Source organism: Zea mays, chromosome 8 (assembly GCF_902167145.1).
Source record: "Zea mays cultivar B73 chromosome 8, Zm-B73-REFERENCE-NAM-5.0, whole genome shotgun sequence".
Classification (NCBI taxonomy): Eukaryota; Viridiplantae; Streptophyta; class Magnoliopsida; order Poales; family Poaceae; genus Zea; species Zea mays.
Genome location: NC_050103.1, coordinates 22270121 through 22341266, shown reverse-complemented (window position 1 = coordinate 22341266; position 71146 = coordinate 22270121). Strand labels below are relative to the sequence as shown.

Here is a 71146-nt window from a genome sequence, read left to right as displayed (position 1 = left end):
AGAGAGAAAGTGATCCGTGTGTTATTTATCGCTCTTGTCGCTTGGTTTTTGCAATCGTGCTTTCTTTCTTGATTCTTTCTTGCGATCAAAACTCACTTGTAATTGAGGCAAGAGACACCAATCTTGTGGTGGTCCTTGTAGGAACTTTGTGTTCCAAGTGATTGAGAAAAGAAAGCTCACTCGGTCCAAGGGACCGTTTGAGAGAGGGTAAGGGTTGAAAGAGACCCGGCCTTTGTGGCCTCCTCAACGGGGAGTAGGTTTGAGAGAACCGAACCTCGGTAAAACAAATCCGCGTGTCTCACTTCATTATTCGCTTGCGATTTGTTTTGCACCCTCTCTCGCGGACTCTATTATACTTCTAACGCTAACTCGGCTTGTAGTTGTGATTATTTTTTGAGATTTTCAGTTTCGCCCTATTCACCCCCCTCTAGGCGACTTTCACCTCTGAACGAGCAATGCATGCCCCTCTTCTTGCCTCTTGACCACAATCGCGGCGCTAACCACCTGAGTGGTCGCAGCGACGTAGACCAAGAGGGCTTCTCCGGCAGCTGGGGGCACCAAGATAGGCGCCTTCGTGAGGAGCGCCTTCAGGTTCCCGAGGGCTTCCTCGGCCTCAGGGGTCCAAGTGAAGCGCTCGGCCTTCCTTAAGAGGCGGTACAGGGGTAGACCTCTTTCGCCGAGGCGTGAGATGAAGCGGCTCAGAGCCGCGAGACATCCCATGACCCTCTGTACGCCTTTCAAGTCCTGGATGGGCCCCATGCTGGTGATGGCTGCGATCTTATCCGGGTTGGCTTCGATGCCCCGCTCGGAGACGATGAACCCCAAGAGCATGCCTCGGGGCACCCCGAAGACACACTTTTCGGGATTGAGCTTGACACCTTTCGCCTTGAGACATCGGAATGTCACTTCAAGGTCGGAAAGGAGGTCGGAGGCTTTCCTCGTCTTGACTACGATGTCATCGACGTAGGCCTCGACCGTGCGGCCAATGTGCTCGCCGAACACATGGTTCATGCACCGCTGGTACGTCGCGCCCGCATTCCTCAAGCCGAACGGCATGGTGACATAGCAGTACATGCCGAAGGGTGTGATGAAAGAAGTCGCGAGCTGGTCGGACTCTTTCATCCTGATTTGGTGATACCCTGAGTAGGCATCGAGGAAAGACAGGGTTTCGCACCCAGCAGTGGAATCCACGATCTGATCGATGCGAGGCAGAGGGTAGGGAACCTTCGGACATGCTTTGTTCAGACTAGTGTAGTCTACACACATCCGCCATTTCCCCCCTTTCTTTCTCACAAGCACACGGTTGGCAAGCCATTCGGGATGGAATACCTCTTTGATGAACCCTGCCGCCATTAGCTTGTGGATCTCCTCGCCTATGGCTCTGCGCTTCTCCTCGTCGAATCGGCGTAGAGGCTGCTTGACGGGTCGGGCTCCGGCTCGGATGTCCAGCGAGTGCTCGGCGACATCCCTCGGTATGCCGGGCATGTCCGAGGGACTCCACGCGAAGACGTCGGCGTTCGCGCGGAGAAAGTCGACGAGCACTACTTCCTATTTGGGATCGAGCCCGGAGCCGATCCGGACTTGCTTGGAGGCGTCGCTGCTGGGGTCGAGGGGGACGAACTTAACCGTCTCCGCTGGCTCGAAGTTGCCGGCATGACGCTTCACGTCTGGCACCTCCTTAGAGAGGTTCTCCAGGTCGGCGATGAGGGCCTCGGACTCGGCGAGGGCCTCGGCGTACTCCACGCACTCCACGTCGCATTCGAACGCGTGTTTGTACGTGGGGCCGACGGTGATGACCCCGTTGGGGCCCGACATCTTGAGCTTGAGGTAGGTGTAGTTGGGGACGGCCATGAACTTCGCGTAGCAGGGCCTCCCCAATACCGCGTGGTAGGTTCCTCGGAACCCGACCACCTCAAACGTCAGGGTCTCCCTTCGGAAGTTGGAGGGTGTTCCGAAGCAGACGGGAAGATCGAGTTGTCCGAGGGGCTGGACGCGCTTCCCGGGGATGATCCCATGGAAAGGCGCAGCGCCCGCCCGGACCGAGGACAGATCGATACGCAGAAGCCCGAGGGTCTCGGCGTAGATGATGTTGAGGCTGCTGCCTCCGTCCATGAGGACCTTGGTGAGCCTGACGTTGCCGATGACGGGGTCGACGACGAGCGGGTATTTCCCCGGGCTCGGCACATGGTCGGGGTGGTCGGCTTCGTCGAAGGTGATGGGCTTGTCGGACCAGTCTAGGTAGACTGGCGCCGCCACCTTCACCAAACAGACTTCCTGGCGCTCTTGCTTGTGGTGCCGAGCCGAGGCGTTCGCCGCTTGCCCGCCGTAGATCATGAAGCAGTCGCGGACCTCGGGGAACTCTCCTGCCTGGTGATCTTCCTTCTTGTCGTCGTCGCGGGCCCTGCCACCCTCCGCGGGTGGCCCGGCCCTGTGGAAGTGGCGCCGAAGCATGACGCACTCCTCAAGGGTGTGCTTGACGGGCCCCTGGTGATAGGGGCACGGCTCCTTGAGCATCTTGTCGAAGAGGTTGGGACCTCCGGGGGGTTTCCGAGGGTTCTTGTACTCGGCAGCGGCGACAAGGTCCGCGTCGGCGGTGTCGCGTTTCGCTTGCGACTTCTTCTTGCCCTTCTTCCTGGCGCCGCGCTGAGTTGACGCCTCCGGGGCATCTTCCGATGGGCAGCCCTGGGGCTGCTTGTCCTTCCGGAAGATAGCCTCGACCGCCTCCTGGCCGGAGGCGAACTTGGTGGCGATGTCCATCAGCTCGCTCGCCCTGGTGGGGGTCTTGCGACCCAGCTTGCTCACCAGGTCGCGGCAGGTGGTGCCGGCGAAGAACGCGCCGATGACATCCGAGTCGGTGATGTTGGGCAGCTCGTTGCGCTACTTCGAGAATCACCGGATGTAGTCCCGGAGAGACTCTCCAGGCTGTTGTCGGCAGCTTCGGAGGTCCCAGGAATTCCCGGGGCGCACGTACGTGCCCTGGAAATTGCAAGCGAAAGCTTGGACTAGGTCGTCCCAGTTGGAGATCTGCCCCGGAGGCAGGTGCTCCAACCAGGCGCGGGCGGTGTCGGAGAGGAACAGGGGGAGGTTGCGGATGATGAGGTTGTCATCGTCCGTTCCACCCAGTTGGCAGGCCAGACGGTAGTCCGCGAGCCACAGTTCCGGTCTCGTCTCCCCCGAGTACTTTGTGATAGTAGTCGGGGGTCGGAACCGGGTCGGGAACGACGCCCGTCGTATGGCCCGGCTGAAGGCCTGCGGACCGGGTGGTTCGGGCGAGGGACTCCGATCCTCCCCGCTGTCGTAGCGTCCCCCACACCTGGGGTGGTAGCCTCGGTGCACCCTCTCGTCGAGGTGGGCCCGACGATCGCAGTGATGGTGCTCGTTGCCGAGGCGACCCGGGGCCGCAGGCGCTGTGTTGCGCGTGCGCCCGGTGTAGACCGAGGCTTCCCGCATGAATCGGGAAGTCGCGACATGATGTTCCGAGGGGTACCCCTGCCTTCGGGAGGCGGAACTCTTGGCCCGCCGGACCGCGGCGCCTTCCAGGAGATCCTTGAGCTCTCCCTGGATTCGCCGCCCTCGGTGGTTGATGGCTCCGGCATCGCGCGGAGGAGCATTGTTGCTACAGCCAGGTTCTGGCCGACCCCACTGGATGCGGGTGGCGGCCTGACCTTGACATCGTCGGCGATGCGGTGCTGGAAGCCCTGGGGTAGATGACGCATTTCTCCGTCCGGAGGTTGGCCCGCCCATGCCTGCCCGACGTCCCGGCGGATTGGCTCAAGCGCTCCTGCTCCCTCGTCGAGCCTGGCCTGCACCCCGCGGATTTGCTCAAGTTGTGGGTCGTGACCCCCCACCGGAACGGGGACCACAGCTAGCTCCCGCGGGATGTCAACGCGAGGCACCGGCCTAGGAAGATCACCGTCCTCCGGCATGCCGAGATGGTTGCCTTCGGAGGGACCCCCCTAGATCGACGTGGAAACATTCGCGGCTCGGGCCGCAGTCCTCGTCGCCGAGGCTACGGCTACCGTCGGAACAGTCGGAAAGGCAGTAGTCGCATGCGGTCATGAAGTCCCGCATGGCACTGGGGTCGCCAAGTTCGGAGAAATCCCAACAGAAGCTGGGCTCGTCGTCTTCCTCAGACCTAGAGGGCCCGTAGGTCGAGACGTCCGTCAGCCGGTCCCAAGGTGACCGCATACGAGACCCCGGAGGGTTCGGGTTCGCCTCTACGAAAGCGTTCGCCAAAGCGGAGCCGCTAGGCGGGTCGAGGCTAAATCCGAAAGGCGTGGGATGGGAATCGGTCGGTACCTCTTGGTCGACGGGCGGTGATGAGGTCATGTCGGGGACTGACTGCACCGTCGTCTCATGTACGAGGGTGACGCCCAGCAAGCCTTTCGCGAGCGTGCTGGCGTCATCCGTTTGCTCGGGATTGACGTGTCGCGGGGAGACAGCGCTCGTCTTCGTCTCAAGCGCGAGGCCGATGCCCGGCGCGCCCCCCGTTGGAGTGCTGGCGTTGTCGACTCGCTCGACGGCCGACGAGGCGCCGCCTCCTGCTTGGCCTTGGTTGCCCCGCCTCCTCCTCCTCCGTCGACGGGGAAGAGGACGGGGCGAGCTCGAAGGTTGTTCTTCCACCACGCGGGGAAGACGTCGTCGGTCCCGCCGCCGGCGGGCGGACTGTCGGCCGCCATTGTCGCTGTCGCCCGGCGGTGGAAAGAGTATCATGTCGTAACTGCCGTCGAGGGAAATGAACTCAAGGCTCCCGAAACGGAGCACCGTCCCGGGCCGGAGAGGTTGCTGGAGACTACCCATCTGGAGCTTGACGGGAAGCTGTTCGTCAACACGCAGCAGGCCCCTACCTGGCGCGCCAACTGTCGGCGTTTCGAGACCGGGGGGTCCCTGAGCCGACGAGTGATGTGTCGCCACGTGCCCCAGCCCAGATGGGTCGACGCGAGGCCGAGCGCGAAGGGGGGAAGTGAGGTGGCCGGAGATGGGCGTGAGAGAGGTGGAAATCCCGCGGCCTTCGTGTTTGTCCCGCGCCCAGGTCGTGTGCGCTTGCAGTAGGGGGTTACAAGCGTCCACACGGGGGAGGGAGCGAGCGGCCTCACGCGAGCGCCCATCTCGTCCTCGTCCCCGTGCGGCCAACCCTCTCTAAGAGGGCCCTGGTCCTTCCTTTTATAGGCGCAAGGAGAGGATCCAGGTGTACAATGGGGGGTGTAGCAGAGTGCTACGTGTCTAGCGGAGGAGAGCTAGCGCCCTAAGTACACGCCATCGTGGCGGCCGGAGAGATTTTGGCGCCCGGTTTGTGTGATGTCGTGGCCGTCGGAGGAGCGCTGGAGCCTGGCGGAGGGACAGCTGTCGGGGCCGTCGAGTCCTTGCTGACGTCATCTTGCTTCCGTAAGGGGGCCGAGAGCCGCCATCGTCAGGGAGCGTGCGGGGCGCCATCATCGCCTATCTGGCGGAGCGAGCCAGATGGGACGCCGGTCTTGTTCCCCGTAGCCTGAGTCAGCTTGGAGTAGGGAAATGATGGCGCCTCTTGTTGACGTGGCCGGTCCGCGCCCTAGGTTGGGCGATGTGGAGGCTCCTCCGAGGTCGAGGTCGAGTCCGTCTTCCGTGGCCGAGGCCGAGTCCGAGCCCCTAGGTCGGGCGAGGCGGAGGCCGTTGGCTGAGGCCAGGGTGGAATTTGAGTCCTGGGGTCAGGCGAAGCGGAGTTCGTCGTCTTCTGGGGCTGAGCCCAAGTGCGAGCCCTGGGTCGGGCGGAGCGGAGTTCGCCGTCTTCCGGGGCTGAGCCCAAGTCCGAGCCTTGGGTCGGGCGGAGCGGAGTTCGTCGTCTTCCGGGGCTTAGCCCGAGTCCGAGCCCTGGGTCGGGCGGAGCGGAGTTCGCCGTCTTACGGGGCTTAGCCCGAGTCCGAGCCCTGGGTCGGGCGGAGCGGAGTTCGACGTCTTCCGGGGCTTAGCCCGAGTCCGAGCCCTGGGTCGGGCGGAGCGGAGTTTCCTATGGTGCGTGCGGCCGGGCCTGACTGCCTGTCAGCCTTACTCTGTCAAGTGGCACCGCAGTCGGAACGGCGCAGGCGGCGCTGTCTTTCTGTCAGACCGGTCAGTGAAGCGGCGAAGTGACGGCGGTCACTTCTGCTCTGTCAGCTGAGGGGCGCGCGTCAGGATAAAGGTGTCAGGCCACCTTTGCATTAAATGCTCCCGCGATTTGGTCGGGGTTGCTTCTCGGCGAAGACAGGGCCTCGGGCGAGCCGGGAACGTGTTCGCCGCCGGAGGGGGGGGGGCCTCGGGCGAGGCGGAGATCCTCCGGGGTCGGCTGCCCTTGTCCGAGGCTAGGCTCGGGCGAGGCGTGATCGAGTCTATCGAATGGACTGATCCCTGACTTGATCGCACCCATCAGGCCTTTGCAGCTTTATGCTGATGGGGGTTACCAGCTGAGAATTAGGAGCCTTGAGGGTACCCCTAATTATGGTCCCCGACAAATATTTTAAGATAAACAATAGTGTTTATGTGCAAATTTTGTCTTCTTCATCTGCAAGCCATGTTTAATTTTAAAATGGACCTGGACAGCTATTTTAAATGTTTACATGTCATAGAATTGCTATTGTTCATTTCAGTTACAATTATATATAACATTTATCTGAGTTATATACCTATTTTATTAGGAATTAAAATATTTAATATATTTAAATATGAAGAAAGTATATCACTTATTTCTATAATTTTATAATATCACCGCCGCCCCCGGAACCGGAAGGCGTCAGGATCAGCATCTGGCACCACAAACACCAGCCGCAGGGCCAGGGCAGCGGCGACGGGATGGCTGCGCGCGCGGGAAACGGGGCAGGTCCGCAGGTGGGTGTGGAACTGGGGGATCAAATCGGTGGGCGGGGCGGGCGGCAGACGTGCACAGGATCCCACACTGTGCACCCGTGTACTCTACACGAAACCGGCCCACAATTCAAGCGGCGAGCGATGGATCCAAGGGGGCCGCAGTAGGGGTAGCGTGCAACTACACTGCTCCATCCGCAACCCGATAACGGGCGGGTGCGGAGAGGCTCGTAAGCCACGTCAGTACGTCACCCCAGTCACCTAGCTACCGCGCAACCACTTTGTCATCTACCGCGTGCCAGCAGTATACCTACCTTTTTTTTTCTTCTTCTTTATCTTCTTGGTTTCCTGGGTCAGATTGTTTCGTTGCTAGCACCTGGCTAGCAGCCTGAAGAAGATGGCCAGTAGGCACAGTACACACGTGACGGGCTGGGCGCTGGCGGTGCTTGGTGGTATTAGTGATAATACAGATTGTTGTTCTGGCAGCAGAGTCCAGTTCTTTCGCGAGATCCGACTTCAGAATGCCCTCCGGCCTCCGGATTCATAAATCGCTTGTCTTGTCTTGCTTGCATCCAGCAGGGCCCGGTGGGCCGGCTTCTATTATTACTACTGGGCTACCTCTCTTTGGGCTTCGCTTCCTGATGGCCTCGACGGTGAGCATGCCCATTAAATTGAAATTGAAAATTTTGTATAAGAAGACCCAATCCGGTCTAGGAGAATATCAATCTACAGAGCCCCCTTGATCTTTTGGGATGTCTTCCTAACACGTCCCTCCACCTCTGTGGCAAATTCCATCTTTTGAAATTGATTAAAATCTCTTTCCAATCAAAATTGAATAGAAAACGAGATGCTTAAGCGAGCTCACGTGTTCGGTTCCGTGAACTTTTTTTTGGATCGAGAGGACCCCACAGCCCCCGCGTGCTGTGTTTATGCTGTGCATGCTCTAAAAAGACAACGCGATGGTGCTGTTCCGTTCCGCGTGCTGTGTTTATGCTGTGTCTGCTTTCTTTAATTTGTACATGTCCGTACTGCCGCATGCCGGCCGGACGGCCAATTGATAAAACCACACCAGTGTGGAGTTGGCGGGTACACTCGCTCACTCGCTCGTTGCTGCCCTCAGACTGTCTGCAACGGTTACCCCTACATTTTTCCCCATATATCACTTTTTTGTGTCACATCATCAACATTTTATCCCCTACTTTTTCATCTCCCGCAACGATTCTCTCTATATTCTCCCTTATACCCCACTACAACTATAAAATATCATTATCCAAATCTACTCATCATTTATTACCATTTTTTCACCTATTAAAAACCAACACAACAAACAAACAGTGCAAGAGAGAGTCAGAGACTCGTGCTATCTGCAGCGTGTCGCTGTTTACTTCCGCTGCGTAGAGGGACTTCTAGAGGAGAGCGCTGCGCGCGTAGGGTCTTGCCTGTAGCCCGCATGCAAGGGAAGGGGGAGGCCGCGCGGCTACCGCTGCGCTCAGCCTCAGCCCGGCCGGAAGCAAACAGCGGCTAGCTTGCTCGCCCACACGGACACGGGGAGGAGAGCGGGGCTTTCTGTCTTTTTCCTCTGGCCGCCTCGAGAAATCCCTTGTACCTTCTGTTGTTAGCAGCGTTCTAATCCCATTCCAATGTCCTTGTAAGTAAGTAAGGGCTAATTTAGAAACTCTATTTTTTAAAGAATTTTATTTTCTCAAGAGAAAATAAAGTTATGAAAATGAAAATCTCTTGAAAAAACTGGGTTTCCAAACTAGACCTAATATATTATGATTGTGTATTGTCGAGACGGGTTCAAACTATAGAGCACTGCACCGCCGTGCTAGACATTGGATGTGTTAAATACATCAACTCCATGATGACATTTTTTTTTATCATAATCGGGGGGGGGGGGGGGGGAAGGTTCCCCACCTTGATTCCATTTCATTTCACATTCCCGTTTAGCCCAAAAAGGCTAGATGGTACATAATTGTTTACATAGCCGGATATATCCGGTTGGGAGAGCAACATGGAAAAGAGTTGATTACAATCTAGCATTTGAGAACACCATATTCCAGGCTTCTTTTACTCCGGATTCTTTAGAGCTATGCCTGTGACTCCAACTGGCAGCTTCGGCGCAAATTAGCTGGAGAGTTTGGTTGAGGGTGGCTGCCTCTTGCCTGAAAACAAAACCATTTCTGCGTTTCCACAACTGCCAGCAACATTGGATGACAAAGGAGCTGAACTCATTTTGCGGGAGGTTTGAGGGCCGTTCAATCTGGTGCAAATTTTGCACAGTCATGTCATTGGGTATGTGAAAGCCAATCGAAAGCCAATTGCAAATTTTGCACCTCCATGATGACATTGAAAGGACAATCCTTTTTCCTAGATGATCATGATCATTTATACGTGTGGATGTATGCATGGTTGAATGATACGTCACGAGCTAGCATGCGTACGTATGGCATCGACCGATGAGCTAGACATATGGGACGACGACACAGCCATCGTCTGGTTTTTCCCTTGTATCTTACGGCCGACGAGCTAGCATATGGCATCCATCAGCTGCTTCCAACGACGTTATACGTCGTCTCTAGCACAGCTTATACCTCCGGCGGTTTCGGCGTTGGGGTTTGGTATCTCGATCGACCGGCCTCCTAGCAGATGCAAAAGGTCTCTCCATCGACATGACTTTCAAATAGCTAGGGCACGTACGCAGAAGCCACTACAGTAAAATAGGGAATTTTCGACGGTTACAGCCGTTGAAAATAAACTATTTCCGACGACCAAAGGTTTATGTCCGACGGTACTCATCCCTCGAACATAAAGGGTAAAAAATAGTCTTATTTTCGACGACGGCCGTCAGACATAACTTATGTCCGACGACCACGTTAGGTCGTCGATGATTATCCTCGTTAACCGTTTAACGGTCGTTGGCAGGCCCACAACACTTATACTCACGGCTTAACTTAGGTCGTTGAACATAGGGAAGTATTATGTCCGACGACCTAAGTTTAGCCGTCGGACATAATAGACCCTTATGTCCGACGACTTACGTTAGACCGTCAGACATAATGAATTTCAGCAATTGCAAAAAAAATCATGTTTTTATAAATTTCTGACATTTACATAAAAAATCATAGATTTTATATACATATACACAGATTTCATATACAACCACATATTCACATTTACAATTACATTCACAAACATCAATTCACATAATTATTTGTCGGCGTCTCGAGACCAGGGGGTCCCTAAGCCGACGAGTGAGTGTGCCGCGTGCCCCAACCCAGATGGGTCGAGCGCGTGGGCGAGCGCGAAGGGGGGAAGCGAGGTGGCCGGAGACGGGCGTGAGAGAGGTGGAAATCCCGCGGCCTTCGTGTTCGTCCCGTGCCCAGGTCGGGTGCGCTTGCAGTAGGGGGTTACAAGCGTCCACGCGGGTGAGGGAAGCGAGCGGCCCCAAGAGAGCGCCTGTCCCGTCCTCGTCCCCGCGCGGCCAACCCTCTCTAAGAGGGCCCTGGTCCTTCCTTTTATAGGCGTAAGGAGAGGATCCAGGTGTACAATGGGGGTGTAGCAGAGTGCTACGTGTCTAGCGAGGGAGAGCTAGCGCCCTAAGTACATGCCGATGTGGCAGCCTGAGAGATCTTGGCACCTAGTCGGTGTGATGTCGTGGCCGTCGGAGGAGCAGCGGAGCCTGGCGGAGGGACAGCTGTCGGAGCGGTCGAGTCCTTGCTGACGTCCTCCTGCTTCCGTAAGAGAGCTGAGAGCCGCCGTCGTCACAGGGCACGTGGGGCGCCATCATTGCCTATCTGGCGGAGCTAGCCAGATGGGACACCGGTCTTGTTCTTTGCGGCCCGAGTCGGCTCGGGGTAGGGTGATGATGGCGCTTCCTGTTGACGTGGCGGGCCCGCGCCCGAGGTCGGGCGACGTGGGGGCTCCTCCGAAGCCGGGGTTGAGTCTATCTTCCGTGGCCGAGGCCGAGCCCGAGCCCCTGGGTCGGGCGAGGCGGAGGTCATTCGGCAGAGGCCGGGGCGGAGTCCGAGCCCTGGGGTCGGGCGAAGCGGAGTTCGTCGTCTTCTGGGGCTGAGCCCGAGTCCGAGCCCTGGGTCGGGCGAAGCGGAGTTCGTCGTCTTCTGGGGCTGAGCCCGAGTCCGAGCCCTGGGTCGGGCGGAGCGGAGTTCGTCGTCTTCCGGGGCTTAGCCCGAGTCCGAGCCCTAGGTCGGGCGGAGCGGAGTTCGCCGTCTTCTGGGGCTGAGCCCGAGTCCGAGCCCTGGGTCGGGCGGAGCGGAGTTCGCCGTCTTCTGGGGCTGAGCCCGAGTCCGAGCCCTGGGTCGGGCGGAGCGGAGTTCGTCGTCTTTCGGGGCTTAGCCCGAGTCCGAGCCCTGGGTCGGGCGGAGCGGAGTTCGCCGTCTTCCGGGGCTTAGCCCGAGTCCGAGCCCTAGGTCGGGCGGAGCGGAGTTCGCCGTCTTCTGGGGCTGAGCCCGAGTCCGAGCCCTGGGTCGGGCGGAGCGGAGTTCGTCGTCTTCCGGGGCTTAGCCCGAGTCCGAGCCCTGGGTCGGGCGGAGCGGAGTTCGCCGTCTTCTGGGGCTGAGCCCGAGTCCGAGCCCTGGGTCGGGCGGAGCGGAGTTCGTCGTCTTCCGGGGCTTAGCCCGAGTCCGAGCCCTGGGTCGGGCGGAGCGGAGTTTCCTATGGCGCCTTTGGCAAGGCCTAACGGCCTGTCAGTCTCACTCTGTCAAGCGGCACTGCAGTCGGAGTGGCGCAGGCGGCGCTGTCCTTCTGTCAGACCGGTCAGTGGAGCGGTGAAGTGACGGCGGTCACTTCGGCTCTGCCGAGGGGCGCGCGTCAGGATAAAGGTGTCAGGCTACCTTTGCGTTAAATGCTCCTGCGACTCGGTCGGTCGGCGCGGCGATTTAGTCAGGGTTGCTTCTTAGCGAAGGCAAGGCCTCGGGCGAGCCGGAGATGTGTCCGCCGTTAAAAGGGGGGCCTCGGGCGAGACGGAAACCCCTCGGGGTCGGCTGCCCTTGCCCGAGGCTAAGCTCGGGCGAGGCGTGATCGAGTCGCTCGTATGGACTGATCCCTGACTTAATCGCACCCATCAGGCCTCTGCAGCTTTATGCTGATGGGGGTTACCAGCTGAGAATTAGGCGTCTTGAGGGTACCCCTAATTATGGTCCCCGACAGTAGCCCCCGAGCCTCGAAGGGAGTGTTAGCACTCGCTTGGAGGCTTTCGTCGCACTTTTTTGCAAGGGGACCAGCCTTTCTCGGTTGCATTTTGTTCCGGTGGGTGCGCGCGAGCGCACCCGCCGGGTGTAGCCCCCGAGGCCTCGGAGGAGTGGTTTCACTCCCCCGAGGTCTTAATGCCTTGCGTAATGCTTCGGCTGGTCTGGTTGTTCCCTCATGCGAACTGGCCGTAGTCCGGGTGCACGGTCGGGGCCCAAGTTCTCGGGCTGGTATATTGACGCTGTCAACGGTTCGGCCGGAGCCGGGTTTGCGAGAGCAGCCCCCGAGCCTCCGCACAGGGCGAGAGGGCGATCAGGGACAGACTCGGCTTTTTTACATACGCCCCTACGTCGCCTTTCCGCAAGGAGGAGGGGGGAGAGCGCCATGTTACCCTCGATGGGCACCGAACATGGTGTCTCCGGTGAGCTGCAAGCGGGTAATCCGAGTGGACGTCCGTGCCCCGTTCGTTGGGGGTCGGCTAGGGGCCCAGAGGCACGCCCAAAAGTACCTGCGGGTGATCTGCCGGACCCGGTCCCCTGGCGACGGGGTCCGAGGGCTCGATGCCTCCCTCCGATGGGATTCCGTTACAAGATCGCTCCCGCTGGTCTCGGAAATGTCCTAGGGTACCTCGGGAGCGCAGCCCGAGCCTTGGTTATGTATCGAACGTACCCCTGGTCATCCCTCGCTCGGCGTCTGAGGCGACTGTGAACCATTCGGGGGCCAGCCTTCGAATCCCTGATCAGTAATGGGCGCGGAGCCCGAGTAGCCTGAGGCGGCCGTGGAGCCCTTCGGGGGGCCGGCCTTCGAACCTCTGACCAGTAGTGGGTGTAGGGCCCACGCGATCTGAGGCGACTGTTGAACCCCTCGGAGGGCCAGCCTTCGAACCTCTGATCAGTAGGGGGGGCTCGGAGCCCGGTTCCTTCACAGGGAAGGATCCTTTTCGGGGTATCCCCCTTTCCCGGTCCCTGTTGCAAGAGATAGAGAAAGAGGAAAAAAGGAAAAGGATACGAAATCGAACAACGTGGCGTACCTTTTTTGGCGCGGTTATTACGGCGAAGGCGAAGCGTCGCCCGCTTCTCCTGCCAGAAACGCCGCCTGTCCCGCCGCGGAGTTAATGCGATGGGGTGAGTTGTTGGCGGGGCGGCCGTTGCGCGTGCGCGAGCCGTTCGAGGAACGGATCATGGGCGCCCTGTCTTCACGCCGTGAGAGGGGGTTCTCTCGCTGCCCCCGGACGGGACGTGAGTCTGGCCGACGACGTGACCGCTGCTCCCGCCCGCCTGCCACCGTCATTACTGCCGGCCCACTTTCGGCCGTATTGACCATCGCGCCAGGCTGGCGCTGCTGGGTCGCGCGCTGGGCCGCCTCGAGTCGCGGTATTGGTTCCGCAACCGAAGAGGCGCGGTGGTGGCGCAAGTGGCGGTGCAGTTGCTTGCATGCAGCATCTGGCGCGCCGGTTGCGTGACGCGTGGGCCTGGGCCTCCATGCTGGCGCGTTGGGAGTCGGAGAAGCGCGTCCTCCTGGCGCGGTTGCATGCCGCCTGCATGACTGCCCGCCCCTTCCGCCCGTTGGTCTGGGCAAAAGTGGGGGGTCGCTTGTAACCGCTGGGCGGTTGTGTGCACCACGCGCGGCGCTTTGGCTTCTTCTGCTCTGAGCCAGTTTGCATGACACGCGGGACCCAGCCCCCGCGCCGCAGGGAGGGGCCTTGGAGTGTGTTGGAGAAGACTCAGCCCGTGACGTTTGGGGGCGCACGTAGGGAGAGTTGCCTTTAAAAGGAGGGCGACCCCTTTCGGAAGGCGACCATGTCTTCTTCCTCCCTTATGCGTCGCGCCTTTCCGCCTTCCAAGCCCCCGGATGGGGGGAACCCGCCGTCTTTTCGCCTCATCGTTGGAGGAACGCAACTCCGTGGGAGTTGGTACCTTTCAGCCATCGTTCGGCTTCAAGGATTTTCATCATGCAGCCCGGCTGCACCCCTCCACCGGCGGTCACCCAAGATGGTGACCTCCGGCTTGACGGTGGGGGAAAGCGAGCCGGGCTGCGGCCTCTGCCCCTCCCTCGGCCTCGAGGATTTTCGTCATCCAGGCCAAGATGGAGGATGAGGCGAGTCGGGGGGCTGCCCCCGCGTGGGTCGGCTGCCCTTTTCTTCCCCTGGCGTCTGGGGAAGAATGGCATCCTCCAGTTTCGCGGAGACTTCCTCCAGCCATGCCGGGGAAGGCGAACTGTTGCTGCCCAGCTAGGATGCAACATTCCGCCCCCTCCCTCGCATTCGCGGCGAGGACGGCAGCGAGGACCTGCCGGTGCGCTTAGGAGCGGCCCGCTCTTTGGCTTTAATAGCGGGTTCGCGTCCCTTGAGCGGGAACGCGAACGAGAGCCCTCCGGTGGCCGCGTCCACCCGGGACCATGGCTGCTGCTGCAGAGGTCGCTGGCAGGTCTCCCGACGCTCGTCGCCCCGCAGGCTCGAGGTTGCTCATACCCGCGGGGACGGAACCAGAGTTCCGTTTGTAATGGCACTTTGAATGCCAGTGTTTTTGTTCATTATGGCTGTCGAGGCCTGAACATGTGTGTAATTTTGGCATGGAGCCGTGTTTTTTCCTCATTTTCGAGCACTAAGACTCGCCTGTTGATTATCTGAACCGCTTCACCAAGCATGAGTCGCCCCGTGTCAAGGTGACGAGTGAGGTATCCGTATCCCGGAGGCGTAGGAGTCCCTCGGCTCGATCGGCCTTGTTGTCTGAGGCTCCTCTAGCTTAGTTAAAGAGACCCCTTGGCTGCTCTTCGACGAGTCGAAGCCAGGGGTAGCGATATCAGCACGAACAGAGGCGGAGTTGGCTTGAAAAATGAAAACCTGGTTGGCCGGAGCCTAGCCGGGTTGTCCGTCAGCGGGACCGATGCCGGAGCTGATCAGCCGAGGCCTCGGACCGGGCTGGCGCCCTTGGAAGATGGTTGGCCGAGGCCCCTAGGGTAACCGGCCGAGCCGCCTGCTCGGGCCGGATTCCCGGAGAAGTCCCTGGACCGCGTCGCCGTCCGAGGCTGGGTCGGACCTTGCTGAAGGTATCGTCGATGCCGAGGGTGCTACAGCTCCCTTCCAGCGTGAAGACCCGAGCCTGCAGGATCAGATTGTCTTGTAGCGTGTGCCTTCTGCGGCCGCTGAGGCCCGAAAACACACCCTCGCTGCGTTGTAAAGCTGCGTTTCTTTTCCTCTTGTTTCGAGTATCTGGACTTTTTGTTGGTAACAGGGATGTTTGTGCGGGCGAGAGTTGCTTCTCGCGGAAGGTGATGAGTGAGGTATCCGTATCCCGGAGGCGCGGGAGTCCCTCGGCTCGGTCGGCCTTGCCGCTTACGCGTACTTTCACCCGTCCATGGGACCCTGTCACCGACTCAGTCGAGAAGGCTCGAAGGATTGCTTCGGCAGAAGGGCTTCCGAACGTAAAGACTTGTTCGGTCCGCGGAATCACTTTATCCGAACGCGAGTTACTTATCGCAGAAGGTGATGAGTGAGGTATCCGTATCCCGGAGGCGTAGGAGTCCCTCGGCTCGGTCAGCCTTGGCTGCTTACGTGTACTCCGTCGTTTCCAGGACCCACTTTTCGAAGTAGTCAAAAAGCACGAAAGATATTCTGGCAGAAGAGATCTTTTTTCGAGGAAAATTTCGACGCAGAGGGGGTTCCCCCCTTTTAGCCCCCGAGGGAGGGTCGGGCTTTGCCGAGGCGAGGCCGACCCTTCCTTGATGACTAAACTCTGCGTGGGTGCGAGGTATATGAACAACTTGAAAACATCTTAAGGGTAGAAGCGACGTAGCTGTTTGATGTTCCAAGCGTTGCCGTAGACCTCGCCTTGACTGTTGGCCAGCTTGTACGTTCCGGGCTTCAGAACTTTGGCGATGACGAATGGCCCCTCCCAGGGGGGCGTGAGCTTGTGCCTCCCTCGGGCGTCTTGCCACAGTCGAAGCACCAGGTCGCCCACCTGGAGGTCCTGGGGCCGGACCCCTCGGGCGTGGTAGCGCCGCAGGGACTGCTGATACCGCGCCGAGTGTAGTAAGGCCTTGTCCCGAGCCTCTTCCAGCTGGTCCAGCGAGTCTTCTCGGCTAGCTTGGTTGCTTTGATCGTCGTAGGCCCTCGTCCTCGGGGAGCCGTATTCCAGGTCAGTGGGCAAGACGGCCTCGGCCCCGTAGACCAGGAAGAACGGCGTGAAACCCGTGGCCCGGCTTGGCGTCGTCCTCAGGCTCCAGACCACCGAGGGGAGTTCCTTCATCCATCGCTTGCCGAACTTGTTGAGGTCGTTGTAAATCCGAGGCTTGAGCCCTTGTAGAATCATGCCGTTGGCACGCTCTACTTGCCCATTCGTCATGGGAAGAGCCACGACGGCCCAGTCCACCCGGATGTGGTGATCCTCGCAGAAGTCCAAGAATTTTCTGCCGGTGAACTGGGTGCCGTTGTCGGTGATGATGGAGTTTGGGACTCCGAAGCGATGGATGATGTTGGTGAAGAACGCCACCGCCTGCTCGGACCTGATGTTGTTCAGGGGTCGGACCTCGATCCACTTGGAGAATTTGTCGATGGCGACCAGCAGGTGCGTGTAGCCCCCGGGCGCCTTCTGCAAGGGACCGACGAGGTCCAGATCCCACACAGCAAAGGGCCAGGTGATGGGTATCGTCTGCAGAGCTTGAGCGGGCAGGTGGGTCTGCTTCGCATAGAATTGGCACTCTTCGCAGATGCGGACAATTCTAGTGGCGTCAGCCACCGCCGTTGGCCAGTAGAAGCCTTACCGGAAAGCATTCCCGACGAGGGCTCGAGGCGCTGCATGATGGCCGCAAGCCCCCGAGTGTATTTCTCGCAGGAGTTCCTGACCTTCGGCGATGGAGATGCATCGCTGGAGGATGCCCGAGGGGCTGCGGTGGTAGAGCTCCTTCTCATCGCCCAGCAAGACGAACGACTTGGCGCGTCGCGCTACCCGCCGAGCCTCGGCTTGGTCGAGGGGTAGCTCTCCTTAGCAGAGATATTGCAGGTACGGGGTCTGCCAATCTCGATCAGGCGTGGCCCCGCTCCGCTCCTCCTCGACGTGCAGTGCCTCGCCCTCGGGGGCCGAGGGTACCTCGGGCTGAACCGAGGACGCCTCGGGCTGGGCCGAGGGTACCTCAGGCTGGGCCGAGGGTACCTCGGGCTCGGGCGTGTCGTTGATCTTGACGGAGGGTTGATGCAGATCCTGGGAGAAGACGTCCGGGGGAACCGTCGTTCGCCCCGAGGCTATTTTTGCCAGCTCGTCCGCAGTCTCGTTGTAGCGCCGAGCGATGTGGTTAAGCTCGAGCCCGTAGAACTTGTCTTCCAGGCGCCGAACCTCATCGCAGTAGGCCTCCATCTTCGGGTCGCGGCAGTGGGAGTTCTTCATGACTTGGTCGATGACGAGCTGTGAGTCACCGCGGGCGTCGAGGCGTCTGACCACTAGCTCGAGGGCGATCCGCAACCCGTTGACCAGAGCCTCGTACTCAGCCACATTGTTGGACGCCGGGAAATGGAGGCGTAGCACGTAGCGTAGGTGTTTCCCGAGGGGTGAGATGAAGAGCAGGCCCGCGCCGGCTCCTGTCTTCATCAGCGACCCGTCGAAAAACATGGTCCAGAGCTCCGGTTGGATCGGAGCCGTCGGCAGCTGGGTGTCGACCCATTCGGCTACGAAGTCCGCCAATACCTGGGACTTGATGGCCTTCCGAGGGGCGAACGAGATTGTCTCGCCCATGATTTCCACCGCCCACTTTGCGATCCTGCCCGAGGCCTCTCGGCACTGGATGATCTCCCCCAGGGGGAAGGATGACACCACAGTTACCGGATGAGACTCGAAGTAATGTCGCAACTTTCGCCTCGTCAGGATCACTGCATACAGCAGCTTCTGAACTTGTGGGTAGCGGATCTTGGTTTCGGACAGTACCTCGCTGACGAAGTAAACTGGCCTCTAAACGGGCAATGCATGTCCCTCTTCTTGCCTCTCGACCACAATCGCGGCGCTAACCACCTGAGTGGTCGCGGCGACGTAGACCAAGAGGGCTTCTCCATCAGCTGGGGGTACCAAGATAGGCGCCTTTGTGAGGAGCGCCTTCAGGTTCCCGAGAGCTTCCTCGGCCTCAGGGGTCCAAGCGAAACACTCGGCCTTCCTTAACAGGCGGTACAGAGGCAGACCCCTTTCGCCGAGGTGTGAGATGAAGCGGCTCAAGGCCGCGAGACATCCCATGACCCTCTGTACGCCTTTTAAGTCCTTGATGGGCCCCATGCTGGTGATAGCCGCGATCTTCTCCGGGTTGGCTTCGATGCCTCGCTCGGAGACGATGAACCCCAAGAGCATGCCCCAGGGCACCCCGAAGACACACTTCTCGGGATTGAGCTTGACGCCTTTCACTTTAAGACATCGGAATGTCACTTCAAGGTCGGAGAGGAGGTCAGAAGCCTTCCTTGTCTTGACTACGATGTCATCGACGTAGGCCTCGACTGTGCGACCGATGTGTTCGCCGAACACATGGTTCATGCACCGCTGGTACGTCACGCCCGCATTCCTCAAACCGAACGGCATGGTGACATAGCAGTACATGCCGAAGGGCGTGATGAAAGAAGTCGCGAGCTGGTCGGACTCTTTCATCCGGATTTGGTGATACCCTGAGTAGGCATCGAGGAAGGACAGGGTTTCGCACCCAGCAGTGGAATCCACGATTTGATCGATGCGAGGTAGAGGGTAGGGAACCTTCGGACATGCTTTGTTGAGACCAGTGTAGTCTACACACATCCGCCATTTCCCCCCTTTCTTTCTCACAAGCACAGGGTTGGCAAGCCATTCGGGATGGAATACCTCTTTGATGAACCCTGCTGCCATTAGCTTGTGGATCTCCTCGCCTATCACTCTGCGCTTCTCCTCGTCGAATCGGCGCAGAGGCTGCCTGACGGGTCGGGCTCCGGCCCGAATATCCAGCGAGTGCTCGGCGACATCCCTCGGTATGCCGGGCATGTCCGAGGGACTCCACGCAAAGACGTCGGCGTTTGCGCGGAGAAAGTCGACGAGCACTGCTTCCTATTTGGGGTCGAGCCCGGAACCGATCCGGATCTGCTTGGAGGTGTCGCCACTGGGGTCGAGAGGGACGGCCTTAACCGTCTCCGCTGGCTCGAAGTTGCCGGCATGACGCTTCACGTCTGGCACCTCTTTGGAGAGGTTCTCCAGGTCGGCGATGAGGGCCTCGGACTCGGCGAGGGCCTCGGCGTACTCCACGCACTCCACGTCGCATTCGAACGCGTGTTTGTACGTGGGGCCGACGGTGATGACCCCGTTGGGGCCCGACATCTTGAGCTTCAGGTAGGTGTAGTTGGGGACGACCATGAACTTCACGTAGCATGGCCTCCCCAGTACCGCGTGGTAGGTTCCTCGGAACCCGACCACCTCGAACGTCAAAGTCTCCCTTCGGAAGTTGGAGGGCGTTCCGAAGCAGACGGGAAGGTCGAGTCGTCCGAGGGGCTGGACGCGCTTCCCAGGAATGATCCCGTGGAAGGGCGCAGCGCCTGCTCGGACGGAGGACAGATCGACGCGCAGGAGCCTGAGGGTTTCGGCGTAGATGATGTTGAGGCAGCTGCCCCCGTCCATCAGGACCTTGGTGAGCCTGACGTCGCCGACGATGGGGTCGACGACGAGCGGGTATTTCCCCGGGCTCGGCACGTGGTCGGGGTGGTCAGCTTGGTCGAAGGTGATGGGCTTGTCGGACCAGTCTAGGTAGACTGGCGCCGCCACCTTCACCGAGCAGACCTCCCGGCGCTCTTGCTTGTGATGCCGAGCCGAGGCATTCGCCGCATGCCCACCATAGATCATGAAGCAGTCGCGGACCTCGGGGAACTCTCCTGCTTGGTGATCTTCCTTTTTGTCGTCGTCGCGGGCCCTGCCACCCTCTGCGGGTGGCCCGGCCCTGTGGAAGTGGCGCCGAAGCATGACGCACTCCTCAAGGGTGTGCTTGACGAGCCCCTGATGGTAGGGGCACGGCTCCTTGAGCATCTTGTCGAAAAGGTTAGCACCTCCGGGGGGCTTCCGAGGGTTCTTGTACTCGGCGGCGGCAACAAGGTCCGCGTCGGCGGCGTTGCGTTTCGCTTGCGACTTCTTCTTGCCTTTCTTCTTGGCGTCGCGCGGAGTAGACGCCTCGGGAGCCTCTTCCGATGGGCGGCCTTGGGGCTGCTTGTCCTTTCGGAAGATAGCCTCGACCGCCTCCTGGCCAGAGGCGAACTTGGTGGCGATGTCCATCAGCTCGCTCGCCCTGGTGGGGGTCTTGCGACCCAACTTACTCACCAGGTCGCGGCAGGTGGTGCCGGCAAGGAACGCGCCGATGACATCCGAGTCGGTGATGTTGGGCAGCTCGGTGCGCTGCTTCGAGAATCGCCGGATGTAGTCCCGAAGAGACTCTCCCGGCTGCTGCCGGCAGCTTCGGAGGTCCCAGGAATTCCCGGGGCGCACGTACGTGCCCTGGAAATTGCCGGCGAAGGCTTGGACCAAATCATCCCAGTTGGAGATCTGCCCCGGAGGCAGGTGCTCCAACCAGGCGCGAGTAGTGTCGGAGAGGAACAGGGGGAGGTTGCGGATGATGAGGTTGTCGTCGTCCGTTCCACCCAGTTGGCAGGCCAGGCGGTAGTCTGCGAGCCACAGTTCCGGTCTCGTTTCCCCCGAGTACTTCGTGATAGTAGTCGGGGGTCGGAACCGGGCCGGGAATGGCGCCCGTCGGATGGCCCGACTGAAGGCCTGCGGACCGGGTGGTTCGGGCGAGGGACTCCGATCCTCCCCGCTGTCGTAGCGTCCCCCACGCCTGGGGTGGTAGCCTCGGCGCACCCTTTCGTCGAGGTGGGCCCGACGGTCGCGACGATGGTGCTCGTTGCCGAGGTGGCTCGGGGCCGCAGGCGCGGTGTTGCACGTGCGCCCGGTGTAAACCGAGGCTTCCCGCATGAATCGGGAAGTCGCGGCATGAGGTTCCGAGGGGTATCCCTGCCTTTGGGAGGCAGAGCTCTCGGCCCGTCGGGCCGCAGCGCCTTCCAGGAGATTCTTGAGCTCTCCCTAGATTCGCCGACCCTCGGTGGTTGATGGCTCCGGCATCGCACGGAGGAGCATCGCTGCAGCTGCCAGGTTCTAACCGACCCCGCTGGATGCGGGTGGCGGCCTGACCCTGACATCATTGGCGACGCGGTGCTGGAAACCCTGGGGCAGGTGACGTATTTCTCCGGCCGGGGGTTGGCCCGCCCATACCTGCCCGACGTCCCGGCGGATCGACTCAAGCGCTCCTGCTCCCTCGTCGAGCCTGGCCTGCGCCCCGCGGACTTGCTCGAGCTGTGGGTCGTGACCCCCCGCCGGAACGGGGACCACAGCTAGCTCCCGCGGGATGTCAGCGCGAGGCACCGGCCTAGGGAGATCACCGTCCTCCGGCATGCCGAGATGGTTGCCTTCGGAGGGATCCCCTAGCTCGACGTGGAAACATTCGCGGCTTGGGCCGCAGTCCTCGTCGTCAAGGCTGAGGCTACCGTCGGAACAGTCGGAGAGGCAGTAGTCACATGCGGTCATAAAGTCCCGCATGGCACTGGGGTTGCCAAATCCAGAGAAATCCCAACAGATGCTGGGATCGTCATCTTCCTCGGACCCAGAGGGCCCGTAGGTCGAGACGTCCGTCAATCGGTCCCAAGGCGACCGCATACAAAACCCCAGAGGGGTTGCACTCGCCTCAACGAGAGCGTCCGCCAAAACGAGGTCGCTAGGCAGGTTGAGGCCGAGTCGAAATAACGTAGGATGGGAATCAGTCAGTACCTTTTGGTCGACGAGGAGCGACATAGTCACGTCGGGGACTGATTGCACCATCGTCTTAGGTACGAGGGCGACACCCTGCAAGCCCTCCGCGAGCGCGCTGGCGTCGTCCACTTGCTCGGGCTGGGTGTGTCGCGGGGGGACGGCGCTCGCCTTCGTCTCAAACGCGAGGTCGACGCCCGACGCGCCCCCCGTTGGGGCGCTGGGGACGTCGATTCGCTCGACAGCCGACGAAGCGCGGCCTCCCGCTTGGCCTTGGTTGTCCCACCTCCTCCTCCGTTGGCGGGGGAGAGGACGGGGCGAGCTCGAATGCTGTTCTTCCACCACGCGGGGAAGATGTCGTTGATTCCGCCGCCGGCGGGCGGGTTGTCGGCCGCCATTGTCGTTGTCGCGCGGCGGTGGAAGGAGTATCATGTCGTAGCTGCCGTCGAAGGACATGAACTCAAGACTCCCGAAACGGAGCACCGTCCCGGGCCGGAGAGGTTGCTGGAGACTGCCCATCTGGAGCTTGACGGGAAGCTGTCGTCAGCACGCAGCAGGCCCCTACCTGGCGCGCCAACTGTCGGCGTCTCGAGACCGGGGGGTCCCTAAGCCGACAAGTGAGTGTGCCGCGTGCCCCAGCCCAGATGGGTCGAGCGCGTGGGCGAGCGCGAAGGGGGGAAGCGAGGTGGCCGGAGACGGGCGTGAGAGAGGTGGAAATCCCGCGGCCTTCGTGTTCGTCCCGCGCCCAGGTCGGGTGCGCTTGCAGTAGGGGGTTACAAGCATCCACGTGGGTGAGGGAAGCGAGCGGCCCCAAGAGAGCGCCTGTCCCGTCCTCGTCCCCGCGCGGCCAACCCTCTCTAAGAGGGCCCTGGTCCTTCCTTTTATAGGCGTAAGGAGAGGATCCAGGTGTACAATGGGGGTGTAGCAGAGTGCTACGTGTCTAGCGAGGGAGAGCTAGCGCCCTAAGTACATGCCGATGTGGAAGCCGGAGAGATCTTGGCACCCAGTCGGTGTGATGTCGTGGCCGTCGGAGGAGCAGCGGAGCCTGTCGGAGGGACAGCTGTCGGAGCGGTCGAGTCCTTGCTGACGTCCTCCTGCTTCCGTAAGAGAGCTGAGAGCCGCCGTCGTCACAGGGCACGTGGGGCGCCATCATTGCCTATCTGGCGGAGCTAGCCAGATGGGACACCGGTCTTGTTCTTTGCGGCCCGAGTCGGCTCGGGGTAGGGTGATGATGGCGCTTCCTGTTGACTTGGCGGGCCCGCGCCCGAGGTCGGGCGACATGGGGGCTCCTCCGAAGCCGGGGTTGAGTCTGTCTTCCGTGGCCGAGGCCGAGCCCGAGCCCCTGGGTCGGGCGAGGCGGAGGTCATTCGGCAGAGACCGGGGCGGAGTCCGAGCCCTGGGGTCGGGCGAAGCGGAGTTCGTCGTCTTCTGGGGCTGAGCCCGAGTCCGAGCCCTGGGTCGGGCGAAGCGGAGTTCGTCGTCTTCTGGGGCTGAGCCCGAGTCCGAGCCCTGGGTCGGACGGAGCGGAGTTCGTCGTCTTCCGGGGCTTAGCCCGAGTCCGAGCCCTGGGTCGGGCGGAGCGGAGTTCGCCGTCTTCTGGGACTGAGCCCGAGTCCGAGCCCTGGGTCGGGCGGAGCGGAGTTCGCCGTCTTCTGGGGCTGAGCCCGAGTCCGAGCCCTGGGTCGGGCGGAGCGGAGTTCGTCGTCTTCCGGGGCTTAGCCTGAGTCCGAGCCCTGGGTCGGGCGGAGCGGAGTTCGCCGTCTTCCGGGGCTTAGCCCGAGTCCGAGCCCTGGGTCGGGCGGAGCGGAGTTCGCCGTCTTCTGGGGCTGAGCCCGAGTCCGAGCCCTGGGTCGGGCGGAGCGGAGTTCGCCGTCTTCTGGGGCTGAGCCCGAGTCCGAGCCCTGGGTCGGGCGGAGCGGAGTTCGTCGTCTTCCGGGGCTTAGCCCGAGTCCGAGCCCTAGGTCGGGCGGAGCGGAGTTCGCCGTCTTCTGGGGCTGAGCCCGAGTCCGAGCCCTGGGTCGGGCGGAGCGGAGTTCGTCGTCTTCCGGGTCTTAGCCCGAGTCCGAGCCCTGGGTCGGGCGGAGCGGAGTTTCCTATGGCGCCTTTGGCAAGGCCTGACGGCCTGTCAGTCTCACTCTGTCAAGTGGCACTGCAGTCGGAGTGGCGCAGGCGGCGCTGTCCTTCTGTCAGACCGGTCAGTGGAGCGGCGAAGTGACGGCGGTCACTTCGGCTCTGCCGGGGGGCGCGCGTCAGGATAAAGGTGTCAGGCTACCTTTGCGTTAAATGCTCCTGCGACTCGGTCGGTCGGCGCGGCGATTTAGTCAGGGTTGCTTCTTAGCGAAGGCAAGGCCTCGGGCGAGCCGGAGATGTGTCCGCCGTTAAAAGGGGGGCCTCGGGCGAGACGGAAACCCCTCGGGGTCGGCTGCCCTTGCCCGAGGCTAAGCTCGGGCGAGGCGTGATCGAGTCGCTCGTATGGACTGATCCCTGACTTAATCGCACCCATCAGGCCTCTGCAGCTTTATGCTGATGGAGGTTACCAGCTGAGAATTAGGCGTCTTGAGGGTACCCCTAATTATGGTCCCCGACATTATTCATATTCACAAACATCACCTCACATTGACAAACATATAGTTCCAAATAGTTGCAACAAGTCTTTTACATCATATAGTTCCAAATTAAAAACTGACATAATTCGACACATAGTCTTTGACATGAAAAGTGACATAGTTCCTAATCAAACACATTTGATGAACTATCACTCATATCCATCACCTGGTTGGTTCGAGTTATAGTCACTTTCTCCGGCTAGACTCTGGGTGTTGAAAACGTTGTTCACCCAAGAATGCGATGTGTCATCTTGACCAGACACATCTCTAGGTGTGGCAACTGAAGCGGGAGGTGTCTGAAATCCCTATAACACACACATATAAAATATTAACCACTAAGTTTTCATTTTAACAAATAAGGCATCTATGAACATGTCACACGCATATGTGTACATACCATAGGGAATTGTGGCAGAAGCAGAGGTGGAGACGATAGCATTTGCATCGACAGTGCAAAGTCCGGAGGCGACATCTCATATGTCGGCATCGGGACGCTCGCTTGTTGTGCCAGTTGCTACAAATTAGATACAAACCATTGTTGAGAAAATAAAGTACACATCGTGTTTTTTATTTGTTACGAACAAAATGTTACTTCAACTTACCGAGAGGAGAGCTTGATTATGTGTCTGAAGGTTTGAATAATACTCGTCCTTCTTCTAGTACTCAGCTTGCTGCCTCTAGTACTCCATTTGTTCCCTCAAAACTGATTGATGATACTCTGCCTGCTAACGCAACACTGCAATCTATATCTCTTGGGCGGATGATCGAGAACGGGACGACTGCGAAGACAAGGGTGTGGACTGTTGTCCACGACGTCTCAGCTCCCTATAATCAATCATAGAATCAAAAATACCCAACCTACAAGAGTGAACCATGCACTTAGTAGAGTAAATCATGGACTCAGTTCAATCGCAAGCATATAAGAATAAATTTGAAATCCAGATCAAATACTCTCACCGTCCATGGGCTTGTCCTCCTGCGCTAGCATTAGCTGCCTGAGGGTCGATTGGCTGGCTCCTCTAATCGTAGTCTTGTCCATGGCGCTGAACCATGTCCTGTCCATATGAAGCATGGAGGCAAACATACCAAATATAAGTGCATCACCAAGTTGATGCACAAACACATAATAGAGTACCAAAAACTAACTAGACGGTCGATGGTTGTCTGAGTGCATAAAACATCAGGATTCTGAGGATCAGAACCCCTATGCCCTTGCATATACACCTCCACATCCGTAGGCGTATGACCGGATTTCACTTCCTGTACATACAAGTTAGAATGACACATTTCTATATAATTCGAAGTTACAACATACTATGACATACCATTCGTTTAGCCAAGCGCACATGTCCATTGCCGCCGTAGTTATGGAACGACTCAGTACCACAGTTTCCCCTATTCCTTTCGAAAATGGCATGAAACTCAGGGGAAGCCCACCACCTATACAAAGCCCCGATAACCCTCTGAGCGGGTGGCCATCCACGGCACATACACCTAAATGAAATGTTTTTCAATCAAGCAAATAGATGGATTAACATGTACTCAAAACAAGAATCAACAAAAAATGATATGGGATGCAACAACTTATTTACCTCAAGGTTTTGCTCCTCCGTAAGGTAAATTTGACTACTCCGCCTTGGTATTCGGTATCGGTCGATCATCAGCACTTGCTCTGTACCATGCCTTTATAGCCTGAATTCGTGCATAGTATATTGCATTTGCAACAACATCGTTCGCGTTATATGTAACACCCCAGGTGTTTGTCTCCCGTTCAACAGCGACTATGGATTTAAGCGCGGGATATAAATAAATTGGACACTAATTTTTAATCAACCTCGTTTATCACGATTTTGATCTCGTGTCTGCCTCCGTCTGTCTAAATTTTTCCAAATCCATTTCTTTTAAAATTCAGTCTTTGGTAATCTTTGGAACATCGAATCCAGTATCGTTTGGGTTGAGCCCTCGACGTCTTGCCTAAACTATAATTTTTGAAATCAAAAGTAGCTTCTTAAACTTCATTTGAAATTCTTTCACGCTTGCGTTGCACGTGTCTCTCTGTGGCCTGACACCGTGACGCGTGTGGCGGGTGCTAACCGATGTCTGGACAGCGCCCAGCCTCTCGCCCCGTGAATGATGCGTGACGTCGCTTCCGAAAGGATCACAATTTCGATGCTACATCGATCCCGCGTATTTATTTCGCGATATGTCGAGTCTGGTGCCTGTTTAAAAATTTATTGATCAGATGAATGTACAACTGATTTTAACCAAATCAACCACGTCTGAAATCTTATAACCAATATTATTTTGGTTGGTCCATTTGCATCTCACTAAAAATCCCCACTTAAGAACAGAGTTAAATTTTGTAGTCTTTTGTAAAAGAAAAATTTGGAGAAACAAAAAATCTGAATTCTTATTCTCTTCCTAGGCTGCCACCTCCTCCCCCACGTGGTCTTCCTTCTGGAATTCTCCCAGCCGACCGAAGCCAGGCTTCATCTCCTCACGGCGCTCTGCCCTGGCTACCTCCACCATGCCGTCCTCCCTTGCTTCCCCCACACGGTGTCTCCTTCTCTGATTGCAGTTGTGGAGCAGCAGCTGTCGTTGTCTTCCCTGGCTTCTCCCATGGCCGCCTATCCCCCATCCCCTCCACCGTGCCCTCTCATCTCCTAGCCCCTCTGCTCGCCACCATCCCCTATACCCTTGCTAGCAGCATGGCGCTCATCCCTTCCTGATGTGAGCTGCACATGACGTCTCCAGCTCTCCATTGATGGCAGCTAGCTGCGCCCTCACTTCCTCCCATGGTGAGATCGCCCATGGTGGCTCCTCCTGCTCGGCGTACTCCCCTCTGCAGGAGCTCGCCCAGCCCCTCTCTGCTAGGAACAGCAGCACCTCCCTCCATGGATGCCTAGTTGTTGACTTGTGCAATTCATAGTCATCGGTGAGGTCCCTTTGTCTTATGCTACTTATCTCCTTAATCGATATATGTGGTTTGTGGTTGATTGTGAGTATGTGTGTGCTTATGTGTGAGATGTGAGGGGAAATCCCAGGATTTAGTGGAGAAGAAGCACAGTCCAATATGACGCCCGCCGGGTGTTCGACGAAATGGGAGACCAAGGAACTGTCGTCGTTCTTGCAAGAAAAATCAAGTCGGATCATGATGTGGTGAGCCAAGTCATTTCTGTGGCTATTTAATTAATAAATGGTTTGGTTAGATAATTATCATTGTGGTTGTGTTTGATGTATGATGAAATAATTTGGTTGTGTGTCATGATTTTTTTGACGTCATGATTGGATAGTAGAAGTGTTGTTTGAGGGGAAGTTTAGGTATTAGGTGCAAATTTTACGAGAAGTGTTTTAGAGAGTACATATGTCAAGTATAATTAAATGGATGTTATAAAACACAGAGGATGGTTCTGTTTAGGCAAGGAATGCTTTGATTGATGCGTTGTTAAGCTGTGGTTAACCAAAATAGGAGTTAAATTGAATTTTTACTGTTTCGGGCAGCAGGTACAGTTTTAATTGCGCAGCTAGTTCAATGAAGTAAACCATGTTTTCTGTAGAAGTGTTATATATAAAACTTGTAGATAACTTCTTTATCTTACTTGTGTAAAAATTTCATGACCATAGGTTCAGTAGTTTAGGAGTTATGATTTTTCTAAGTCTAGTTTCAGAATCTGTCCAGATTCTGTACAGATTTCGAAAATGACCTTGTTTGCCCAAGTTAAACTGAGAGTAAGCTCTTAGTAATTATAGGAGAATTGTAGTACTTTGCTTAAGCTTTCCAACAAATTTTGGAGCACCATTTTTGGTGGTCTAGAGACCAAGTTACAGCTGTTCAAACTATAGAGTCTGAATCTGTCCAAATCTGGACAGCAATGTTTGTTTGTATTAACTGACTTCGATACACATTGAATCACTTTGAGATGATTATAAATGAATTATAGACAATTCTATTAGCTTTCTAAAAAGTCTAGAATCACCTGATTTGGATGTCTGAAACTTTAGTTATGAATTAATGAAGTAAGTAGTCGAATTCTGTCCAAATCTGGACAGAAATTGCGTTTAGTACTGTTTGACATTTCTAAATGTCGAATCTCATTGTGATGATAATACCAAAATTTTAGAGGACTTTATAAGCTTTCCAAAAAGTCTTAGTTTACTATTTTTGGATGAATATTGTGTAAGTTATAAATAAAACAACTAGCTGTTGTTCTGCTGTACAAAACCAGCAAGCATTAAGTGGATTTCTTGAAGTTGCTCTTGTTTGGCTAGGTTGGATTAGTCATTTTTTTTACCCTTGATTGATGACAACTTGTTGCATATGAAGTGTTTATCGAAATGCCTTGTTATATTTGATTAATTCATTTCCTTCTTATTGTTTGACTAAGTAAATTTAGTTAGTTCTTGATTGATGAAGTCTTGTACTTGCTAAATTCAAGTGAACAAGTGTCCTAAGCTTAAGGTGCTATACTCAGTAATCTAAGGAAAGTATGGAACACTTATTATATTTCATCTTGTATGCTTTAGATCTTTAATTGTTGAGGATGTAAATTCTATGGAACTTTATGTTGTATGATAAGTGTTCTACTTGTGTGATTGAATAGAAATGTGATGATTTATTAGTTGGTGTGTTACAATAAGTTAATTTGAGAAAGAAGTTTAGGAAACTAGTTAAGCTACTCATATCTTTAATCTAAGTCTTAGGTGACTATCACTAGTGAACCTAAGTTCTAGTGTACTGCTTTCTTGATGCTTGTTCTATCACCTTTTCCAAGTTTTGAGTGTTAAAAAGTGACAAGTCTAAGGGTAATAACCTATCAATGTTATGCTTTAGCTTAAGGCATATGTTTAGTTATGATTTCCAAATATTTGAATTAGGTCCCCCTAGCTCGAGGATCATGATCGTTGTTAATTCAAAGGTAGCTAGTGTTTGCCTAGGAGTTGTAATGCCTTACTAGCAATATATTACCCTCTTCGGCATAGTGTTATTATCTTGTATTGTTTATAATTATTCTCACTCATATGCATTATGCATATCAATTAGGTACGTTATTTGATCGCACGATGTGGAGGAAAAGTGTTGGATTAACCTCAAAGTGATGCTGACGAATAAACCAGAGGAATGGATGATCTGATCAAGTGCCAGGATGGAAGATGCTCACCAAGTGGTCATCATCTAACAACACTTAGTGTTATCCCAGGCAAGCCCCGGTGCATTTGCCACCTCCTTGTTGTTATAAAACTTTTATCACTTATATGTTGCATTAGGTGATAGGAGTTGAGTGATGAAACAATTGATGCATTGCCATTCCTTGGAATTTGATTATCTTCCTTGATTCCTCTTTTTATAAAGAGAACTAAAGATGCTTAGCCCTGCTTAGATAATTAAAAGTTGTTCTTTTTAAAAAAAGATGATGTGTTACACGGGATATGGGAAATTGTTGTGAACAAGAAATTGGGATGGTGAATCCATATGGCCATGATGGATTCAACATCCAGAAAAAGTACCCCTGTCGGGTACCAAAAATGGGAGAATGGTTGGAATAAATCTAGACCAGACACTGAGCAGGAAAGGTCGCTCGTCTGTGTCGCTTAAGGACCGTTCCGATTGTTGGCCTGCTGATCTAGGACCCTTTAACTGGCCACATGCCTCATCATGGGTAAGCTTTGCCTCGGTCGGACCAATACCAGAACAGCTCGCACGCACTGGAAGTGGAGCGATGGCGAGAGTAGCTTGTACCCTCCGTGGCAAGAGACTGGAAGGTGGGGTGCTGTACTCTCGGAAACATGGCGGGCACCATGGCGAGAGTAACGTGTACCAACCAGGCCAATGGCTGGACGGTGGAGTGCTGTACTCTCGGGTCGCGTGAACCCGTTCTGGTCTTGAGAAACCCGGTGGCGAGTTGACATATGCAAGGGTTAAGTGCTACATATATCGTGTGGTTGGAGATCCTCAGCTGAGTATTAATCGATTCGGATCGCCGTTACTTCTCGGATATGAAGACTGGATCACTGCCCTGCATCGTAGATAACAAGTGAAACTAAAGTTGATAAAAGGAAGCTAGTGTAGGACAAGTGAATGCTCTAGATTAGGCAAATCTAGATTCAGGAAAAGTACTTAACTTGTGAAGTAAAATTTTGGCATAAGGATCCACTACTAGTATGCTTTTCTGCAAAAACGAGTCTTTGAAATTTGATGAGCCTTACCTTGATTCCCAATAAACCAGCATACCCTTGAGAGTCTTTTCTTTAGTCGGGTAAGTCTTGCTGAGTAATTGTGTACTCAGGGTTTTATTCCCTGTTGTTTTTCAGGTTATAATTTTGTTCTGTTGTGGATGCTGCTAAGTGCCGGTGGGCTCGGCCTTCTTATATAAGTATATCCCATCTTTAGCTTCTTTATTGAGGATTGTCACTTAAGCTAGCATGTATTTTAAAACTTATAAATGTTTTATACATTCAAATTGTAATCTTTTTGAATCAATTTCTTTTGTAACCAACTCCGATGATATATATTGTAATCTTGCTATAACTTGTAAATGTTGTAACTTGTAACCATTTTGTAATAAATAATTTATTTTCGCTGCAAATATTGGTGTGTGATTTGTGTTTACTTAATCTTGCGATCTTGGCGGTAAGTCATTTATCCGGGGTCCTCGGGGCACTCGTACAGATCCTGTTAAGTTGTTTGGTGCACATGCATAGCTGTCTGAGGTCTTTGAGACAAGGACAGGTGCATGTGGGCCCGATAACTTGGGAGGTTCTGCGACAGCTGGCATCGGAGCTTGATTAAGTATGATACGGTCACATACGTATTTTTAAAACAAAATTTTGGTTTTGAAAAATCTATTTTCAACTAAACACATTGTTTGGTTTTGAAAAACATATTTGAAAAACTATAATGCTAGCGACATCCTCTGTTAAGCCCTAAATTAAGGACTATTAGGTGGCTTAGTTCAGAATACTAACCCACAATCTGGGAAGGGTAATGCATACATGTGTAATGTTATTTTTGAGGTCATTCAGTTTTGAATGGATCGACGCTCAAGGTAAGGTGAGATGTGAGAGCATGACCGAACAACCGTCGGTCTAGGGAAGAGCATAAAAAGCGCTTGATTATATACATGTTACACATATGTATATATGAAGGCTGCGAAGTGGAGTAATTACTTTTTGGGATTCAGTACCCCATGGATGTGTATGGGTATACAGACATGGGAATACTGAGAAGTGTAATGTACTTGCAACGACACACCTACGCTTAGGTAAGAAGGTAATGTACCACAATGGGCTGCCCTGTGGTTAAAGTGTGGCAGCGGCGCCTATGCGTGGCTCGGCGCTTAATGAGGAGCTGGCCTCCATATAGCAATATATGGAGTATAAACTGTGATAAACTGTCATGTGTGAATTGCATCATTGGGAATTGGGCTGTAATGGATTTTTCTACAGGTACACTAACTTCGAACTCGTATGTGTAGCTGACGACTAGCAATATATCGAGAGAGACGTAGATATGCCACCGATATAGAGCGCTATTGCCATATTAAGTTGGCAAAATTCGTGAGGACGAATAGGACGAGCATGCATCTTGATTGTTGCATTGTGTTTGTTGTTTGCGCACAGAAATGCTTCCCTCACCTTTATTCTAATAATAGGTGATTGTAAATGAACATGCTTTTCTCATCTTTATTCTGATAATAAATAACTGAAAACTGTGTGAAGCATTACTGTCCTATAAGTAATTTCTAGCTTTGTTTGATGTGTCCTTTAGACATGTTTTTATGTGGCCTGAGGTTCTTCTTAATTTGACCGCTAGTCTAACTTGTGTTTGTTCTGGTGTGTTTCTGCTGATAGAATGTTGGTGGTATGTTTGTGTAAACTAAAAATTTGGACATGTCCTCATCTAGGAGCCATGACCCAAATCGATGTTAATCCCCTGAAATTTTCCCCAGTTTCCAAATGCGGACGAGTCTGAATTTTTCCATCGTTACTTTGTGATCAAGGTCATATAAATAGATGTTTAGGTAATCCCCTTATTGGACCTAAGATGCACTCAAACTTAAAAAAATAATAATCTCGAGTCCCCTGATCTTAACAGCCAACTTGTAGCTCTTATGGTCCTATTTTCATCCTAAAACATACCTTTGTTCGGTTGGTGCAAGCTGATGTACCTTATCGAGTTTGCCTGTTTTTATGGACCGCCATGTGACTTTATCGACCTAACTTAGGAAAGATATGTCCGATCATTTTACTGAGTTCGGTGCCTTTGGTTTTCTCATATCTATCAAAGGCATACCAACTTAATCCTATGATTGTTTTCCCTCCGTATCTAATCAGATAATAATCCTTGACCTTGTAATTTCTGCGATGGGCATAGAAATATGCTTGGGGATGAAGTATCAGTCTCCCATCGTACTCGCTCACCAATAAGTTTAGGTCATGGCCATGCCTTGTTCAGTTCATCGGGCCATGATCTATTTGGATCTCTACTTGTAATCATTCTTACATGTGGAGTATCTCATTGTATATTGTCACCCTTGCTCAATCCATTTGTACCGCATGAGATTTCTTATTGGTTACATCTAGTAATGGTGTTATGACTAAAACCGATGGTGCTGCGACGAAATCGAGGGCCTTCTGTGGGTGCGCACACATGGTTGTGCTACTCGGCACGCGCTGGTATCACAGTTAGTAGTTGTAATCCATTATGAGACTATGTCAATGTGTTATCTTGGCACAATCTATTTTTGCTATGTGAGATTGTTATTGGTGTCAGTTCGGTAGTGGTGTCACGATTAAGGACTTATGGTGCCGCAGCGAAACTGAGAGCCTCCTTTGAATGCGCACACAGGGATGTGCTACTCGTCGGATGCTGGTATCAAGGTCTCTAGTCATGATCCATTGTGGAACTACACTGATATGTTGTCTTCCGTAAACTACTTCCTTGAAACAATTTCTATGTTGTTTGTGAAGTGATCAAGCAACATTTATCGTCTCTGTTGGATCAAACGAGCATACCACTTTCATATGTGATCTCTTTTCTTTTGATCTTGGTAGTGACTACTCATACAAGTTCCCTTTATGTCCTTTTTGTAAAGGTGAAGCCTTGGAGCTTTTTAGTGTGGGAAAACAACTGGTTAGCTCTCAAAATGGAGATTGACTTTCCCAGCTGCTGAGATGCAGGAGTTTGTTCATTCGCTCTCTTATTTTATCCATGTATTCCCGAACCAAGTCTGTTCATTTCGCATGGAAGAAACGGATGAACAACCTGACCAAATGGATTTCTACCCAAGAGGTTGCATCTGATTCTGTTTGGGTAAAATCGCATATCTGTCGCTTGCTCAACAGACTCAGATAGTACAGTGTCATCAGAAAAAAAACAAACTGCACACGTGAAACCTTATGTGTTCTTCTGGCAGACATCGTCTCTATTGGTGGACATCTCTAAATTAGCGTAAGGCTATACATGATATGTCCACTAGAGAAACAACATTCTGAGACACTCGCCTTTGCTTGGAACTGTCTTATGATTATAACTGATATGGACAAGAGTTACATGCCTCTCTACTCTTAGAAGTCTTTCGTTCTGAATCTCGGGACGAGATTCTTTTAAGGGGGAAGGTTGTAACACCCCAGGTGTTTGTCTCCCGTTCAACAGCGACTATGGATTTAAGCGCGGGATATCGGTAAATAAATTGGACACTAATTTTTAATCAACCTCGTTTATCACGATTTTGATCTCGTGTCTGCCTCCGTCTGTCTAAATTTTTCCAAATCCATTTCTTTTAAAATTCAGCCTTTGGTAATCTTTGGAACATCGAATCCAGTATCGTTTGGGTTGAGCCCTCGACGTCTTGCCTAAACTATAATTTTTGAAATCAAAAGTAGCTTCTTAAACTTCATTTGAAATTCTTTCACGCTTGCGTTGCACGTGTCTCTCTGTGGCCTGACACCGTGACGCGTGTGGCGGGTGCTAACCGGTGTCTGGACAGCGCCCAGCTTCTCGCCCCGTGAATGATGCGTGACGTCGCTTCCGAAAGGATCACAATTTCGATGCTACATCGATCCCGCGTATTTATTTCGCGATATGTCGAGTCTGGTGCCTGTTTAAAAATTTATTGATCAGATGAATGTACAACTGATTTTAACCAAATCAACCACGTCTGAAATCTTATAACCAATATTATTTTGGTTGGTCCATTTGCATCTCACTAAAAATCCCCACTTAAGAACAGAGTTAAATTTTGTAGTCTTTTGTAAAAGAAAAATTTGGAGAAACAAAAAATTTGAATTCTTATTCTCTTCCTAGACTGCCACCTCCTCCCCCACGTGGTCTTCCTTCTGGAATTCTCCCAGCCGACCGAAGCCAGGCTTCATCTCCTCACGGCGCTCTGCCCTGGCTACCTCCACCATGCCGTCCTCCCTTGCTTCCCCCACACGGTGTCTCCTTCTCTGATTGCAGTTGTGGAGCAGCAGCTGCCGTTGTCTTCCCTGGCTTCTCCCATGGCCGCCTATCCCCCATCCCCTCCACCGTGCCCTCTCATCTCCTAGCCCCTCTGCTCGCCACCATCCCCTATACCCTTGCTAGCAGCATGGCGCTCATCCCTTCCTGATGTGAGCTGCACATGACGTCTCCAGCTCTCCATTGATGGCAGCTAGCTGCGCCCTCACTTCCTCCCATGGTGAGCTCGCCCATGGTGGCTCCTCCTGCTCGGCGTACTCCCCTCTGCAGGAGCTCGCCCAGCCCCTCTCTGCTAGGAACAGCAGCACCTCCCTCCATGGATGCCTAGTTGTTGACTTGTGCAATTCATAGTCATCGGTGAGGTCCCTTTGTCTTATGCTACTTATCTCCTTAATCGATATATGTGGTTTGTGGTTGATTGTGAGTATGTGTGTGCTTATGTGTGAGATGTGAGGGGAAATCCCAGGATTTAGTGGAGAAGAAGCACAGTCCAATATGACGCCCGCCGGGTGTTCGACGAAATGGGAGACCAAGGAACTGTCGTCGTTCTTGCAAGAAAAATCAAGTCGGATCATGATGTGGTGAGCCAAGTCATTTCTGTGGCTATTTAATTAATAAATGGTTTGGTTAGATAATTATCATTGTGGTTGTGTTTGATGTATGATGAAATAATTTGGTTGTGTGTCATGATTTTTTTGACGTCATGATTGGATAGTAGAAGTGTTGTTTGAGGGGAAGTTTAGGTATTAGGTGCAAATTTTACGAGAAGTGTTTTAGAGAGTACATATGTCAAGTATAATTAAATGGATGTTATAAAACACAGAGGATGGTTCTGTTTAGGCAAGGAATGCTTTGATTGATGCGTTGTTAAGCTGTGGTTAACCAAAATAGGAGTTAAATTGAATTTTTACTGTTTCGGGCAGCAGGTACAGTTTTAATTGCGCAGCTAGTTCAATGAAGTAAACCATGTTTTCTGTAGAAGTGTTATATATAAAACTTGTAGATAACTTCTTTATCTTACTTGTGTAAAAATTTCATGACCATAGGTTCAGTAGTTTAGGAGTTATGATTTTTCTAAGTCTAGTTTCAGAATCTGTCCAGATTCTGTACAGATTTCGAAAATGACCTTGTTTGCCCAAGTTAAACTGAGAGTAAGCTCTTAGTAATTATAGGAGAATTGTAGTACTTTGCTTAAGCTTTCCAACAAATTTTGGAGCACCATTTTTGGTGGTCTAGAGACCAAGTTACAGCTGTTCAAACTATAGAGTCTGAATCTGTCCAAATCTGGACAGCAATGTTTGTTTGTATTAACTGACTTCGATACACATTGAATCACTTTGAGATGATTATAAATGAATTATAGACAATTCTATTAGCTTTCTAAAAAGTCTAGAATCACCTGATTTGGATGTCTGAAACTTTAGTTATGAATTAATGAAGTAAGTAGTCGAATTCTGTCCAAATCTGGACAGAAATTGCGTTTAGTACTGTTTGACATTTCTAAATGTCGAATCTCATTGTGATGATAATACCAAAATTTTAGAGGACTTTATAAGCTTTCCAAAAAGTCTTAGTTTACTATTTTTGGATGAATATTGTGTAAGTTATAAATAAAACAACTAGCTGTTGTTCTGCTGTACAAAACCAGCAAGCATTAAGTGGATTTCTTGAAGTTGCTCTTGTTTGGCTAGGTTGGATTAGTCATTTTTTTTTACCCTTGATTGATGACAACTTGTTGCATATGAAGTGTTTATCGAAATGCCTTATTATATTTGATTAATTCATTTCCTTCTTATTGTTTGACTAAGTAAATTTAGTTAGTTCTTGATTGGTGAAGTCTTGTACTTGCTAAATTCAAGTGAACAAGTGTCCCAAGCTTAAGGTGCTATACTCAGTAATCTAAGGAAAGTATGGAACACTTATTATATTTCATCTTGTATGCTTTAGATCTTTAATTGTTGAGGATGTAAATTCTATGGAACTTTATGTTGTATGATAAGTGTTCTACTTGTGTGATTGAATAGAAATGTGATGATTTATTAGTTGGTGTGTTACAATAAGTTAATTTGAGAAAGAAGTTTAGGAAACTAGTTAAGCTACTCATATCTTTAATCTAAGTCTTAGGTGACTATCACTAGTGAACCTAAGTTCTAGTGTACTGCTTTCTTGATGCTTGTTCTATCACCTTTTCCAAGTTTTGAGTGTTAAAAAGTGACAAGTCTAAGGGTAATAACCTATCAATGTTATGCTTTAGCTTAAGGCATATGTTTAGTTATGATTTCCAAATATTTGAATTAGGTCCCCCTAGCTCGAGGATCATGATCGTTGTTAATTCAAAGGTAGCTAGTGTTTGCCTAGGAGTTGTAATGCCTTACTAGCAATATATTACCCTCTTCGGCATAGTGTTATTATCTTGTATTGTTTATAATTATTCTCACTCATATGCATTATGCATATCAATTAGGTACGTTATTTGATCGCACGATGTGGAGGAAAAGTGTTGGATTAACCTCAAAGTGATGCTAACGAATAAACCAGAGGAATGGATGATCTGATCAAGTGCCAGGATGGAAGATGCTCACCAAGTGGTCATCATCTAACAACACTTAGTGTTATCCCAGGCAAGCCCCGGTGCATTTGCCACCTCCTTGTTGTTATAAAACTTTTATCACTTATATGTTGCATTAGGTGATAGGAGTTGAGTGATGAAACAATTGATGCATTGCCATTCCTTGGAATTTGATTATCTTCCTTGATTCCTCTTTTTATAAAGAGAACTAAAGATGCTTAGCCCTGCTTAGATAATTAAAAGTTGTTCTTTTTAAAAAAAGATGATGTGTTACACGGGATATGGGAAATTGTTGTGAACAAGAAATTGGGATGGTGAATCCATATGGCCATGATGGATTCAACATCCAGAAAAAGTACCCCTGTCGGGTACCAAAAATGGGAGAATGGTTGGAATAAATCTAGACCAGACACTGAGCAGGAAAGGTCGCTCGTCTGTGTCGCTTAAGGACCGTTCCGATTGTTGGCCTGCTGATCTAGGACCCTTTAACTGGCCACATGCCTCATCATGGGTAAGCTTTGCCTCGGTCGGACCAATACCAGAACAGCTCGCACGCACTGGAAGTGGAGCGATGGCGAGAGTAGCTTGTACCCTCCGTGGCAAGAGACTGGAAGGTGGGGTGCTGTACTCTCGGAAACATGGCGGGCACCATGGCGAGAGTAACGTGTACCAACCAGGCCAATGGCTGGACGGTGGAGTGCTGTACTCTCGGGTCGCGTGAACCCGTTCTGGTCTTGAGAAACCCGGTGGCGAGTTGACATATGCAAGGGTTAAGTGCTACATATGTCGTGTGGTTGGAGATCCTCAGCTGAGTATTAATCGATTCGGATCGCCGTTACTTCTCGGATATGAAGACTGGATCACTGCCCTGCATCGTAGATAACAAGTGAAACTAAAGTTGATAAAAGGAAGCTAGTGTAGGACAAGTGAATGCTCTAGATTAGGCAAATCTAGATTCAGGAAAAGTACTTAACTTGTGAAGTAAAATTTTGGCATAAGGATCCACTACTAGTATGCTTTTCTGCAAAAACGAGTCTTTGAAATTTGATGAGCCTTACCTTGATTCCCAATAAACCAGCATACCCTTGAGAGTCTTTTCTTTAGTCGGGTAAGTCTTGCTGAGTAATTGTGTACTCAGGATTTTATTCCCTGTTGTTTTTCAGGTTATAATTTTGTTCTGTTGTGGATGCTGCTAAGTGCCGGTGGGCTCGGCCTTCTTATATAAGTATATCCCATCTTTAGCTTCTTTATTGAGGATTGTCACTTAAGCTAGCATGTATTTTAAAACTTATAAATGTTTTATACATTCAAATTGTAATCTTTTTGAATCAATTTCTTTTGTAACCAACTCCGATGATATATATTGTAATCTTGCTATAACTTGTAAATGTTGTAACTTGTAACCATTTTATAATAAATAATTTATTTCCGCTGCAAATATTGGTGTGTGATTTGTGTTTACTTAATCTTGCGATCTTGGCGGTAAGTCATTTATCCGGGGTCCTCGGGGCACTCGGACAGATCCTGTTAAGTTGTTTGGTGCACATGCATAGCTGTCTGAGGTCTTTGAGACAAGGACAGGTGCATGTGGGCCCGATAACTTGGGAGGTTCTGCGACATTATACTCAAACATGTAACGAGCGTTCATATCATATGACCCATCTTCCGGCAACTTGTACTGTTTCTGCAAAAAATAGTGTTATCACACAAGCAACCATATATGATAATCTAGAACAAGAACAAGCTAAAAATAGTGCATAAAAATTACCCTCGAAAATTAAAAGTTTAAATTATATAGGCACCACTAAATAAACTAGAACAAGCTAATTTAATTATATAATAAACTTAGGCTGTCGGACATAACAAACTAAACATAACTACTAGCAAACAATCTATATGCACATACAAAATTATACTAAAAGTCATAAAAATACTCACTTAGCTGGGAGTAGAGCTGGTGAAGCGAACGCCGGCGGGTCGGGGGCAGGGGCAGAGGTTGGGGTGGGGCGTGAGCTGCGTCGGGGACGGTGACGGAGGTGGCCGGCGGTGCCGGGGGAGTGCGGGGCGGTCGGTCGCCAGCGGCGGCTGGTGGGCGGCGGAGGCGCGGGCGTGTTTTGTTGAAGAGGAATGAAACTGAAACGGCATGGGCCGAGGTTAAAATCTCTTATGTCCAACGGTTTACCTGACAGTATTTCCGGTCCGTCTGACAACCGTCAGACGTAGGATCTTATGTCCGACGGCTGTCTTGGGCCCTCGGATATAACGTTATATTTGACATAGCCGTCGGAACTATGTCGTTCTACTGTAGTGAGCCCTAGCTTTTGGCCTTTGGAAAAGTAGTAGTGCGTGGATCCGAAAAGGTTGGTATGATTTCCTTGGGGAGATGCATATATGATGGGCTCTCCATTATTCTATTCTATCAGATCATCATCAGCATTATTATCTAATCAATTGTTAAGGAACCAACAAGGAGAGCAAGAAAGGCCGGGGGAGTAGAGTAGTGAGTGGTAAAGGAAGGCATGCACACTGCTAAGCGAAAAGGTCTAGCTTTTCGCGTTTACACATGCTACATGATTGACCCATCGATTGGTTTTTAGCAGCAGCAGGAAGCTCTTCTTCTTCTATCTTTCACACGCACGCAGCAGGACAGGGCCCTAATCATTCAAAGAACACACTGTATATTCGACCGCCCGATCGGTCTGCGCGGGTATCGATCGGGTGGACGATGCACGATATAGCTTTTTGCCTTGTGGTGCTTCACCCCTCTCTTCCTCTTTCCCTCTCTCTCTCTCTCTCTCTCTCACTCTCTCGCGCGCCTTCCTTTCTGCTTCCAGTCTCTTCCCCTCCGACCTCCGTGGCCTGGAGCCCTGGACTCTCTCTCTAAAAGCTATCAACCCTAGCACCCATCGCGCAGCATGTTTACATCTATCGTCTTCTTCCTCCAGTCCATTCGATCAGCTCAACCAGCTGAGAGAGGCTTCGACAGCGAGCTCTGTCCGGTCCACTCCCGGCCCCACTCCATGGACGGGCCAATCAATTCCACGGCGTTGTGGTGGTGCTAGACTGCTAGCACGCACGACGTACCAGCGATTCGTCCCCTCGAGATTCAAGGAGATCGGATAGCTTAGCTTAGCTTAATTAGCTGCTGCCAAGGTGTGAGGTGAGGTGCCCTTCCCCTTCCGGCCCCAGTCCGGCAGTCGCGAGCTGATGACTGCTGGAGCAGGACATGTTGGATCTTTTATGGGCTTGGCCCATTTATTGAATAAACTCTATGGTGTGTAATGGTGGAGAATACCAATAGTAACACATTGGAAGTCCAATGGTCTTTTGCCTTGACTTATATGGTGGGATTTATTCCACTTAACTTGAGAAGTCAAGAAATGGACAAGGGCGTGCCACACGCGCGCGCGCGCCGCCGCCGCCGGCCGGGCCGGACGTGGCAGGTAACCGCGTACGTCTGCCGAGTGACCCTGTCTCTTCGTCAGCCAGCCGAGTGACCCTTCTCCTTCAGCTGCCGACTCATGGCATAACTCGGCTAGAGCTGGCCGACTCTTGGCGTGACTCGGGAGCACCCCTGTCACGGGGGATCGGCAATTAGGTTTTTAGGGAGCGTCTACGCGACTGCCCAAAACATCTCCAACATGACAAAAGAAGCTGGTCAAGGATCTGGATCATCGGAGAGTATGATTGTTTTATTTACTTACTGTTTTGTGTTCTGGATATTATATATGTTTCATATATTCTTCTATGCTGTTTCATATGTAGGAATGATTTTATATTATCTGTTTTGTCTTATTGTAATATGATAGATCTGTCTGTTTTAATTTTACAGTCATGATGTTTGTGTTTCTATCTGTTTATTTTCATTTGTTCAGTCAGTATACATGTTTATCGTATTTATATGATTTATATAATTCACATGCTCTATGTTCTCTTGATTCATATTGGTATGGATCAATTTAAGATCACGATTTCTATGGTTAATCATTTATTATATGTCATCATCATAATGTTAATTTATGGAATTAAAATAATACAGAAAATGCCTATAATTCTAACAGGACAGGCGCACTAGCTGATCTGGGTGCAACTGCAAGCACCACCACGCACCACTGCACATGATCGGGTCGCCCAGAGCCCCGCCCGACGGTGAGATCTCGTCCTTCTGCCGCTGGCGCCTGTTGCGCCTCAGTTCGGAGTTCTGACACCCAGCCGCCTGCATGCGCCCGCGCAAGCTGATCTGATCCACCACTGCACCACCCAAAGTCATCCGCAGAAGCAAGCAGCTAGCTGGTATAGGTGAGCATCGCCAGGAAAGGAGCAAAAGCTAAGGCAGCTGGATCGATCGATCGAAGAGATGATGCTCAAGGATTTGGCAGCAATTCAGCACCAGCAGCAGCAACTGGCTGCCGACGAAAACATGTCTAACCTGACCTCCGCTTCAGGCGACCTGCAGGCCAGCGTCTCGTCCCACCCCGCCCCGCCTCCCGCCAAGAAGAAGCGCAGCCTCCCCGGGAACCCAGGTCAGCCGCATCCCGATCTATCTTATCGATCGGTTGAGACGTTGAGTAATTAAGTTTTCATGCACCTATATGCATCGATCGGCGCATGGAATGAAACGGATCGATGTGCTCACCGGAATTTGCTGTCTATCCATCCATCGGCGGGCCGCGCCGCGCGCGCAGACCCGGACGCGGAGGTCATCGCGCTGTCGCCGCGGACGCTGATGGCGACGAACCGCTACGTGTGCGAGGTGTGCGGCAAGGGGTTCCAGCGCGACCAGAACCTGCAGCTGCACCGGCGCGGCCACAACCTGCCGTGGAAGCTCAAGCAGCGCAACCCCAAGGAGGCGGTGCGCAAGAAGGCGTACGTGTGCCCGGAGCCCGGCTGCGTGCACCACGACCCCGCGCGCGCGCTCGGCGACCTCACCGGCATCAAGAAGCACTTCAGCCGCAAGCACGGCGAGAAGAAGTGGAAGTGCGACCGCTGCGCCAAGCGCTACGCTGTGCACTCCGACTGGAAGGCGCACTCCAAGGTCTGCGGCACGCGCGAGTACCGATGCGACTGCGGCACCCACTTCTCAAGGTTCCATTCCCTTTCCTACCCAGTACCCACATCGTCGTCCGCCCAATATGGTCGGTCCTCCTCTCTTCTGCTTGTACGGTGCTTGCAATTAATGATATGATCCATGTGCATGGTCGTGTCGGCGTGCAGGAGGGACAGCTTCATCACGCACAGGGCCTTCTGCGACGCGCTCGCGGAGGAGAGCGCGAGGGCGGTGACCGCGGCGGCGGCAGTCGTCGTGGGACAGCAGCAGGCCGCTGGAGGGGGAGATGGCAGCGCGGGGTTGCACCTGCCGCCGGACGTGCTGGACCCGTCGCAGACGCTGGGCGGCGGGCACGGCATGTCCTTGCAAGAGCTGTGCCTCAAGAGGGAGCAGCAGCAGCAGTTCGCCCCGTCGTCGTGGCTGACGGCGCACCATCAGCAGGAGCTGCCCGGATCGGCGAGGCTGCTAGAGCAGCATGAGTACATAGGGAGCTCCACGCCGGAGAGCACGGCGGGCCTCAGCGGCTTCGTCGGGCTCTCGCCGTCCGCCGCTGGTGAAGCGGCGGCCTCGGCGCACATGTCGGCGACGGCGCTGCTGCAGAAGGCCGCGCAGATGGGTGCAACGCTGAGCCGGCCGTCGAACCAGGAACAGATGGCGAGCACTCACAGTCACAGCAGCACCACCAATGCTGGCACTGGCAGTGCCAGTGCGGCAGCTGCTGCTGCAATCAACGTGCCTGGCACTGGCGCTGGTGCCTTCGGCTTTGGAGCACCTCATCACTTCGGAGCGGAGGAGAGGACCACCACCAGTGCTGACCGGGACGCCTGCGGCAATGCCGCCGCCGTCTCGGTGGTAGGCGCCAACGATGGTTTCACCAGGGACTTCTTGGGGCTGAGAGCCTTCTCCCACGGCGACATACTCACCATGGCCGGCTTCGATCCCTGCATGTCGTCGGCGGCGTACGAGCAAGGGCACCACCAGAGCAGCAAGCAGTGGCATGTCTAGACACGATCCGTCGTCAGCGCAATACACAATTTCATATATAGCTCGCTCGCCATGGATGAATGATGAAATGTCGATCCTGAATGAGCCGCAAGCCCGCAACACGTACGCATGCATGGACTTGGCTGGATCATATTGGGTAAGTCGGAGCATCGATCGAATCCACCTCACTTTTCTGCTTGACACTTATTACTTTCATGTTCATTTGTGTGGGTGGGGTTGGGGGGGGGGGGGGGTACGTATGGGCATTTCAATTCTTACATAAAAATTTCATTCAAGGTGAAATATATACCGAGGACTTGCAGATGTTTTTGCTCTTATATATAAAAATAGTCAACAATTCATGTTGTTAGCCAGAATATATATGTACTTGTAGTCAGTATGTAGGTACTTAATCCATAACCTTTGTAGTTTGTACGAGAAGCTCTACTACTACGACTACGCATGCAAATTCACTCTTTACTGGATAGCTCTTTCATGATGATATGATATGGGTACCTGAAAAAAAAAGATGTTCAAGTTTCCATCTAGTCTTGAAGTGTCATTTTAAATGATGCGAAGTTATGCATGAAATTAAAACTGTTATATATAGGCCGTATATAAGTAAAATTAACGAAGGAAACGTGATCTATATATTAACAGCTACATTTTCCTTTTTTTTTGAAGAAATTAGGAATTAAGAATACTTCTGAAGTTTGGTTATCCATGGATTTTTATGGTATATATACATTATTGTAAGAAAAACATGCTGTATCAATTTGAATTGACAAATTAATTAAACTCCGTTCTCTGGCTAGATCGAGTGATGTTTTAAAATTTTATTAATGGGTATATTCATTCATTGTGAAGAGCTAGTGTGCCAGAAAACCAACCAATTGTTTTTTTTTTTATGAAAAGAGGAAACCCAGTTCATTCTTCTCAGCATAGTAACCTTGTGCTTCCATTTGCTGTATGCATTAATAATTACTGGTAGCCGAGACATGCGTGAACACCATGACACAGCAAGCATATAAAGTTGCCAGCCCCATTATTGTGTTAGCAAAGAAAGAATAAACATGCTACAGACACATCTCTGCTCCATTGATCACCTCCATGAGAGTATGTAACGGCACAGAAAAGAAAAGGCACACCCCGCTGAATAGTAGATTGAATATATTATCGTAGATGAAAAGGACGAATAATGGGCATTGTATTAGTTAAGTGTAGTGTATGTACTAGCTATAGCTTAGTATACACTCCTGACTCCCCCCCCTAAGATCGTGCAACAACCATCTTATAATATTACTACTTAATTACAGCACTAACAATTTTTTAGTCCCAGGCCCATGCTTCTAGATTTTGTCCCGAAGTCGTAGAGAGGAAAAACTGGTCGTACAATTTGTTCATAGGCTATATGGAGCATGCATGCATTCATACACACATACAGACCAGTGAAACTTCTAATAAGCATATATTACCGGTGTATGGTAGGGCTGGAAACGAGACGAGTCGAGCTCAGCTCGGCTTGGCTCGGTGCGGCTCGATGCCTGAACGAGCTTGGTTTGGCTCGTCCATTCCTCGAGCTGGCGAAAGAGGCTCGGTTCGGCTCGCGAGCCATGTTCTGGTACTTATTGTTGTATTATTTAGTGAATTAACATTACATAAATTTGAAATGTAGAATCATCATCCAACATTATGAGTAATTTAAATTGTAATATATTCATCATCAAAGACTAAAAAATGAGCTATTATCCATAAAATTATCTAATATTTATTATTATTATTATATAAATTGATCATTTTTGCAAGGCTCACGAGCCGGCTCGGCTCGGCTCAGCTCGCTGCAAAAAGGAGCTCAAAGAAGGGGTTCGGCTCGTTCGAGCCTCGCGAGCCGCTCCGAGCCGAGCCGCTTCGAGCTCGAGCCAGCTCGCAAGTCTCGAGCTTATTTTCCAGCCCTAGTGTATGGATGGAAAGCCTTTTGGGCACACTTTCAGGCCTGCCTTTTGCAACGGACGAAAGACAAAGGAATTTTAGAGGATTCGATTCGTATGGAAAGGTTTCCTATGAGAGCCTTTTGTAACAAAGAATTCAAACTTATCATCCTTTAAATTAAAATTTCTATGGAATGGCATCCTCCATATAGCAATATCGGAAGAAAATAAACATGGAGTCTAACCTCATTTTTTGTGCTTTATTTGTTGTTGCATTCCTATGTTTTTTCCCTGCGCATGATCCAAAAACACATGTTCTGTGACATTCCTGCGTCATAAATTTCTGTAGGATTCCAATGACATACATGGGTATTATAATCCTGTGTTTTTTTCCCTATTCCTGCATTTTAAGAATCCTATGTTCCAAAGAAGCCCTCAAACGATGCATTTGTGTGGATGGGCGGCACTGTTGACATGTGAGCCTCTGAATGCATGGTGGTGCCGTGGTGGTGCGGTGCCGTACGTGGTGGTGCTAAGCTGTAGCAGCTGGCTGCGTTGGAGAGAGAGAGGATGGAGCAAGCATGCATGCATGCACTGTGACTGTGTAGTCCTGCATGCACTGCAGGCTAGGATGTTTGGAATGGCTCAGTGCAGCATAGGGATCTCTAGTTAGACGGAAGAGAGAGAGAGAGGTGTGTGTGATAGTTTGGGTTGACACTGTTAGAGGCATTAAATATAGTTTAATTGGAAACCCAATTAAATAAATAATTCAAAACTAAACGGTAAGACGAGTCTATTAATTAAGTTCAATTAGTTTCATGATTCAATCATGTTATACAGTAAATATTTTTTCTGATCATTAATAAATTTACATCTTCATTTAGTCTTTATATATGTAATTAGTATTACAACTAGACCATAATTAATACTTGAAATTAATATCTAAACATTGGATGAGATATGCGACAGCTGCATGCTCTGGCCAGGCTACACCCTGCCCCGCTTTCCACATCAAATATTCCGCGCATCAAAGTTTGGGCGTGCTTCCATGTGCTACGCGACAAGCACGCGTCTTCACGTGTCCCTCTCCTAGTCAGAGGGAAGAGAGAGAGAGAGAGAACGCGCGCGCGCGCCACGGTGTGAGTTCTTTGGCCGCCGCTACCTGCTGCTGGCTACAGTTATAAGTATCTTTGTTTCAGCTTATATATTATATAATCTGAATTATAATCTACATGTATTTGTTTGGTAGTTTAAATTATACAAATGTAGATTATTCAAAAAGATAACAGTATTTTTTGTTTGTTTATTTGAGGTGGTGAAATAATGATGGCATATATTGTAATTTTTATTTACATAACCATAAGTAGTGTGTTTTTTACCAAAAAAAACTCAATTAAGCTACTATTGAGGAGATTATGAGATTATTATAATCTAGGCTTTATATTATATAATATGAATCTATAATCTATATGTTTAATTTATTTAACTGTTAGATTATTTGCGCTGAAGAGATTATAATCAAGAGACATGGCCTATGTACCGTTACTTTAAGCTTGCATGCTGCGTGCATGCACCACCTGCAGCTATATTCCGGACGCTACCATACGTACATGTGCTACTATTTTTTTTTCTTTGCATAGTACGTAATTGTAGTACACAGTGGATGCAGTCTTGTGTCTTCCGCTGTGTCCCATCGAGATCGAGGGGATGAGCACGCACTTGTACTCCCGACCGGCCCATCAATCCATGCATGCATGATGTACCATGCATGTACGTGTTGCTATTGCCTGACCATCAGTCGATCCACTGCATTGGCGCGGACCGATGGTGCGTGGGACGGAGAGAGATTCACGCTGCTTGCTGTCTGCATCGTATCTGCACCTTTCCATCAATAGATGGCCAATAGTGCCGGCTAATCGGGCCGGTCCGGAGCACGACACGGGCCGTAATACCTGGGCACGACACGATACGAGTGGAGCCGGGCTCGTGCCGGCACGACCCTATGGCTAGTGCCGGGCTAATCGGGTCGGCCCGGAGCACGGCACGACACGACACGAGTGGAGCCGGGCCCGTGCCGGCACGGCCCTATGGCTAGTGCCGTGCCTGGGCCGAGTGCCGAGCACGCTGGGCCAGCACAGGCACGACCCGATTAGCTCTAAAGCACGATTATGCATGATTAAATCCAAGCACGACTAGTTAGCTGTGGGCTTTACTCTTTTTTTTTTTCTATTTAGGGTTTTCTCACAAGAGTGAGTTTTTACCTAGATAGGTTTTTAATGAGTCAGTCATTGCACTAAACAACTCAATATTAGCTATTTTAGTATGTTTTAACTGTGTTTGTGAATGTCTGACTAAAATTCTATAGTGTAGTGCTAAACGGGCCTACCGTGCCGGCACGACACGACTAAGGAGCCTTAGTGCCGTGCCTGGGCTTGGGTTCAGGCACTAGTGTCGTGCCGTCACGGCACGCCTAATAATCGTGCTAAACGGACCGTGCCCTAACTAGACCGTGCCTGACCGTGCCGCGTGCCGGGCCAGGCCGCCTGTTTGGCCATCTCTATTTCCCTCGCACTCTAGCTTTTCTTTCTTAACGTAGACGTACACGTACGGCGGCGCAAACAAAAAGCTTGGCTTGGCTTGTCTCTGCTGGGTGGTGTCCGTCGGTCACGACTAACGAGGCATGAAACTCTCCTTGTTCCATGTGCCGATTTTTTTTCATTTTAGCCCTTTATCAGAAATAAAATCACGTTTAGACATAAAAAAATTTTAATCTCAATTTTGGACCCTTTACTCGGCGCCATAGCCTATGACGTCGAGATAACACAGCTCGGCGCCATAGCCTATGGCGCCGAGCGTTGACGTGGCCATGGCGGCTAGGGCTGACGTGGGCGCCCGCGTGACACCTAGCTTGGCGTCACAGATCTTGGCGCAGAGCTAGGACTTAACGCGTGGACCGTTTCTTCTTCGCGTCTCTTCTTTGTTCGTTCGCTTTTCTAAAAAACTTCAGCGCCGCCGCCAGCCCCGTCGTCGCCCGCCACCGCGCGCCGCCACCGCACGCCGCCGCGCGTCCGTCACCGCGCGCCGCCAGGAGCTCCACACGCCAGTAGGTAATTGTTTTCATTGTTGTTATTTACTTAGTTAGTAAATTATTAGTGTTTAGCATATTGTTAGCTATTGTTAGTGTTTAGTAAATAGTTAGCTATTGTTAGTGTTTAGTAAATTGTTAGTGTTTAGCATATTGTTAGCTATTGTTAGTGTTTAGTAAATTGTTTAGCATATTGTTTAGTAAATTGTTAGTGTTTAGTAAATAGTTAGCTATTGTTAGTGTTTAGTAAATAGTTAGCTTCCTCCACGCGCCAGTAGATATCGTGCAGTTTTGTGTGTTGGCAACCATCGTGTTGTCGTTTATTTGCAGGTTTTAGAAACATCACTTTACAGGGGAGGTGCTGCCAAATTTTTTATTGACAATAATATTTTTTGCACATAGGTGTTTTTCCGATTTGACCTTCTCCGCCGTTAGCTGGACTCGTAGGCCATCTCAGGTATACATTGTTTTCTTACATTATTTATAGATTATGTAATTTCGTTTGATGTGGTCATTTAATATTTACTATATAGTTATTAGTTAATAAGTAGTTACTATTTATTTATTATTTAGTAAGTTTTTAGGCTTAAGTACCTAGGCATTATTGAGTTAGTAATCCATTTTTGCAATAGATGGACACCCTAGTGACACTATACCATGGAGGAAGCCTGGGGATAGATGCTTATGGGAATGTTAGTTTTGATGGTATGAAGATCGTGACCATGTTGTTCGATGAAAGACCATCTTTTGACAAGATTTTCGCTCGAGCTTGTGAGGAGATTAGTTGCAACATAAACGACCCTAGAATATCAATTCAGGGTTTGTTGTCCCATATTACATATGGAACAGTTGTCCGACGGTTGATCTCCATTGCCTCAGAAGATGACTGGGTGAGATATGTAAGAATTGTGAAGACGATGCTTCCACCATGTTTGGATGTGGTTGTTCAGCCGTTATCTGTTACTCATCGTGATGCTCCAGTCGGGTTGTCTTCACAAATTCCCAATGCATCTCGTATTGAAGCTCCTTTGGTAGAGCTTCCAGAAGAAGTGGTTGTTGTGCTCGATGCTCAATCGGGGCCGCACGAGTATGGGAATTCTCGTCCTCTTCCGGGTGTTTGTGGGGCTTCTAATCCGGTGGTACCCCACAAGAGATCCCATTGACCCAGCATCCAGTTCAGGATCATCCTAGTAAGTGTCTTTGACACGTTGTTCATATTCATCGTTATTTCGTTTGATTAGACTTTTTAATGTGGTATTTCTTGCTTGGACCCGATGCATGATCTCCACAAATCGATAATGGTGCTTATCTTGATGTGTCTGTATCATATAATATGGACAACATATGCAGGGCATCCAATAGTGTTGATGTTCAGATTGAGGATGAGGAGGAGCCATATGAGGCTGCACAGGCCTTAGATTCTGATGATGACCGTCTGGTTCAAGAAATGACCGAGCAAGAATTGAACTCATACGACGTTTGTGTCCCGAGCGTGACCCTGCAGTACATGAATTTAGCAGTCTAAGTCATTCCACCCGTGCATATGCTGAAGGACGTGATGATGAACTGCTAGAGGCTCCGGATAACGCCGATAGCATTGAGATTAAGGTAGGCTTACTTTTCAAGGACCTGCCTACACTGAGACGATGGCTACAGGAATATTCTGTGAACCACAAGAGGCCGTTCAAGGTGAGACACTCGTATGCACAGCGTCGTTACACTGTTGTGTGCGAGGTGTCGAAATGTAATTGGAGGGTATGTGCCCGAAGGCAGAAGGAAACCGAAAAGTTTAAGATCACCAAAATTGTAGGTCCACACACTTGTGCCCAGACAGAGCTAAGCTCTAAGCATCGTCAGTTGACATCTAACCTAATTGCGAAAAGGATATTGGGGATATTGAAGGGTCAGCCAAACTTGAAGGTGAAGTCAATTATGACCATGACTTCGGAGCTGTTTGGTTATAGGATCAAATATGGGAAAGCATGGAGGGCAAAGCAGCGAGCATGGAAGATGATATACAGGGATTGGGAGGAGGGTTATGAGAAGTTACCAGCATTGTTCAATGCAATCAAAGCAAAAAACCCAGGCATGCATTACGAGTACATCCCCAAACCTAATGAATGGAGGAACGACAGAGAGATATTTTTTCGTGCTTTCTGTTGTTTCTCACAGTGCGTAGAGGCCTTCAGGCATTGTCGTCCTGTGCTCTCTATTGATGGTACTTTTCTGCTTGGGAAGTATAAGGGCACATTGTTGGTTGCCATATCATGCGACGCAGACAACGCATTGGTTCCTTTGGCATTTGCTTTGGTGGAGAGGGAGAACAGAGATAGTTGGTCTTGGTTCTTGTGACTTGTTCGGATCCATGTCGTAGGCCCTGGTCGCGAGGTTGGTGTCATATCTGATAGACACCAAGGTATTCTTAATGCAGTGCAAGAGCAGATTCCTGGCTACGCACCCATAAACCACAGATGGTGCACTCGACATCTAGCAGAAAATCTTCTTCGAAAGGATCATAGCAAGGCTATCTTCCCCCTTTTTGAGGAGGTATGCCGACAGTTGGAGGTTTCATTTTTCGAGGATAAGTTGAAGGAACTAAAAGATGCAACAAATGCTGAAGGTAAGAACTGGATTGCTGGATTGCTGAGGGAACCACAGAAATGGACAAGGGCCTACGACGAAGGTGGCTGGAGGTTCGAGTTTCAGACTAGCAACATGGCTGAGTTATTTAACAGTGTGCTCAAGGGTATACGCGGCATGCCCAGTCAATGCTATAGTAACATTCACTTTTTATAGGCTTGTGGCTTGGTTTTATTGTACTATGCCAATGTTTCTAATATTTTTACTAACCTTGATATCTTAATTTGCAGGATGGCGCAGTTCCACTTGCTGGACCCTCACTACGAGGACGACGACGACGACGACACTGGCGCTGGCGCCGCAGGTCAGGAGGAGATTGGACCATCACAGTTGCAGGATGCTCCTACAACTCAGCCATCACAACTGACACCACGTAGAAGGCGTCCACGTGACCCTTACACTCCAGGCACCGACGCTCTTGGGGCCAAGGGCAAGGGTAAGACTAGGAGGAAATGAATACTTTTGTGATGTTGGTCTTATGCTGAAAACTTTGTGATTTGGACTCATGCTGGAGACGTTGTAATGTGAACTATGTTATGTGTTTTGGACTATGTTTTGTGGACATTGTATTTTGGACTTTGTTTGTGGACATTGTATGAAGAACTATGTTATGTGGATGTTTTTATATTCTATGTTATTTTGTGATGTATTATATGTTGAAATGTTGTCATGTCTTATAATATGTGATTATTTGAACTGTGGTTGTTAATAAAACAAGGGGAACTCTTGCGATTTTTTTTGTGAATTGTAAAAAACATGACAAGCAATAAGTAACACATCTTTAGAGTTCTAAACTATTTTAGATATTCAAGTACAGTTCTAAATTATTTTGGATACAAAAATAGTACATAATAGGTTACAAGTTTCTTCAATCTGAATCATAATCTATAAGTAACTCATCTTCGGAGTCATCCGTCGCGCAATCCTCAACGACAACCTCATTCCACTTGATGCATTATCCTGCATCACACTTGTCAACAGTTCTCTTATAATAATTGGCTTCTGCTTCATCTGCAGCTTGGGAGAATAGCTCATCCTCAGCCTCAGCCTCATCAGACTTCTTCTTGTAATAAGCCGCCTCTACCTCTTCGGCGGCCTGAGACATAAACTCGTCCTCTTCCTCTTGAGCACGTAATCCTGCCTCAGCTAGTGCGATGAGCTCACTCAACCTTGATGTGTCGTCCTTCTCTTCTTCATGTAATCCTGCCTCTGCGAGAGCGATAAGCTCACTCAATCTAGATGTGTCGTCCTCCTCCTCCTCCATCAGCTCAACCGTCGCCATTTTATCCTGAACATATCTTACATGCGCCTCATCGGCCAAATAGTTTACACCACATCCAATCTCTGCAATTATAATGAGCAAAATAAGTTAGCAAAGTCAAGATAAATAAATTGTACTAACATAATTATAGTATCATTTTTCTCACTCACTTCCCTTGAGGCGATCAGCAAGATTATCCAACATCTGTTTCTCGGCTTGAGCCGCTTCCCATTCCCTTGCATCCTGTGCTCTCTTCTCATCTGCCACCTTCAACCTCCTATACTCTGCACGCTTCGGGCTATCATAAAAGGCAGATTTTGCGTCCCTACGCATGTCGCGTATGCGATCGTTAATGTACGAATCGACGAGCTGAGATCCACAACGCATCTTCTGTCCATTATTCTCTTGGACTCTATTGTGCGCATCACCTCTCCTTTGTCGTCGTAACTCTCCCAACTGCATTTCCTCGTCTCCTACAAAAATAGTAAGTACCACTATAACATTATAGCTGGTGCAAAAAAAAATACCAACCTCATCGTAATCGACCATATGTCCACAAAAATATCCAACACCAAGCTCGAAAGGAACTAATCCATACTTAGCTTCAATACCACATTTGCAGAGTACTGGATCAAATTTCAACTCTTCCGCCCACTGATTTTTTTCTTTTCCTTTACCTCTGGCTCTGGCCAATGGGACAAAGGACCATACAACCACTCTCTGAAGCGACACTTACGCCACCCGTATGGCTGCAGGAGAAAAAATTAGTAATTTATTATAAAAAATAACTAGTTCATACATTTAGTGTATCGATATTTAGCGTATCGATGGGCTCACATAATCAATATTCGGACAACAGAACTGCTTCTCATGGTCTCCGTCGATGACAACACGGTCTCCACAATCGCATCGAGGCGGTGAGTCCATCCGTCTTTCTGTTGCTACCTCCTTCTCCGCATCCGTCATTGGTGGAGGATTCGGGGGAGGAGGTACCCAACGCTTGAAATGCTCATGACTAGTCCTTCCACTCAACCAATTAGCGAAAAGAAGATATCGAGGGTCAAATTTATCAGGACCGTCGATCCACTGAAAAAAGAAACACCTCTGATGCCCCTAAAACAATGGAACGAAACACTATTACACATCTACAAAATAATAAATACGAACAAAATTAAGTCACAAGTCATAAGCTACTTACGTCAAAACCGCCATAAAGGTAGAAGCAGCGAGAAACCGTGTCTTGATGTTTGGATTGACATACCCAAGCCAGTCTGCCACAGTTAGGCACGGGGAGTTCAGGAGGAACAGGAGCATGCTTACTAGATACATCCGGATATAACTCCCGAGGATGACCTCTCTTCTGCCACAACGCCTCTCGATACATGTCTTTCATCTAATAAACAATTATAATTATCACTTGTACTAATATGCTTTATAACAGGTTTACACAAACTATCAAATAAAATATACTCATCATATTAATGATATTATATATATTATGAGCAACTATGAAACTAATAATCGAAATGATAATATAATAGGTTTACACAAACTATCAAACTACGAGCAACTATGAAACTAACAATCCAATATACAAAACAAATCAGTTGGGCACCATACCTTGGTCTACAAAGTGAACCAACTCGAATCTTTGAATCCAACAAATTTTGACGAAGTTTTAAAATGAGAGGAAATGTGCTGCTCTCGGCCAGCAGCGCGGCTGGTTTTATAGGCCTCCGTAGCTCTGCGCCAAGATCTGTGGCGCCGAGCTACGAGGCCGCATCGGCGCCGCGTCAGTGCCATGTCAGCCCTATGCGCAAGTAGCTGTTGCTGCCACGTCACACCTCGGCGCCATAGGTGGTGGTGCCGAGCTGTGTTACCTCGACGCCACAGCACTACCGGAATTCGGCTCTTTGCCGAGTGCCGGCGGCTTTGCCGAGTGCTTTTTATCGGGCACTCGGCAAAGCCGACTTTGCCGAGCGCTGCACTCGGCAAAGTCCTACGCTCGGTAAAGATCTTATTTACCGAGTGTGGGACACTCGGCACAGCCCAACACTCGGCAAAGACGGCTCTCGGCAAAGGGCCGTTAGCGGCCGTCTACAGCTGACGGCCGTCAGTCTTTGCCGAGTGCCACATATTGGGCACTCGACAAAGGACGCTTTACCGAGTGTCTTCTCTAGACACTCGGCAAAGTATATTTTTATTTTTTTTATTTTGTCTCCCAAACTTTTTGTGGTATGTTCCTATACTATATAGACCTATATTTATCATTTGTGGACAATTATAACAGAGTTTTCAATCGTTAGTAGATTTAGTTCGTTTACTTGAATTTCTTCGGAAAATTCAGATTTGAACTGCAGGTCACTCGAAACTTGGAAAACCGTGCATGCAAAAATGATATTCATGTTACTTAGCATAAGTTACGACCGATTCCAGGAGCGGACCGGAAACTTCGAGCAACATGCTCACTAAACATGGCCGTGAACTTGCCATCCACATGTTTAAAAATTGTATAAAACACAAACAAAGTCAAAAAATCATGAAACTTGTCCACGTGTCATGATATCTTATGTACAGGCTATGATAAAAAATCGAAAAAATTTCGAGAAAACTATGACGCGCTATGTGTACAAACCTAAGAGATCCACATTGAAACTCTATGATTTCATGTGTAATTCTCTTAGGTTTCTACACATAGTGTCTCACAACTTTGTCCAAACATTCTCAATTTTTTATCACAACCTGTACATATGATATCATGACACGTGGACAAGTTTCATGATTTTCTGACTTTGTTTGTGTTTTATACAATTTTTAAACATGTGGATGGCAAGTTCACGGCCATGTTTAGTGAGCATGTTGCTCGAAGTTTTCGGTCCGCTCCTGGAATCAGTCGTAACTTGTGCTAAATAGGACGGGTATCATTTTTGCATGCACGGTTTCCCAAGTTTCGAGTGACTGCAGTTCAAATATGAATTTTTCGAAGAAATTCAAATAAACGAACTAAATCTAATAGTTATAAAAAACACTTTTATAATTGTACCAAAATGGTACTTGTAGGTCTACATAGTGTAGAAACACACCACAAAAAGTTTGGTTGCCAAAAATAAAAAAAATAAAATATACTTTGCCGAGTGCTGTCCAGTTAGCACTCGGTAAAGTCGGCTTTGCCGAGTGCCTATCTGTTGGCACTCGGCAAAGTCTGTAGAACACATCTTCACTTACCACGGCTCCGTCCTTGGGGAGAAGGTGAGCAAGAAGGACGCCCGAACCATGTCGTTGACTCCGGACCAGTACTTGCAGGTAAATACAAAACTTTATTATTGGTACTAAATATGCTTAATTTTATCTTCTGATATGCCGTGTACTTGTATTTTTTTAGATGATTCCTCATTGGTGCGCCGCGCATCCTGAGTGCTGGGAGCAGATGGTGCAGAGGTGGTGCTCGACTGAGTGGGACGAGGCGCACAACGCTAGCCGGGAACGGCGTTTGATGATGCAAGGTCCCTCCCACCATCAAGGCAGCCGCAGCCTGGACAAATACGCGAAAGCATGGGTACACGCTCTTTTTTATTTAGGTATATAACTTTCGATTAGGCATGATTTCTAACCATCTCGTTGGTTTTCTCGCAGTCGACGGCACATGGTGGCGCGCCTTGCTCCACGTTCTCGGCATATGCTATGGCCCACAAGGGGAAGGCGACGTCCGACATCACCTACAATCCGGATGACGGGCCCGAGGCGTACATGTCACGCCCGGATTTCGGGGCACCAAGACCCGGGCGCGAACATAATCACCAGGTGTGCTGGGACCAAGTCTCACACATATGATGAATCATGGCACAGGATCGAATGTCACATCTTTACTATATAAAAGGAGTTCTATACAAAATAAATAATTACATTATAAGGAGACAACGGTCCAGCAACCCAAAGTTGACTGGGAGACGACGACCTAGACCTCTCACGAACACATCACAGCATCCTCCATGCGCCTCATCCTGCGGTACCTGTTCTTGACCTGTGGGGGGGGTGTGAGACAGCAAGAGTGAGCTCACATACGTTCATCGCTCAACAAGTTGTGGGGAATAATGTGCATGAACTCGCCAAAGGTGGGAGCTCATGTGAAGTGTAAGGCTTACCAACGGAGATGGTTAGAGCTGAGCATTGCTTTTAAGGTTGGTCAAAATTTTATTAGCAATTACTAAGTATAAGTAAATACCAGCCCAATTAAGCAGTAGAACAAAAGTAACAACCTCACATGCGATGCAATGCATATGACAAATTGAGTTTAGGTTCCATAATTTAATCATGTGAGTGTCCGAGCTGCTCATGACCGTGAGCACGGCTAGTATACCAGTTTTACACTTTGCAGAGGTTGCGCATCTTTACCCACAAGTCATGTTACCCATCTGCCAAGGGATCGCGACTTCCCATACACCTCTACCGAGGAGGCGAGGCAGGGTAACACTATGAGGCCTTTACAAAGTTCCACTAGCTTCAGAAAACCCGCTACAGTTTATAGGAAGCTCCAATGCAGGGTTCTTGCCTGACCGCCATCGCAGCAAAATCAACCAAGGACCTCCCTACACTGACCACTCCCCTACTGCCCTTGCCCCTTTCGGGTAAGGTAGTCCTCCACTAGCTTTCCTAATTAATCAGCCAAGGGCGTGTAGGATTACGGGGAGGCTATGCTAGCGCAAAACAAAAATTTTCATCCCCATAATACCAAGAACTACTGCGGTTATAGGTCATGGAATTACCACTAGACGCGCAGAGCAGCGGAAGACGTCTCGATGTAGACGAACGCGTCGAGCAGTGCCGTGCAGTCGCCGGCGTCCTTCACGTCCTCGCACGGTTCGTCCAAGTGCTCCAGATGTAGCACCTCCGAGGTATCCACACGTACAGGGAGGAAGCACCGCGTACCGAACTGCTAGGTTCGCGACGGCGGCTTGGCGAGGGCGAGAGGTGGGCGGCGGCTGTTAGTTCGCTGGTGGCGAATTAGGTTATTACTTAACCGCGCCCCCGCCCCTCATTATATAGGCGTTATGGTGGGCTTCTGACGCCGAGGCCCATCATTAACCCTAAAGCCCAGTCTAATTTCGGATCTAATCCGAATTAGGCTTCCTTCCCCTTAAGTGTGTGACCCTATAGGTTCACGTACAAATAGACATAGCCCGAGTACTCTTACTTGGCCCAATAATTGACAGCGGCCTCTAGCAAGACATGTCAACTCCTATGTGTACGTAAAGATCATATCAGACGAACCATTGCGACATTACGTACATGCTGTTCCCTTTGTCTCACGATATTTGGTCTGGCTCTAAGCTGACCTCTCTTTCTCGATACTGTGAATTGGAATCCTTTCAATGGTTAACTCTTAACCCTAGCACGGCCATGCATTTCTTGATCCAATCACTCGAGGGGCCCAGAGATATCTCTCTCACAAAGAGAGGGACAAATTCCATCTTGACTGACCATGCCTCATAGCATGCTTCCTGACAAACCCAAAACTACCTTTATAACTACCCAGTTACGGGATAGCGTTTGATAGTCCCCAAGTAAGTCAATTCACATCTTGAGAACATGCGACAATCTCAGGTTTAAGGATACAGTATTCATGTTGCAAGAAGAGAACTATATTACAATATCTCACGTTGGGTCGGTCCAGCCTCATGTCATACATGCGCCCACATTATTAGTTTAACATCTCCATGTTCATGACTTGTGAAATGTAGTCATCAACTAATACATGTGCTAGTCATCGACTCTGACTAGGGACATCATTTAGAATAACCATATAAGTAAAGAATCTCACAAACAATTCACATAATTGCTAATCAATACAAGGTGCCTTCCATGGATATTCAATTAAGCAATATATATATATATCATGGATACAAAGAAATATGCTCATCTCTATGATTATCTCTAGGGCATATTTCTAACAGGGCGTCCATAAACCCTTGTGGTAGCACTGTTTTCCCGGGTGGTTCTCCATGTTCCAATTAACATAATGATCTTATAATGAACAGTAAATAATAACTGATAATAAAAAATAATCATGAATAAAATGTATCTCTATACCCAAAACCACATAAAGCAATAGCAGGTACTACCCAAAAATCCAGTGGTGAACAAGGTATAAAGATAGTCAAACTAGGGTAACCTATTGGGTCCCATCAAAATTAACCTATGCAGATCATTATGATTAATTAGAACATGACTGGATAAAAAGAAGTGATCAAGGGCACAACTTGCCTGTGACTTGAGATTCCAGGTACCAACTTGCTCTTCAGATGACTCGTAACCTCACGCTAGTCGTAGCAATACAAACAAACAGTGTATAGGCAAAATTAACATTACACCAAATATAAGAACAAACTGTATGATAATAATATACGCATTGCTATGAGACTAACGCAACTTGAATGATCAAATCGGAGTTAAAACGGAGGAGTTAGGATTTTCTGAAGATTCTATGCGTTTTGTACAAGATTAAATGGGATATAAATTTTAACGTGTCTTTCATGTCAAAACAGTGGTACTAGATGATATACAATAATATTACAAAATTATAGGAATTGGAACAGATTAATTTGGGCTTAATATGAATTTTCTATGAATTACCCAAGTTTTACAATTATTTTTATACTAAAAATCAATTTCTAAATCTATTTTCCGGTTTTATTTAATTCCTAGACTGCGCCCCAATTTATATAGAAGGCAGGGGTCTCAGCGCAAGAATTCCTATGACTCAGTAAACACCCTGAGGGGACGGCAGGTTTATTCCAGTAAAACATAAGGTCTCTTTTGAAAGAAGCGCACGACGAAGGGGTATTCTCAAATCAGGGCCGCCAGATTGGCCACGGATGGCCCAGATTAGATCGAAATCTAATGGCACCAGGACTGCAGGATCACAGATCTACGACCCCCATTTACCTAAGCCTGATGCGATATCACCCACACGTTCAGGGATCAACGAACAACAGTGATTCACGTCAGGATCAAATCTAACCGACCATCTACGAATCAACGACTTAGGCTTCAAACGCACGAGATCTATTCCTAGCCGTCCACATGGAAATCAACGGTCATCGAGTCGTCTTCACCCCATTGCCTCATGACCCGACGCGGTGGCGCAGCCCGTGGCGGCGGCCATGACCGGCCAGCGCGCTATAGCCCTATGGTCCCCCAAACGTTTCCCCGAAGTTTGCAACACGATCCTGCTTTCCTATTGATTACGAGTAGGGGTATCATACCTCAATCCGAGGCATGGAATCTGCCGACCATGGTGCACGGCGGACAGGCGGAGAAGCGTGCGTTCCGGCGACGAATTCCGAGGTCACCGGCCGCCAAACCACCGCCACGATGCCACCGATGACCCTAGCGAGCGCCAGCGATCACCCGTGACGAGCCCGAGTGCTTCACCCCTCTTGTCGGTGGTAATTACGTCGATGGCGGAACTCAAATCCCAATTTCAATCCTGGTTCTCCTCAATCCTCCCCCTCAGCTCTCTCTCTCTCTCTCTCTCTCTTGGCTTTGCCCGAGCATGGCGGCGATTGGTGAGCTCGGGACCACGGATAGGGTACTTATACCGACGGCCAAGCCTATATTGGCGGCGGATTCACGGGCCGTTGAAGCAGTCTGCGAGCTCATCGGTGAGGACGAGGATTGCAGCAAGTGGTTGTAACAACCTGCCCCACGGAGTCCGCGCCCGGGGAACACGGTTGATTCCAACAACCCGATACGGTCCACAACAACATGCTCCGTTGGCGGCGGGGCGGCCACGGGGTGCGCTCTGTTTGTTACCAGGAAGGATGTGGCTCAGGAAAGAAGATAAGCCTGACATATGGGCCCCATCCGTCGGTGGCAGGCGACCAGAGCGCGCGCACACATGGGCAAATGGGTGATGGGCTGACTGCTGGGGAAATAGGCCCACGGTGAGATCCTTAGCATTTTCTCTTCCTTATTTTCAATTGCTATTTTTGCTTAATATTTTCATTTTAATTTAGATTTTTAATTCGAATTTAAAATGAGGGTACGACTTTGACTCAAATGCATCATTAAAAAAAATGCCAGCATGAAATGCAAATATTATTTGATTAATTAATCTATCTATTATCTTATTTACACAAAGTCTTTTAAATATGCCCTTCATGCATACAAGATCAGAACAAGGTACATTAAGAAATAGTTTATAAAAATTCTTTCGGAGAGTACTTATTTTATATATATTTTTTTCAATGAAGGAATAACCAAAATCATAACGGGATACTTCTCATTTAATCTTTTATTAGAATAATTCTAAGGAGATATAACTTTAGAAGCAAACTATGATTAAAAGGTATTCCAATTCAAAGCTTGTAGAGGATTTTACTAACTTTCCCAAAAATGGATTTTGGGGTGTTACAAATCCTACCCCCCTTATAAGAAATCTCGTCCTCGAGATTTGTAAGAAAAGGGATATAAGGAGAATGGTTTTCTATTTAGCTGTTAGTTTCTAATTAGTTCAAAAATCAAGAGTCTCTCTCTTTTTTTTCATTAGTAAGTGATTAGGAGAGCATGGGTATCTATATGTATAGTCATTTTATCATGTAGGATAAAAGATAGGTAGGTTAGGGCAAGAATAGCTAGAGGTAAGAAAGTTTATGGTGCGGAAGAACTCCGTGCTGGGTGGTAATGCATCTGAAGGTTGAGTTTGACTTCTCTCCGAGGTTGATCTTTTCTTCTCCGGTCTTGAGCTCGTTGATTCGCGGTGAGTGCATATCATCGGGTTGGAGAATGTGGTTAAGATAGATACGGATGAGGTAGACTACATGATGTAGATCAAAAACTTGTTTGATGTTAGGTGGTGATAGATGGATTATGCAATCAATTGTGACTGGTCTAATGTGCTAAGTTAAGTTAACGCCTGGCTAGTAGGGTCTAATCTCTTCTACCCATATCACCAATATGTTTAAGTGGACCACATCAGATTAGATCACACTAGATTAGATAGAATCTAGATTAGGTTGAATGTAACTAGATTAGACTCATCTAAGTTAGATAGATCTACCAGGGTAGGATATATTATCAAGATATGTTAAAATCTCTGTTAGGTTAAAACGGAGGGGTTATGCAACTATCAGATGGTTAAGGTAGTTGCATATGATCAAGTAGTTGTCTATTGGTCAAGTCAATTTAGGGCACCAATTTAGCTTAAAACATTTTTATAGGAATGAGGTCTAATCTATTTCACTAGTACTAAATAATCTATTAAATAACTCTCTTATGGATCATATTAGATTAGATGGAATCTAGATTAGATCGGTTTCATTAGACTAGATAATATCTAATTACATTGGATTAGATCATGGTTGTTACACTAGTGCGGGATAAATATGCTTATTGGGGCAAGATGAATCCATAAGGATAAGATAGAATCTTTTTCAGGTCAGTTAGATCTATTAGGATGAGATAAAATCTTTTCAAGATAGAGTATCTTTTAAGATAAGATGGATCTATGAGTGTAGGATAGAAGCTTTTAAGATGAGATGGATATTGTTGGGCTAGATACTTTAATGAGGGATAATCTAGTTCGTCTAGTTACTTTTATAGCATTTTTTCCTTTATGTATATGCAGATGTAATTGTGGACATTACTCCACAACCCATCACACTCAATCAAAGATCCAAATCAAACAAATATCATAAGAACAAACATTGCAGCACATAGATACCTATATAAATAGTTTTGTTTTTGTTCCTATGAGTAGGTCTCCTATTCCTAAAGGTCACTTTAGGCACAGGATTTCAAAGTGTGAAATCCACATTTGTCTTTTAGAAGGAAAAAGGTAAGAATAATCAGAGTAAAGCGGAAATAGATGAGAAGAGATTAAGAAAAGTTTAAAAAGAATAAGAGTAGCAAATGTAAGTAAGTAAGAGTTATCCATTTCTGTCTAGGTTTCGTCCTACAGTCAACATTGCTCTGATACCACTTCTGTCACGCCCGGATTTCGGGGCACCAAGACCCGGGCGCGAACATAATCACCAGGTGTGCTGGGACCAAGTCTCACACATATGATGAATCATGGCACAGGATCGAATGTCACATCTTTACTATATAAAAGGAGTTCTATACAAAATAAATAATTACATTATAAGGAGACAACGGTCCAGCAACCCAAAGTTGACTGGGAGGCGACGACCTAGACCTCTCACGAACACATCACAGCATCCTCCATGCGCCTCATCCTGCGGTACCTGTTCTTGACCTGTGGGGGGGGGGTGTGAGACAGCAAGAGTGAGCTCACATACGTTCATCGCTCAACAAGTTGTGGGGAATAATGTGCATGAACTCGGCAAAGGTGGGAGCTCATGTGAAGTGTAAGGCTTACCAACGGAGATGGTTAGAGCTGAGCATTGCTTTTAAAGTTGGTCAAAATTTTATTAGCAATTACTAAGTATAAGTAAATACCAACCCAATTAAGCAGTAGAACAAAAGTAACAACCTCACCTGCGATGCAATGCATATAACAAATTGAGTTTAGGTTCCATAATTTAATCATGTGAGTGTCCGAGCTGCTCATGACCGTGAGCACGGCTAGTATACCAGTTTTACACTCTGCAGAGGTTGCGCATCTTTACCCACAAGTCATGTTACCCATCTGCCAAGGGATCGCGACTTCCCATACACCTCTACCGAGGAGGCGAGGCAGGGTAACACTACGAGGCCTTTACAAAGTTCCACTAGCTTCAGAAAACCCGCTACAGTTTATAGGAAGCTCCAATGCAGGGTTCTTGCCTGACCGCCATCGCAGCAAAATCAACCAAGGACCTCCCTACACTGACCACTCCCCTACTGCCCTTGCCCCTTTCGGGTAAGGTAGTCCTCCACTAGCTTTCCTAATTAATCAGCCAAGGGTGTCCATAAACCCTTGTGGTAGCACTGTTTTCCCGGGTGGTTCTCCATGTTCCAATTAACATAATGATCTTATCATGAACAGTAAATAATAACTGATAATAAAAGATAATCATGAATAAAATGTATCTCTATACCCAAAACCACATAAAGCAATAGCAGGTACTACCCGAAAATCCAGTGGTGAACAAGGTATAAAGATAGTCAAACTAGGGTAACCTATTGGGTCTCATCAAAATTAACCTATGCAGATCATTATGATTAATTAGAACATGACTGGGTAAAAAGAAGTGATCAAGGGCACAACTTGCCTGGGACTTGAGATTCCAGGTACCAACTTGCTCTTCAGATGACTCGTAATCTCACGCTAGTCGTAGCAATACAAACAAACAGTGTATAGGTGTTGGAACTTGCTCTCTGCAGCAAGAAGGCCAACAAGAGTGAACGGTGGTGACAACAGGGTTACGTGCACGGGGGCAATAGCACTGTTGATCTAGCCCCTCACGGGCACTGTGCGGGGGTATTTATAGGTATCTGAGTGCCCAGCGTCTTGTGTTAAGGACGCATGTGCCCTCAGACACCTATTTTATCCCCAGAATATTCCCATAAAGCAGGGTTACAGACCGTAATTACAAGTACTCCTTTACAAGTCAGGCCCGTAATACAGAGGCGGCCACGCGGGGCCCGTTACAATGGGCCAGATCGCACGTGGGCCTTGGGACTGAACGAGGACGCGCCGTGGTAGGACGTCGCCGCAGGCCTTCGTCAACGTGCCGAGTCTTGCGAAGGGTGTCCCTGCCCGCTTTGTCTCTGTCGGACCAGCGGCTGCAGCGAAGGCCTCGAGCGAAGGGTGGCGTCTTTGCCTTCGCCCCAACATTTGCCCTCCGAGGGACCAGTTCGACAAAGTCACCTGGTGCCGAAGACGTCGCTAGATGGCGGAGACGCTGCCCTCGCTCGAAGTGGTTCCGCGGGGGTTTTTGATGTGACCGTTGATGGACGGCGTACTGTTGGATTGCGGGTTTCCCGAAGCGTCGCGGCCTGTCGGATTGCGGGTTTCCCGAAGAGCCGCGCCCCGCCTATAAAAGGTGGCTGACTTCACCAGCCGCACTGCGTCGGGGGCCCTTACGGCAGCGTTGTCTGCCGAGGTCGAGAGACTTCGGACGCAACATGCGGACGCTGTCCGTGAGAAGTCGGCCTCCGACAGCAAGTGTCGCAAACTGGCGGAGAAGGTGGCCGTCCTTGAGAAGGAGAAGGCTGACCTCCGGCGCCAGCTGGCGGGGGAGAGGAGGGAGGCCAATGAAGCCATCGCCAAAGAGCAGGCTGCGCAGGCGGAGGCCAGGTTGGCGCGGGCGGAAGGCAATATCGCCAAGGAGCTTGCCGGAGAGCTGCAGCGGCGGCTTACTGCCCAGGAGAGCCGCGCGGAGGGGGCCGAGGCCGCGATGCGAGCGGAGGCCGAACGGACGCGCACGCAGCTCATGACTTCATATCGCGAGCTGGGTGTGCGGACGGGTGACTTCGAGGTGCCGGAGCGAGAGGCCGGGCTTCGCTGTCTGGAATGGGTGCAGGAGGAACTGCAGGAGCTCCCCACTGTCTTGGCGGGGTTGATGGCGTTCACCTCCCTGGTCACCTGCGAGGCAGCGATGAACGCGCTCTCTCGCGAAGGCTGCCGGCACTTTGAGGCCCTCGACCAGGTGGATGAGGATTTTGGGCGTGATATCTTTGAGGTCGAAGACCCCGTGGTGAAAGAATCCGCCGGGGCCCTCTATGACCGGATGTGGGGTTCATACGGTCGTGAGGTGGTCCGGGCGCGGGCCGAGGCTGCGAGGGCTCAGGTAACGCTGTCGTTTGCCCGGCGTGTGCTGGATGCGGTCTGTGCGTGTGTTTGCTGAGTTTTTGTGCGTTTTGTTTTAGGCGGAGCGCGGCGAGCGGGTGGACGATTTCGGGGCGCTGAACAGCGAGCTGCCTGAGTCGGAGACGACCCCTGCGGAGGCCGCGACTGGAGTCGCCCCGGGACCTACCCCGGAGACTGCGGAAGATGCACCGGGCGCTCCTGCATCTGCCGCGGCCGGCGAAGACCTTCCCCCAAAGGTGGCCGAAGGCGCGCCAGATGCCCCCGCAGCTACTGTGCCGAGCGCTGAGGATCCAGCAGAGGCAGCGGCGGAGGCTCCCGCAGCGGCCGGGCCTTCGCAGGTGGCGTAGGTGGTGTTTAGGGTTGAGGTATTTTTGGATGTTGTACTGAATTTTGGTTGCTGCGCAGGTTCAAGATTTTGGGCCTGCGCACGCAACCGCTACCACTGAGTTTTTGGCGGCTTCGACCGCGGAAGATGGAAATGAATGTGGTGGGTCTGTTTCTGAGTTTTTTGATGTTACTGACTCTGGGAGCTCGGTTGAGTGGACTGAGGAGTCGTCGGAGGAGGACTTGGATTATTTTGCGGCCTTGGACGTGGCTGCGGCGGAGGCTGCACCACATGCTGCGGACGCGCCAGGCGTGCCCGGTCCTAGCACCGGGCACCGACGACGAAGGGCGGTTGCAAAGCGTAGGATTAGTGCGGAGGAAGGGGCTCGGCTTCGCGTTAGTAGGGCTGGCCGGCAGGAGCTGCTGTCTTTGCCGGCCGCCTCGGGTGTAGGGGAAGGTGAGCTGCGAAGCCTTTTTGCGGGTGAGGAGCTTAGGATAATGTTATTTAATTATAGAGAGATGGGGATTATTCCTAAGGTTGAGCCGATGTAGGGCGTGGTGCCCTCGCTTGTGTATGTGTAAAGGCTTGTAAAATGGAGTTGTGTGCCCTCGCGTGCCTGTGCCTGCGAGGGCGCTGTGTACTTTGTCTGGTGTGATTGATTGATTGGTCTTGCTGTTGTTTCTGCTTTTTGTTATACTGTGCTGGCTGCGCCCTTAGGCGGTTCCTGCGATAGACTTCGGATTTTTGCGCGTTTGTGCTTGGTCCGGCTGCACCTTTTAGGCGACTTCTGCGCGGATAGTCTTCGCGATAGACTTCGTTTTTTGCGCACTTGTTGTGCTAAGTCCGGCTGCACCCTTAGGCGACTTCTGCGCGGATAGTCTTCGCGATAGACTTCGTTTTTTGCGCACTTGTTGTGCTAAGTCCGGCTGCACCCTTAGGCGACTTCTGCGCGGATAGTCTTCGCGATAGACTTCGGATTTTGCGCACTTGTTGTGCTAAGTCCGGCTGCACCCTTAGGCGACTTCTGCGCGGATAGTCTTCGCGATAGACTTCGTTTTTTGCGCACTTGTTGTGCTAAGTCCGGCTGCACCCTTAGGCGACTTCTGCGCGGATAGTCTTCGCGATAGACCTCGTTTTTTGCGCACTTGTTGTGCTAAGTCCGGCTGCACCCTTAGGCGACTTCTGCGCGGATAGTCTTCGCGATAGACTTCGGATTTTGCGCACTTGTTGTGCTAAGTCCGGCTGCACCCTTAGGCGACTTCTGCGCGGATAGTCTTCGCGATAGACTTCGTTTTTTGCGCACTTGTTGTGCTAAGTCCGGCTGCACCCTTAGGCGACTTCTGCGCGGATTGGTCGCACGCGAGGGTGGCTAGCGCTTAGCCTCGCGGTGACTTCGAATTGGTCGAATGCCGAAGACCGTTGTTGCGGTCTTTTTTCGACATGCTTTTGTGGGGGATTTTTTCTCACGTATATTACATGGCTCCGCCTCGTTAAAAACCTCACCCCCCGGGAGGAAAAGAGTGCGGGCCGGTACAAGATTGTTTGCGGCGAATTACAAGGGCGAAATCGGCCCTAAATGGGTCAAACAAAAAATTTGCGAAGGTTGTCGACGTTCCAGGAGTGCTCTAGGTCCTCGCCGTTTGGCGTTGTGAGCCTGTAAGCACTGGGGGAAGCTTTTGACTTGACTATGAAGGGGCCCTCCCACTTGGGCTCCAATTTGCCCTTGGACTCCGTCCGAGCTGTTCGGATGAGTACGAGGTCCCCCTCGCTGAACTCCCTCGGGATGACTGCACGGTCGCGCCATGCTTTGGTCTGGGCCTGATATTTGTTCAGGGCCTGTAAGGCGAAGACCCGGTCTCCGTCAATGAGATCTTTTGAAGTTGGCTCATCCACGTCGGGGACGGCTGACGGAACTGTACGTGGGGACCCATGCTTTATTTCTTGCGGGGTCATTGCCTCCGATCCGTATAGAAGGCGGAAAGGAGTGAACCCGGTTGCTCTACACTCGGTTGTGTTGAGCGCCCAGACTGCCTCTGGTAATAAATCGGTCCACCTGCCTTTTCTTTCATCGAGGAGCATCTTTTTGACAGCTGTGAATATTTTCCCATTGGCGCGCTCCACGACCCCGTTGGACTGCGGATGATAGACTGAAGCGAAGGCAAGCTTGGTGCCGATGGAGAAACAAAAATCCTTGAAATCTTGGCTGTCGAACTGCTTGCCGTTGTCGACTGTTAGCTCGGACGGTACTCCGAAGCGGCAAACGATGTTCTGCCAGAAGAATTTTTGGGCAGTCTTTGATGTGATTGTGGAAACAGCCCTCGCTTCAATCCATTTGGTGAAGTATTCGACGGCTACGAAGGCGAACTTAAGGTTCCCCTGAGCGGTGGGCAGGGGCCCGACGATGTCCAGGCCCCAGCGCTGGAGAGGCCATGTGTGGGCAATCAGCTTTGTATATTGCGAGGGGTTGCCTGACCGAGGGGAGAACTTCTGGCAGGCTTCGCAGGACTTCGCGACCCGATTTGCGGCGCAGATCATTGCGGGCCAGTAAAACCCTTGACGGATCACCTTGGCAGCCAGGGCCCTTGGCCCTGCGTGCGAGCCGCACGTGCCGCTGTGGACTTCGCGTAGGATCTGCATGCCTTCGGTCTCGGTGACGCATTTGAGCATTGGCTGACTGACCCCTTTCTTGTACAGTTGGCCTTCGATCAGAGCGAAGTCCCGGCTTCGATGTCTGAGGCGCTTTGCCTCACTGACGTCGGCTGGATGATAGTATCCCTGTAGGAACAGGGTTATTGGTGCCCTCCAGTCTTCTGTCATGATTAGGTTGACTGTACGGTGGCCTTCGCTATCATTAGTGATCTGGAGCCCTTCGGGGCTCCGGACAGCTGGAGTGCCGATGGTGTGGAAAAACACGTCGGAGGGCAGGGGCTCGCCCCTGGCGGCGGCCTTGGCTAAGGCATCGGCCTCCTCGTTCCTGGCCCTATCAACATGCTGTAGGGTGAATCCCTTGAACTGTCTCTCGAGACTTCGGATAGCCGCGAGGTATTGCATGAGCGCGGGGTCTTTTGCTGCATAGTCTTTCTCGACCTGACCGGCAACAATCTTGGAGTCTGTTTTGATGATACATGTGGTGACTCCGAGGGCCCTTAGTTTGCGGAGACCGAGGATGACTGCTTCATACTCTGCTATGTTGTTTGTACATTTGTCAGATTCCAGAGCAAAGCTGAGACGTGCTGCGTATCTGTGTTTGACTCCGGCTGGTGAGGTTACGACTGCAGCGACGCCTGCCCCCGCATGACACCATGCACCGTCGCAATGGATAGTCCAGACCTTTTCTGTGGATGGGTCCGGCTGCGTTATTGGCCCTGTCCAGTCGACGACGAAGTCTGCCAGGACTTGCGACTTGATAGCTGTCCTGGGCTCGAAGCTGATGTGGTAGCCGGAGAGTTCGGCTGCCCACTTGGCAATCCTCACTGATGCCTCCGGGTTCCTGAATAATTCGCCGAGCCCCCTGTCTGAGGTGACTCGGACCTTAAATGCTTCAAAATAATGGCGCAACTTGCGCGAGGACATGACAACTGCGTAGGCAATCTTCTCCAGCTCTGTCATGTTGCATTTGGACGGTGTCAGGACTTCGCTGACGAAATAGACAGGGCACTGTTTGACTGCGCCCTCGACTGCCTGCTCCTGTACCAGTGCCGCGCTGACCGCGTGCGGCGAAGCCGCGACATAGAGCAATAAGGGGAGCGAGGAGTCTGGGCTTGTGAGGATGGCCAGCTCCGCCAGGTACTGTTTTAATGAGGCGAAGGCCGCTGCTTGCTCCGGTCCCCAGGCGAAGTCTTTCGCGCCGCGGAGTGTTTTGAGGAATGGAAGACTTCGCTCGGCGGACCTGGAGATGAATCTGTTGAGAGCGGCCATCCTGCCTGTCAGGCGCTGGACGTCCCTGGCCGACTGCGGAGGCGACATATCGACGATGGCCTGGATCTTGGTTGGGTTGGCCTCGATGCCCCGGCGGGACACCAGGTAGCCCAATATCTTGCCCTGGCGAACACCGAAAACACACTTTTCCGGGTTTAGGCGGAGTCGTGCGTCTCGCATGTTCGCGAATGTTTCTGCCAGGTCGGCGAGGTGGTCCTCCTTATTTTTGCTGGCGACGACGATGTCGTCCACATATGTGAATATATTTCTGCCGACCTGCCCCTCGAGCACTGTTTTGGTGAGTCTGGAGAAGGTGGATCCGGCATTCTTGAGACCCTCCGGCATTCTGACAAAGCAATAGGTGCCGAAGGGTGTTATAAAGCTGGTGCTGGCTTTGTCTTCCTCCTTCATGTATATCTGGTGATAGCCGGAGAAGCAGTCGAGGAGGGACATGACCTCGCATCCGGCCGCGCTGTCGACTATTTTGTCGATCCGCGGCAACGGGAAATTGTCCTTTGGGCAGGATTTATTGAGACTGGTGAAGTCTATGCACATGCGCCATTTTCCGCTTTTTTTCTGCACCATCACAACATTGGAGAGCCACGTGGGGTAAGCCACTGGCTCGATGAATTTAGCCTCCAGGAGGCGATGCACCTCCGCCTTGGCGGCCTCTGTCTTCTCGTCTGACATTTTGCGAAGCTTCTGCTTTTTGGGTCGCACCGAAGGGTCAATCCCCAAGCTGTGCTCAATTATGGCTCGGCTGACTCCGACCAGATCGAGGGCAGACCAGGCGAAGACATCTTTATTCTTGGCCAGGCAGCAGAGAAGTCTCTCTTCTTCGAGTGAGGTGAGGTCTTCGCTGATAGTTACTGTCTGCTTGGGCGTGGCCTGATCGAGGGGGACGGTCTTGGTCCCATCTTGGCACTGCAACTGTGCCTTGTCGTGCTGCTTGTCGGTTGGGCTGGCCGGCGCAGGGACCTCGCGCTGGGTCGTGAGACAGTGTACGTTTCTCTGACCGGGCACGAAGTCCCGCTCAATGTTGCGCGCCGTCTGCTGGTTGCCGTAGACTGTGATGGCGCCTAGCGGGCCTGGTATCTTCATACATAGGTACAACCCGTGGATGGCGGCTTCGAACTTGTTGATGGAGCCCCGGCCCATGATGGCGTTGTATGGATATACCATGTCGACAATGTCAAAGGTTACTTGCTCACTTCGGGCATTGGGCGCTACACCGAAGGAGAGGGGCAACTCTATCTTGCCAACTGGGAAGGTGCCCTTGCCGCCGAAACCATACAACGGGTTGTCCGAAGGCTTCAGCAAGCTGTGGCTTATACCCATGCGGTCGAAGGCGTGGAGGAAGATGATGTCCGCCTGACTGCCGTTGTCGACTAGGACTTTGTGTAAGTCCCAGCCTGCCACGCTGCAATTGATGACCATAGCGTCGATGTGGGGGGCGCTGCGCAGGTCGACGTCTCGTGCGTCGAAGGTTAGCGGTATGTGGGACCACTTCGTCTGCACGACTGGGCCAGTGACGGCGACATGGTTGATGCTGCGGTAGTGGTCCCGCTTCTGCCGCTTGGTGTCGAAGTCAGTGCTAGACCCCCCTGTTATCATGTGAATGACTCCGCGATATGGTTGATCGGCGAAGTCTTCCTGCTTTGGGGCATGGGGGTTGTTCTGATGTTGCTGGTGTGGTGGTGGGGGTGGAGGAGGTACGATTTGTACTTCCTGATGGTGTTGGTAAGCGTGGTGCGGTGGATGCGGAGCGGGAGCGTGAAT

At 50.8% G+C, this 71146-nt stretch overlaps 1 protein-coding gene across 3 annotated transcripts; it reads left to right on the top strand.

Moving 5' to 3' along the window:
• The first annotated feature begins 26826 nt into the window (after window positions 1–26826).
• On the top strand, window positions 26827–44257 carry LOC103634926 (protein indeterminate-domain 7). 3 transcript variants are annotated; one of them, XM_008657500.4, is made up of 8 exons: window positions 26827–27335; window positions 27445–27559; window positions 29442–29598; window positions 37321–37477; window positions 38589–38650; window positions 41487–41948; window positions 42111–42510; window positions 42640–44257. In XM_008657500.4, exons 6-8 carry the CDS (start codon window positions 41783–41785, stop codon window positions 43475–43477), a joined length of 1404 nt encoding a protein of 467 aa, XP_008655722.1. In that variant the 5' UTR covers window positions 26827–27335; window positions 27445–27559; window positions 29442–29598; window positions 37321–37477; window positions 38589–38650; window positions 41487–41782; the 3' UTR covers window positions 43478–44257. The 3 variants fall into 3 exon arrangements, 2 of the variants coding, with proteins under 2 accessions (XP_008655722.1, XP_008655723.1); XM_008657501.3 differs by lacking the exons at window positions 26827–27335; window positions 27445–27559; window positions 29442–29598; window positions 37321–37477; window positions 38589–38650 and adding an exon at window positions 41065–41106; XR_004851904.1 differs by lacking the exons at window positions 26827–27335; window positions 27445–27559; window positions 29442–29598; ... (2 more) ...; window positions 42111–42510; window positions 42640–44257 and adding an exon at window positions 31067–35437.
• The last annotated feature ends 26889 nt before the right edge of the window (window positions 44258–71146 follow it).

What these genes read in the sequence shown, in the direction of transcription:
- LOC103634926 (XM_008657500.4), top strand. Translation starts at nt 41,783, where the DNA reads ATGATGCTCAAGGATTTGGCAGCAATTCAGCACCAGCAGCAGCAACTG. An exon ending in CAGCCTCCCCGGGAACCCAG is followed by an intron (nt 41,949 to 42,110) that starts GTCAGCCGCATC and finishes CCGCGCGCGCAG; the next exon opens with ACCCGGACGCGGAGGTCATC. An exon ending in TGCGGCACCCACTTCTCAAG is followed by an intron (nt 42,511 to 42,639) that starts GTTCCATTCCCT and finishes GTCGGCGTGCAG; the next exon opens with GAGGGACAGCTTCATCACGC.